Source organism: Arachis hypogaea, chromosome 19 (assembly GCF_003086295.3).
Source record: "Arachis hypogaea cultivar Tifrunner chromosome 19, arahy.Tifrunner.gnm2.J5K5, whole genome shotgun sequence".
Lineage (NCBI taxonomy): Eukaryota > Viridiplantae > Streptophyta > Magnoliopsida > Fabales > Fabaceae > Arachis > Arachis hypogaea.
This window is the reverse complement of record NC_092054.1, coordinates 140,034,565-140,106,653: the sequence shown is the minus strand read 5'-3', so window position 1 is coordinate 140,106,653 and position 72,089 is coordinate 140,034,565. Positions and strand designations below refer to the sequence as shown.

At 36.5% G+C, this 72,089-nt stretch overlaps 3 protein-coding genes and 1 non-coding gene across 4 annotated transcripts; 3 read left to right on the top strand and 1 right to left on the bottom strand.

The window, feature by feature from the left end:
• Positions 1-216: 216 nt before the first annotated feature.
• LOC112778882 (uncharacterized) lies at positions 217-1,861 on the bottom strand. Its single transcript, XM_025823160.1, has 3 exons — positions 1,706-1,861; positions 1,197-1,589; positions 217-1,110 (listed from the first exon to the last, which is right to left on the bottom strand). Exons 1-3 carry the CDS (start codon positions 1,859-1,861, stop codon positions 217-219), a joined length of 1,443 nt encoding a protein of 480 aa, XP_025678945.1.
• Positions 1,862-7,177: 5,316 nt separating this feature from the next.
• On the top strand, positions 7,178-8,370 carry LOC112780106 (agglutinin-1). The gene has a single exon (XM_025824445.3). The coding sequence runs from the start codon at positions 7,269-7,271 to the stop codon at positions 8,142-8,144; it is 876 nt and encodes a 291-aa protein (XP_025680230.1). The 5' UTR covers positions 7,178-7,268; the 3' UTR covers positions 8,145-8,370.
• Positions 8,371-24,481: 16,111 nt separating this feature from the next.
• LOC112782051 (small nucleolar RNA R71) lies at positions 24,482-24,589 on the top strand. The gene has a single exon (XR_003192793.1). It is a non-coding gene; the product is annotated as a small nucleolar RNA R71 (small nucleolar RNA).
• A 22,360-nt stretch (positions 24,590-46,949) lies between these two features.
• LOC112778880 (uncharacterized) lies at positions 46,950-48,615 on the top strand. The gene is made up of 3 exons (XM_029295785.2): positions 46,950-47,670; positions 47,870-48,010; positions 48,092-48,615. Exons 1-3 carry the CDS (start codon positions 46,950-46,952, stop codon positions 48,613-48,615), a joined length of 1,386 nt encoding a protein of 461 aa, XP_029151618.2.
• Positions 48,616-72,089: the final 23,474 nt, after the last annotated feature.

The window sequence follows — 72,089 nt, the reverse complement described above, 5'->3', positions numbered from 1 at the left end:
CTCTGCTGTCGAGGCCGAGGCCCAGTCCCAGCGTACCCAAGGAGAGGTGGCTGGGATCAGCTCTGGTCCGAGTCTTCGGCCGGCGGTCGACGGAAAGGGTGGAGGACCGGAGGTAATAGTTGTTGACAATCCGAGGAAACAGAAACCAACTTCCAGCCCGAAAGGGGCCCTTACGGTAATGGAGAAGAACTTTGATGCAAGTAGTTTTATCGATTCCTAACTTCTACCTGGTACCGAGGACTTCTTCCTTGGGGAGAGACTGGCGTTGTCGCACGCAACCGCCGTTTTCAAATCCCCCCTGATGGATCCAACCGACCCATCATCAGCAACAAACTTCATCATCAGTAGCTTGGTAAAAATCACAGCTCCGAACTCATTGATGGTTTTCCTTCCCAAGATGATGTTGTAGGCCGTGGAGTCTCTTAGAACGATGAACTCTTCCATTACCGACCTCTTCCCCTGACCTCCTCCTATGGAGATCGGTAGGGAGACTACCCCATCAAGATTGATAAAGTTATTGCCTAAGCCGACCACACCGTGTTGGTGGGTTTTCAGGTCGGTGTCTCGGAGGCCCAGAGCATCAAACACATTACGGAACATGATGTTCAAGTCAGCTCTGGTATCTATGAGGATTCGCCTGACCAGGCCAGTTCCCACTCTTGCTGTGATCTCCATAGGAGGGTTCATCTGGCAAGTCATCGAACCATTGATCCTCTGGTCCGAATGATATTGATGGTACCCTCCTGGAGGAAGGCGCAGGACTGGACGATGACACAGACAAGACTTTGGCATCTTTCCTGCATGCTGACTTCGACCTGGGGGCAGTGTCTCTCCCGACCACAACCTCACAATGGTGAGGCCGCGTTCATTGTCCTCCTCGGGTTCTTGTCTCGGTCTCACGACGCGGCTCCTATCGTTGCCAGATCGGTCACGATCCCACCTCCTGGGTTCTCTTATGAGGTGAGAGAACTCTGCCAGCTTACTTTTCGGGACCGCCTGCTCCAGAGCATCCTTCAAATCGAAACAATTTTGGGTCTTGTGGCCGAAGCCCTTGTGGTAGTCGCAGTAGAGGTTTTTGTTCCCTCTAGTTCTATCCTTGAGTTCTCGTGGCTTCGACAGGATGCCTTTGTTGGTTATCTACTGATATACCTCGACGATCGGGGCTGTCAGGGGGTGTAGTTAGTAAACTTGCCTACCTGGGGGAACGGCTTGAAGGCTTTAGCTGGCGCTCCGTCCTTGGAGTGCTCCTTAGGCCTTTCCCTGTTACCGGGCTGACGAGCAGGGTTATAGGCAGGCTGCCGCTTGTTGGCTGCAACGACTTGGCTAACCTCCTCGTCATTGATATACTCCCAAGCCACATTTTGGATTTCTTGCATCGTCCATACGGGCTTGGTGGTAAGGTGCTTCCTGAAATCTTCGTTCAGCAATCCGTTCATCAAGCATAGACTGGTCACCGAGTCGATCAGGCCGTCAATCTCCAAGCATTCATCATTGAACCTATCCAGGTACTTCCTGGTCGGTTTTCCGCTTCTCTGCCTCACCCCTAGCAAGTTGATCGGGTGCTTTGCTTTAGCAATGCACGTGGTGAACTGAGCCAGGAAGCGCGGGTTATGTCCGCAAAGGTTATAACAAAGCCCTGGGGGAGAGCATTAAACCAGCGGATTGTCGGCTCCCCTATGGTTACGGGGAAGGCGCGACACCTTACTTCATCATCCACACCTTCTAGATTCATCCTGGCCTCAAAGGCCGTTAGATGTTCTTGAGGATCTTGGGTGCCGTCATATCTCATGTCCGTTGGCTTATCGAAATGCTTCGGAAGCCGGACCTCGAGAATGGAGTGGTGAAAAGGGGTTGCCCCCATGATCACAGGGCGTCGTGGCATTCTCCTTAGTCTCTCCCTGCTATCCTCTCGGTTTTCCTCCCCAGTGTGTCTCACTGGAGGCCGGTTGTAGATTATAAGGTCTTGCCGTCTCCTCGGCACCTCTCTACTTTCCCCTTGGCTTTTGGGATCGGACCGGTAGGTCGGTGTGCCCCTAGATTAGTCTCTTTGGGGGCTTCTCTCTCTGGTTTCCCTCCTCCTTTGAGGGGATGGGGAACGATGCTGCCTTGGGGCGGGCCAGTAGTGCTCTCTGCTTGCTAGCTCCCGTTCTAGGTTCTACACCCTGTGGCGCAGCTCCTGCATTATCCGAGGATAGTCGCTCCCCGTCCCTTCGAAGGGACACCTTTCCCGAGAGTGGGAGGGAGGCTCCCCTCGGCGCGGGGGCGGGGGGGGGGGGATCTCGTGCGTTCGCGGGAGGAAGCCAAAGATGCTACCCCACTGGTTCGGGGAACCACTTCCTCCCTACGTGGCTCGCCTCCGTCATCTCTTCCCACAGGACCTAACAGGAAATCCATTCAGGCCAGGTCCCCACAGATGGCGCCAATGTTCAGTACTTTGTGTCCCGGACGGGTCGGAGGTGCTCTCGGGGTGCGATGGTAGGAATCAGCCTTGGTCTGGGTCTGGAGGATGAGGGCAGAGACGTAGCAACCTCCTGAGCTACTACAATGCGAGGGGGAGAGCCACCTGCGATGACAATCCGACGCCCAAGTCAGAGTTTGTACAGATGACAGTAAGAGTATGGAGGTAGTGACGTACCGTGGGGAAGGGGTAGGGCCCTCCCTATATATACTCTGTCAGTAGGACGGGTCCGACAGGAGAGGTCTCTTTTCTGGAAACTTCCTCTCTCAGCTGTCGCGTGGCTGGCTACCAGGGAATAAGTGTCTGGGTCGCAATCCGAGCGTATGAGGCCCGCTGAGTCGGCCGCTCTGGTCAGGTCAGACAATGCACCAACCGGGCTGGGCCGGAACAAAATCATACAATATAGGGTAAAAAATATTAATTAAAATATAAAATCGTAATAAAATATTACTAATTTTATTCAAAAATATATATTTTTATTAAAAAATTTTTTGAACCGAATCAGATAGCTTAAAGTATAATCTGAATTCGATTAAAAAATGATACTGTATAAAAATAATAAATTCAAAACCGATAAAATATGCTTTAGATTCGGATCGGATTGGATCCTAGACAACATACATAGAGCCAGGGACGGATCTATTCATGAAATAGTGGGGGCAAGTGCCCCCAGTGAATTTTTGAAAACTTCTTAATAGTTCTTAATAATATAAGTTAGTTGTCCCACCATAAAATTAAGTTTGCCCCCACAACAAAACTAATATAGGTTATTGGCAACTTTTGCATATATTTTCATGTTTGAAATAAAACTAAATAGTAATTTTAGCCTTTTTGATTGGTTGAAAAAAAGAAAAAATCTACCTCTAAGATAATACATTGGTGCTGTGATATTGGACTTATTAAAATTCTCTAAAATTTTAAAATCTTAAACAAAATTATCTTTACTAATTTTTTGGTTAAATAATCATATTTTATAAATTACAATATTATAATAATTATAAAAATTATTATTATACTATATATATTTGCCCCCACTATTAAATTTTTTTGGATCCGTCACTGCATAGAGCTGGAGACATGCTACCATCATGAGCAGGAGAAGTGAAGGCAGATTCGTGAAAGGCAGAGAGCGAGGCGGGTGCTCGCCTTTTATATTTTCAACACATAGCTTGAAGAGGTGGCAAAATGAGTCAAATTTTTACTAATAAAATTTTGACAACATTTATCCATCAATAATTTAACAGTCAATAAAAGTGATTACTAATAGTCTCCTCGTTAATAATGTATTTTGAAAATTAAGTTGGATTGGTTTAGTAGTTAACTCACTAGTTTATTGTTTAAATAAGTATCGAAAATTTGAATTTTGCTTTATAAATGTAGTAATTTATTGGCCAACAATAAATTTTTAATTAAAATTCAGTACCACAACGAATTAATCCTTGACTTATCAAATAAAAAAATACTGTGAATCATAAAAGAAAAATAATATATTTTAAAAATTTAAAAATAATTTTAATTGATTAATATTGGCCAACAACTAACTATTGATGGCTTGGCGAACTGCGCCTCAATAAATATAAATAGTTGATAATTAGATATTTCGATTTGCGCCATTCAGCATGAACATTTACCATGATATACCGTGTGTTTGGATTATGGTTGATAAATAAAAATTTATATAAATTAATTTTATAAACTTGATTTTGTATAAAATATTTTGATTTATATTTGATAATTTTATATTAAAATAGATTATAATAAAATAAATATTATTTAAATTATATTATTTATAATTATTTTTAAATAAAAAATTATTAAAATAGATATTAATTTTAATAATTTTTGTATATTATTTTATTATTTTAATTTAGATATTTGAATAAATTTTATTAATTAATTTTATAATAAAATTAATATTTATTTATTAAAATAAAAATAATATCAAAATTGGTAAAATATATTTTTAATTAAAACTAAAAAAATATAAATTTTAGAGCGAATTAAAAATAATAAAAAAAATTAAATATTTACTTTGATAATGATTGAAATAAATTAGCAAGTTTTTTATGATATTTTTTATATAGCATATTTTTAGTATTCTTGTACTCTTTTTTGTATGCTATAATTTTTTACTATTATTATTATTTACGACTAATTTTATTTAATTTACTTTATCTAATGGGATTAATAAATTATATTATAAAAAAATAATACACAAAAATCACAATTATAAAGTGTATAATGTCAAACAAATAGTTAACAAAAAATAAAAATAATAAATAATAAAAAAAAGAGTTCATATAAATATAATAATAAGAATTTTATAAATAATACAATAACATACATAAAAGATAAAGTTGGTAAAAAGTAAATAAAGATTTAGTGTTAATGGCTAGAAGTACGTGAAACGCAGAAACTAAAAATTGTTGGGAGCCACTTAGATAAAATGTCAAAAACGTCTTTTTTTTTAAAGATGTTTTTTAAAAATTAAAATTTAACACATATAATCAATTAAATTGTATTATTTTTATTAAAATTAGAGCGGATAAATCAGTTTAGCAAAAAAATTAATAAATTAAATTTTGAACCGATATAAATTAATATTTTTTTATAAAAAATTACTACAATATTCCTATTATAAAAACACAACTAATATATATATATATATATATATATATATATATATATATATATATATATATATATATATATATTTGAAAGCTTTAAATTCTAACCCTATAACGATAGAGAAGAAAAGAGCTAGAATTTAGGATTCTCAAAATTAATATATATAATAAGAGTATTTTAGTTATTTTATATAATAGAGGTATTGTAGTTATTTTATGATATTTTTTATATAGTATATTTTTAGTATTCTTAGTACTCTTTTTTAGTATGCTATAATTTATTATTATTATTATTATTTACGACTAATTTTTATTTAATTTACTTTACCTAATGGGATCAATAAATTATATTATAAAAAAATAATAAAAAATAATACACAAAAATCACAATTATAAAGTGTATAATGTCAAACAAATAGTTAACAAAAAAAAAATAAATAATAAAAAAAGAGAGTTCATATAAATATAAATAATAAGAATTCTATAAATAATACAATAACATACATAAAAGATAAAGTTGGTAAAAGGTAAATAAAGATTTAGTGTTAATGGCTAGAAGTACTTATTGAAACGCAAAAATTAAAAATTGTTGGGAGTCACTTAGATAAAATGTCAAAAACGTCTTTTTTTAAAGATGTTTTTTAAAAAATTAAAATTTAAGACATATAATCAATTAAATTGTATTATTTTTATTAAAATTAGATCGGATAAATCAGTTTAGCAAAAAAATTAATAAATTAAATTTTGAACCGATATAAATTAATATTTTTTATAAAAAATTACTATAATATCTCTATTATAAAAACACAACTAAAATATCTCATATATATATATATATATATATATATATATATATATATATATATATATATATATATATATATATATATATATATATATATATATATATATATATATATATTGAAAACTTTAAATTCTAACCCTATAACGGTAGAGAAGAAAAGAGCTAGGATTTAATATTCTCAAAATTAATATATAATAAGAGTATTTTAGTCATTTTATATAATAGAGGTATTGTAGCCATTTTTTATAAAAAATAATATTAATTTAGACGGATTCAAAATTTAATTCACTGTTTTTCGGTTAAATTAATTTGTCTTGACCTAATTTTGACAAAAATAACATAATTTAAGTGATTATATGTGTTAAATTTTAATTATTAAAAAGTATCTTTAAAAAAAGACGTTTTCTGCATTTTTATGGGAGCATCCCCAAAATTGTTATTTCCTGTAAACGTGATTTTGAGGACAAAATTATTTCTACATTCATGAGTAAAAAATAGGAGCCACTTAGATAAAGACGTCTAAAACTTCTTTTTTTAAAAATATTTTTAGTAATAAAAATTTAATATATATAATAGATTAAACTGTGTTATTTTTGTCAAAATTAGATCAGATAAATTAATTTGACCAAAAAATCAGTGAACTAAATCTTAAATCAGTCTAAATTAATATTTTTTATAAAAAATATTTACAATACCTTTATTATAGAAAATAACTAAAATATTCTTATTTTAATATATACATATATATTAATTTTGAGAATCCTAAATCTATCCTAACCATTCTCTTCTTTCTGTGTCGTTATAGGTTCAGATTTAGGGTTTTCAAAATATATATATATATATAATAAAAATATTATAATTATTTTTTATAAAAAAATATAAATTTAGATCGATTTTAAAATTTGGTTCATTAATTTTTCGACTAAATCAGTTTATCCAATTTAATTATGACAAAAATAACATGATTTAATTAATTATATATGTTAAATTTTAATTATTAAAAAATATCTTTAAATAAAAAAATTTTAAAAATATTTATTTTAATGATTTGCCAAACTAAAAATTAAAACTTTCAAAAAATTTAAATGTCTTTCTTCCATTTTAACGCCAAACATACCCATGATCGTCGTTATCAGTGACACTAAAAAAATTAAAATTTTTAGTCCTTAAATAAACGTGCAAGATAATTAATTAATCAAAATAAGAATATTCTCTCAAAATACCTAACAATTACTCTATATTATATGAGGCAATGGTAGCCATGGAATGCTATCATGCATCCATGGCGCTCTATATATACCCCTTAGATGTTAATTAGCACACAACACACTCCATTCCCGAACAATAAACACTCATAATCATTTATCAAATCGTCACCATGGCTATCTCGAAACCCATTGCACTTGTTGCTTTCATAACCATCCACCTAGTGATGATGATCCACACCGTGAACTCTTCAAAAGAGGTCTCATTCACCTTCGAAAGTTTCGAGCCGGGTGACTTGGATATCGTCCTCGAAGGCGATGCCACGATCTCAAAAGACAATGACATACACCTTACTAAGGTGAACGATGCTGGTGTCCCAGCACATAACAGCGTGGGTAGAGCCTCGTACTCTGCCCCCATCCGTCTGTGGGACGCCATCACCGGAGAGGTGGCAAGCATTTCCACCTCATTCAACTTCTTCATTAAAGCCCCTTACGACCAGAACTCTCCCGCCGATGGCATTGCCTTCTTCGTCGCTCCACACGACTCAACCCTCCCTCCTGACTCCTCCGGCAGATTCCTCGGCCTTGTTGCTGGCACCTCGGTTACCCGCGGCGGCAACTCCACCGCTGCTCGCTTCAAAGCCTCATCAGCGGCCAGCAACAAATTTGTTGCCGTTGAGTTCGACACCTACACGAACCATGAGAACAAAGACCCAGATTACAAGCACTTCGGAATCGATGTTAACTCCATTGTGTCGTCAAAGTACACAGAGTGGACATACTGGGAGAATGGAGCAGTGGAATCAGTGAGCATAACCTATGATCCTGTCGCCAAGAAGCTCAAGGTTGTTGGTGTTTATGGGACCCACGATCGCATCGAATTGTCTTATGACATAGACTTGAAAAGCGTGCTTCCAGAGTGGGTGAAGGTAGGGTTCTCTGCCTCCACGGGAGAAAATACGCAAGTCAACAACCTTCAATCTTGGTCTTTCAGTTCAACCTTAGTGACCGATGCTCCTGAAGGCCATATTGCTACTGTTGTGTGATTCTAATTGAATATTTGGATCCATCCACTATATATGCATGCCTACCTACCTTCCAATAAGGACAACCACTTAAGAACTCAGTCCATTATTATTGTGATTGAGCATGCATGCCTATATTTGTATGTTATTTAATTAAGGTTGTGTTGCCTATATATGTTTAGTTTGTGTCGTCATGCTCTGGATTATTACATATGATGTTCTATAAATAAATTACTTAATTATGTAACCTTTTGTTGTCTCTTATACTTTTCCAATTTCTTTCCTCATTTCCTTTGCCTGCTTTATCTTCTCATGTGAAATTACTATTTTAAGAGACAACAAAACTTAAGCCTCAATCAGCTTAAAATTATTTCATTTTATATTTATTAATTATTACTAAAAAAAATATAAACAATAAACTAGATACTAAGTAATTTTTAATTATAAACAATAAAGTTAGGTAGTCAACTAGTTTTTTTCTTCTTTTTCTTCTTTTAATTATAAACAATAAAATTAGACGGTCAAGTGATTTTTAACCAAATTCCGTTTATCATATGTGTGTTTGTTGTTGATGTCTTTTTTTATATGCTTCTTTTTCAACAACATCACTGCCATCCTCGCTATCTTCTTCTCTTATTTGATTTTCTATCCTCCTTCTTTTTTCTTTTTATCCTTCTTCCTTATTATTATTATCATTGTCATCATCTTGTTCTTCTTTTTCGTTGTTTTATATATTTCAGAAAATTAAAATACATAAATTTTTATTCACGGCATAAAAATTTTGAAGGATTACATGTCCTAAACATTGACATCCAATTAATAAAATACGCATATCACAGAAATTATTGTTGCACAACACAAAAATTTTAAAGTACAACACAATTTTTTAAAAGATCATATGTCCACACACCCAACTAATAAAATATATACAACACATAAATAATTATTACACATCACATAAATTTTGGTGCAAAGAACATAAATTTTTTAAGAACTACATACTTAGAACATTAAAAATTCACAACAAAAATTTGTGCTATGTTAAAAAATTTCAGTACTATGTACAAAAATATATGTGCTGTATACAAAAATTTTTATATTATATTAATAAATTTGTACTATGCTAAAAAATTTCTATGCCATATACAAAAATTTTTGCATATCAATAAATTTTTGTATTTATCTAACAAAAATTTGTGCCAAAAAAATGCAAAATAAGAAAAGAGGTGACATATACATGCACTTTTTTTCTTTTGCTAGCTTAAGTTTGTGTCGGCTTAGACTTAGTTATAAAAACGCTTACAGGTATAATATTACAAAATTATAAATATTATACACACTAAGTTAAAAAATAATAATTTTAGATCTGTATCATTGGTTACCACAGTTTTGCTATAGTATGTACAGTAAAAACTTGATGCTTCAGAGTTCTATTTCACGACCAAATTTAAATTCTAAAACCTACCAAAAATTGACTATATATAGAAATAGCAATGCTATATATATATATATATATATATATATATATATATATATATATATATAAGTTTTTTTGACTCTCAAATCCAATTAAGTTGGCCTAATCCTAATAAAAATCAGTTTTATTACCCAGTGCATGTGAACATGCTTTCACTTTTCACCCCCACGATGTTTCAATGCACATTCTTTGACATAAAAGACCGTTTCAAAACCTTATTTTAATATTGATGAACTTGAAACGACTCTAAAAAATTTCTCAACTAACCTCTCTCTGCTAAGTCGAATCATAAAAAATAACACCAAACAAAAAATCTCTCAACGAACTTCTCTGTAGTAGGTTTCAAATTATCAACAACAACACCAAATGAAAAAAATCTGAGCGAAGCTCTTTCTGCATTTCTAAAAAATAAAAAGACGAAGCATTATTGAATTTAACTTGATTCTAAATTGTGCATTTCTGCTTCTATGTAGTTGTAGTGTTTCTTATGTGATTTAAACCATGTTGATGAGTTTTCTAGTGTCATTATTTCAAGTTTCAGTGATTTAGATTTAGTGTGAACCTTGTCATATGCGTAGATTTTGAGACTCTATGTAGTTGTACTATTTCTTATGTAATTTAAACCATGTTGACGAGTCTGTTGGTGTCATCATTTCTAATTTTCAGTGTCATTTTGATTTAGATAAATAGTGTGATTTTTGACAGTCTTAGATTTGGAGTCTCTATGTAATTGTATTATTTCTTATATGATTTAAGCCATGTTGATGAGTTTTCTGGTGTAATAATTTGCAATTTTTGGGTTTTATTATGAGTTACATTTAGTGTTATTTATTACATAGGTTTGGATTTAAAGTCGCTATGTAGTTGTATTGTTTCTTATGTGATTTAAGTCATGTTAATGAGTCTTCTCGTGTCATTATTTTTAATTTTCAGTATTATGTTGATTTAGATTTAGTGTAATTCTTGTCATAAGCTTAGATTTAGAGTCTCTATATAGTTTTATTGTTTCTTATTTGATTTAAGCTATGTTGATGAGTCTTCTCGTGTCATCATTTTTAATTTTTGGTGTCATTTTGATTTAGATTTAGTGTGATTCTTGATATAGGCTTGGATTTAGAGTCTTTATATAGTTGTACTATTTCTTATATGATTTAAGCCATGTTGATGAGTTTTCTGGTGTGATAATTTGTAAATTTTGGGTTTGATTATAAGTTATAATTAGTGTGTTTCATGTCATAGGATTGTATTTGGAGTCTCTATGTTGTTGTATTGTTTCTTATGTAATTTAAGCCATGTTGATGAGTTTTCTGGTGTCATTATTTGCAATTTTTGGATTTTATTATGAGTTAGATTCAGTCTAATTCATCTTTTTTATGCCTTACAGACAAAATGACAAAAAAAAAGTTACTGAAAAAAATATTATAACTAAGAAGGCACCAAAATATGATGTAAGCATATTTTAAACAAAACAACTCTGTTTTTGTTGCATAAATAAATTTTATAACATAATTTTCAATTACTTTATAGAAAACTCATGATTTGTGGTGCTCTATAAGAATTATAGATGATGTTTTTGGAAAAATGAGTAAAAAGAAAAAAAGTTATTATGGATGAAATGAGATTTGGTACTCTGAGCCATATCCCATCCTTAAATGTCACACACAAGCTTCTAAAGAAACTGGCTAATTTCTTCGATCGTATGAAAACACCCTCATCACACGTTATGGGAAAATAACCATAATCTCTGTAAAGATAAGGGATGCCTTGGGCTTAAATACAACAGATAAAACTTGTTTCTCTAGTCTATTCTCATGATCAACTCTTGGTGTTTTTATTATTTGATAATGTTATTTTTGTTTACCTATTTTGGTATTTTTGTAGGGGATACTTTTCCAGACAAGATTATAAATAAAGATATCACTGAGGAGCAAAAGGAAGTTATTGATAGCTTCAAAGGCTTTTCATTGTCTTCTTTGATAAAATCTTTGTTGAAAATGAACGTGGATGGAAGGGAAATAAGCTAAAATCAAGAGGACATTCGTTCTCTTCATCTAAACATGCTTCTTATTACCAACAACCATGAACAAAGTCTTCCCAGTTCACATGCCAGTAATCCTTGATATTGAAAATACACGAAGGCAGAATTGGGCTACTCACGTGATAAACTTCCTAATTAAAGGAATAAAGAGTAACAAAAATGAAGAAAAATACTCAATCAATGGGTGTCTTTTTGCACTCATGATTATATACTTTCATGAGTCCAAATTTGTTGATACCACAGCTAATACGAGACTCGGACCACCGTGAGTTGCCCACTGGACAAGGGAGATACTTGTTAAAAGGATTGAACATGAGGAGAAGGAAGAAATGGTAAAATAAAAGAACTTATTTCTTTCAAATTTTGGTATTATTATTTCTTTACAAAATAACACCAAATATCATTCAAATTAACACCCAAAGTTCTGTCTTATAGCACTAAATATGCTAATTAATTAAATTTTTGTTTTTGAGGATTATCAAAAGAGCAGAGCTTAAGCCAAAAATAAAAGGGTAAAAAGAAGAAGAGTGAAAAGAAGCCTGTTATAGAACTTTCATCTTCAGAAACAAGGATTGATTCTTATAATGAGTAAGATTTAAAAGCTATATATTTATTGATCAAAATTTTTTCTGTTTCAGAAGAGAATAAAGGAAAGAGAAAATTAAAAAAAGAAAATAACCAGAAAGAAGAACAAGAAAGAATGACAAACTTACAAAAGTTAAAAAAAAAATATGTTCCATAGAAAATAATACACAAAAAAAGAAAGATTGTTAAAACTGAACAACAAAAAGTGAAAAAGACCTAATAGAAGCTCAACGTGCTTTTTCAGAACGGTAAAATCAAGATCTTATATTTTTTTATATAATTTTCTAAAAGATGTTCATTTTTTCTTAGAATACTGGCTGTCAACTTGTCGAATAAAAATAATTCTATGTTTCAAACACAATCAAGCATTGAGGAGTCTTTAAATGTGTCAAGTGACCCCATGTAATTTCTCTTACTGTTCTTTTATTTCTTAAACATAAATTTACCGTATTATAATTGTGTAGCTTATATGCTTTTAATATGAATAGCTTGGTTCTTAACTATAATTTTATATCTTTTTTTTAAAAAAAACACAAAAATCCCCTTTAATTTTTTTTTCAAGAAAAAAAAAGACATGAAAAAAAAAGAGTTTATTTCCTGCAGCCTTGTAAGTTCTCATATATAACATAATTTTTTATTCCTATTCAATAATTTTCGTGCTGTCTTAATACAATTTTACTGACGAGTGGTCAGCAGCCTATTATGTGAGTGTAAATTAATCTTAAATTCCAGCTTCATTTGGTTTAAAGTTAATTATTTAAATATTATTCTAATCACAACTAACGTATGTGACGTAGGAGAATTATCAGCAGAGGTTGCAGGCTGTGACCCAGCAATCTCAGCTGCCTGGTGGAGCCAACGAAGCCGGCTCTAAGACCTCAGTCGTGGATCCCGACACGATCTGGTGTGAGACCGCCTATGAACCCCACAAAAATCGCCGCTTCGGGTTGGGCTCGTTCTTCGCCAGCGGCCTCCACTTCTTTGCATTGGCAGTTTCCTTTGCCTCTGCCTCTGCCACCAGCCCTACTAATACCCAAGAGGTTATCAACCTGAGGGAGGAGCTGCAGAAGCCAACATAGGAGCTTTACTAGCAGCAGGAGCAGTATGAGTAAAGGTATCGAGATTCTTGCACGTATTGCTGTCAACTCGGACCTCACAGAGAAGCTGGAGTAGCTCGAGTGGCTGCGACAACAGATAGAGGAGTACAGCTAGCAGATGCACGTTAGAGGCAGCGACGCTGCTAGTGCGGCACCAACGGCAGCTCCTACTCCACCGCCTTAGCAGGGGGACCGCGACGCGGCCGCCGACAACGATTATCAGGATCTCTAGTTGTTAGGGTTTTATACATTTTTATTTGTTTAGGGTACATTACTCTTCTGTGATATTTTATTGTATTCATACCATTTATTTTTAATAAAATAATTTGTTGATTTCTACTGCTTTTAGATTCCTGATAACAATTTTATTAACAAGAGTTTTAATCCGAGGTTAATCCAAAAAAAAATTAATAATTCTATCGGTGGATTTATCGCCAGAATAATCCGACGGTAAGTTTGTGCCATTTAAAGTAAAATGGCGCCAATGTTACATCCGACGGTAATCATCAACCCCAAACTCGACAATCCATTGAAAACACTAATGAAAAATTTGCCGGTAATTAGTGTCGGACAAAAAAATCCACCAAAATTCTGACAGTAAATCCGACGATAACCTTTTCAACGGCGGAATTATTAGACTAATCTGACGGTACTCAGCGTTTTTTTTTGTAGTGTGTGTGCACTCTAACAAGGAAGATCATGTGAGAATCAAATTAATGAGAATTAGGAAGACACTCATAGAGAGCAAGATCATGGTAATTGAGAACTATAGAGATGATCAAAGGTGCAGAAGATTGATCTCCTGGAAACTTCTAGAGAATTGGTATACAAACTAAATACTGATGGGCCAACGAGCTGTGCAGGAGTTCTAAGGAACAATAATGGTGGATGATGAATATGGACTTTTGCTACAAGATTGGAGAATGCAAAGGCCATAGAAGTTGAAGTAACCGCTATAAATTAAGATGGGGCTAGAAATTGCTTGGAGTAAAGGAATTAAATATTTAATAATGGAGACGGTTTCTCAAAGACCCCTCCCATGTGACATCCAACTCTTTCTCGGCCTCTGTGGAGAATACGGACTATCCTAAATAACAATTGGAGAGTGCAGTTCCAATATGTGCTTCTGAAGGCTAATTAGGTGGCACATGGACAAGGTAACCTGATATTGGATGGTGAAGAAGAAAGTATGTTCTTTGAACAACTTCCTAGAGAAGTTTCAATGCATCTCTTTGCTGATAATTTTCTCTTTTCTTGGTCCTGGGGCCTCTTTTGTTAAAAAAGAAGGTTAGCGTTAAAGAAATTGGTTACTACAGTGGGCTTTCTTTAAATTAGTTTGGCAAATTATTCAAGAAGAAGGTGTAAGAGTTGGGTCCAAATTTTATCAATAAACATAATAACAGTGGTTCAATTTTTGAAGCTCGTCTAAAGCGGCCTCGTCAGACTAAATCAAATCTAAAGTTGTTGCAGTTTTAGGAGATGGTTTTGAGTGGAATTTGAGTTCTATCGATCCATCTTTTCGGTTTGAGTTCATGGTGATTCTTGTTAATAATAAAAAAAATTTAACACACCTAAATATATTTAAATACTAATATGTATCAGAATATCCAATTTTATAGTTAATTTGTATTATTGAAATGAATTTAGAAATAATATATATTATTATTTATTAAAACAAAAACTATTTTATTTATATAATTTAAAAAATTTAAAATAACTAAAATATTAATTTATATTTTAATATCAATAAAATATTAAAATATTTTTATAATTTTTTTAAAAATACCTTTTATATTGTTTCTGCCGAGGATGTTCTGAGCTGTAACTTCATCGTCTGAGGGAATCACTCGAGGTCCTCTGTGTAGTGAGCTCGGATAGTCCTTGGAGCCGAGAGCCGGGACCCGGTCGTAGAACCTGCAAAAAAGACTCAGACTCCCAAGTCAGTATGATATCTACCAGAGTATTAAAAATATCAAGAGGTAAGTACTTTGAGTGTCTTTCGTCTTATATCCTCCTCTATCTTTGGCTGAGAATAGTATTTATAGTCGTTCCAGGTGAATGAGCCAGTGACTATTTTCGAGATCTAAGGGGAGTTCAAGATATCGAGAGAGGGTTGTTTCGGTGAATGATTTTTGCTTTTACCGAGGTATAACTCGTTTTGACTAATTAATAAGGGATACGGTACATAGCCTCTAAGCTTGACTTGCCGAACTTACGTTAGCAAGTTCAAGCTTTTAGTTTGGTAGTTATACCTCAGTTTGGGGTAGCGCTACATTATGAGCCCCCAAGCTCAATGCGTGTCGTATTTGACAAGTTTGGGCTTTTAAACTTGTAATGAAAAATAATTGTATCTTCGTAGATTGTGTTGTAATAAAGGTTGCGAGAACCGGACCGGTCAATGAACCGGTGTATTGACTGGTTTAATGGTTTACTGGTCCAATCGGGGTCTAACCGGGGTTGAACCGGTTTAATTAAATATACAATAAAATTATTAAAAGTTCAATATATAATTTCAAATATTTAAATTTAATGACTTCTAAACTAATAAAATTTAAAATTTCACAATTTCACATAATAAATTATACATAATTTATCATTAAAAGTTCATAATCAAATTCAAATATTAAAATTTATAAATTAAAATGAATTCTCAAACAAGCAATTGGATAAAAAAATGAGAATTTTTTGCATCAATTTATTTACACAGGTATGTGGCATTACAGATTCCACTCCTTTCTCATTTCATACAACAAGAAATACAAAAATGCTATGTGAGGAGGCACCTGTTAACATACCACAGCAAACACAAAGAACCAAAATGAGACTCTTAAAAGTGTTAAAGCTAAATATTCGAGGCACAAGAGGGTGATTACCATAACAATACACCAAATTGAACTTATCCTTATCCCATTAGATGTGAATAGATTAATAAAACAAACACCACCATAGTATCTTATCGTATACCATAAACTAACTAAATAAACTAGCATCAAAGTAACATAGAACAGAACATCATTTTCAACTTGCACAAACTTTGCCTAAATAAATGAAACAAAACAATGATCCGATTACAACTTATATTGTCGGTCACTAAAAGATGAACACGAATCCCAATTAGAAACTAGCTGCATTCAGTGTTTTAGATGAAAGGGTGCCATTGAATAGGCTTCATTATATCCTAAAAGAAAAGTAAACGTTGGAACTTGAAGTGTAAAACCTCAAGGGCGTGCGTATAGCAGCGTCTCCGACAGAGGCATGCGATGAGATCTTGGATTTTTTCCTGAGTGACGGATCAGCCATCTTGAACCCATTGGTTGAGAATGGGGTCACCGGGGTTCTGGGGTCCCGATGGAGAGAGATGACTGCAAGAAGATCAAAAAGCAAAATCACCAAATCAGAAAAATCAGCATAAACTCGTACACAACTCAGAATCATAGCATAAAGTTATAAACAACTCAAAACCAGAAAAAATTCAACATAAATAATGTAGTGAAGCAATGCATCATAGCACCATCAACTGAGAATAAAAAAAATCAGCAACAAGCAAGTGAAGCAACTCAGAAATCAGAATAAATAAAATTAACAAAAAAATAAAAAATCAATAACTCGTTCCAGCCACAACAGAGGAAACAAATCAAAAACTAAAGTGAAAAGGGAGAAAATCAGTGAAAATAAAGAAGACCACAAAGAAGATGTTGATGGACGGCGAAGATTGAAGAACTCACGGCGACGGCAAAGAGTCCACGGCGGCACGGGTACATTCGCACTACGCACAGAAAGTGAGAGGGGATTGGGGTCTTCACGGCGACGGCGAGGATAGAGACGGGCTTCACGGCGAGGACAGAGTAGCGGCGGCTGTTTGCCCTGATAGGGCTAGGGATTTTTCCATTTTGGTGAGACTCAAGAGTGAGATAGAAGGTAGAGGGGATTGGGGTCTTCTGCGCGTTTTTCACTTTTTCTTTTTTTTTTCCCTAACCAAAACGACGCCGTTTTGTGCTGAATAAGGAGAACCGGACCTTCAAAAAACCCGGCCGATTTTTTCACCGGTTTTTTCAGACTGGTTTTAGACGTCAACCGGACCGGCTAACTGACCGGTTCCCAGTTAATCCGGTCGAACCAGCCAGTCCGGTCCAATTTTCAGAACCATGGTTGTAATAAATTCTTGTGTTTTTCTTGAGAAGAGATCACTACCGTTCATCACCAATGGAAAGTAAACAGTTTTTTTAAATTGACCACTAACTTAGTGGGGGCATTGTGTAGTGGGTTTATCTGCCGTTTTTTTTTCTTGGAAAAGAGAAAGCTTCTTAATATGGATCTTTGTCTTGGGTGTTGAAAGAGACATGACATCAAAAGGTTAGTGTTGTTTGTTTGTTTCTTCATTTTTGCTTCGGCAATGGATAGAGAAAATGATAAAGTGGTGGAGGTAAAAAAGGAGGACATTTATAATTGGGTTCATGTTGATGTGAAGTATCGCGCCTCTGCATATTGTGACACTGATTCTTTGCATGAACTTAAAGCTTTGAAGCTTGTAAAGGATGATTGTGATATTGGTGTTGAAGTGCTTCCTTGTAGTAGCGGAGAGCGGGTTTGTGAGAGGGGGGGAGGGGAGACTGGGCATATTTCTATATATATATATATATATATATATATATATATATATATAAAAGGCTAAGTGAGCTAACAAAGTGAATTCTTGATTAGTCTAAGATCTCACCTAACATATACATATTTTATATAATTTAAAATGCTTTACCTAGCTACCCAAATTTTTCCCACTTTTGTATTACATGCTCATGTATCAAACTTATTTTTGAATTTTGTTCCATGTGCATTGATTCTTTTTATTTTGCATTGGGGAAATTTTTGTATCCCCTTATTTAATTACTTAAATTTGTTTTTTCAATGCACATGGTAATTTAATTATTTTGATTTCACATGAGCATGCTTCCCAAACCTTGAAATAACTTATTCAATTTAATTCCCTTTTTTTTTATCATCCCATGTTCCCATAAAATTTCCCATATTTAATTTATACACAATATCTATCTTAAGCTAACCAAGAATTCAACTTGGGATTTTTATTTTGTTTTTCTGCTTAAGGCTAGTAATGTGGTTATGGAATAGAGGGGGTTAAAAAGCTCAAAGTGGCTAATAAGGGTGACATAAAAGGGTAGGCTTATTTGGGATAAGTGAGTGAAAACAAGTAATGGCCTCAATCATATGCAAGCATGTAAATACACTGAATAATGGACATATAAAGTGGAACAAAGTAAAGATTACAATTATAGAGAAGAAAACACACAAGAATAAAATATTTATGGTTAAATAATGTAACCATATAATTAAGCTCAAAATTTCACGGGTTGTGTGTTCTTAGCTTTTTAAACTATGTTCCAAATACAACTTCAAACAAATTTAACAAAAAATTTTTCAATTTAAATTAGTGAAATACTATAAAAATTTCTTGAAAAAAAAAATATTACTTCAACCAAGTAGTAACTAAATGCATAAAATCAAACAAATATGCAAATGCAACAATGAACAAATAAAGAAAATAGAGTATTGGTGTTGAAAAGAAGATAACTAACCCTGGAAGTCAGTATCGACCTCCCCACACTTAAAGATTGCACCGTCCTCGGTGCATGCTAAGATGTGCAAGTGGATGGGGGTTGTGGTTCCCCAGTTGGGGCTCTTTTTGTTCATGTCCTTTGGTGCACGAAATTGTGATCTCAGGCAACGGTGCTAGAAACTCTGTAAGCACGTCTTAATAAATCATTTTTCATTCACAACTTCGATACAACTAACCAGCAAGTGCACTGGGTCGTCCAAGTAATAAACCTTACGTGAGTAAGGGTCGATCCCACGGAGATTGTTGGTATGAAGCAAGCTATGGTCACCTTGTAAATATTAGTCAGGCGGATATAAAATAGTTATGGAGTTTTTGAACATAAATAATAAATAGATAGAAAATAAGGATAGAAGCACTTATGTAATTCATTGGTGAGAATTTCAGATAAGCGTATAGAGATGCTTTCGTTCCTCTGAATCTCTGCTTTCCCGTTGTCTTCATCCAATCAGTCTTACTCCTTTCCATGGCTGGCTTTATGTAAGGACATCACCGTTGTCAATGGCTACTTTTAATCCTCTCTGGAAAATGGTCCGATGCGCTATCACTGCATGGCTAATCGTCTGGAGGCATCACCCTTGTCAATGGCTGCATCTTATCCTCTTGTGAAAATGGTCCAAATGCTCTGTCACAGCACGGCTAATCATCTGAGGTTCTCGATCATACTGGAATAGGATTCACCCTCCTTTTGTGTCTGTCACTACGCCCAGCACTCGCGAGTTTGAAGTTCGTCACAGTCATTCAATCCCAGAGTCCTACTCGGAATACCACAGACAAGGTTTAGACTTTCCGGACTCTCATGAATGCCGCCATCAATCTAGCTTATACCACGAAGATTTTGATTAAGAGATCCAAGAGATACTCATTCAATCTAAAGTAGAACGGAAGTGGTTGTCAGGCACGCGTTCATAGGGAATGATGATGATTGTCACGTTCATCACATTCAGGTTGAAGTGCGAATGAACATCTTAGAAGCGGAACAAGTTGAATTGAAATAGAAAAACAGTAGTACTTTGCATTAATCTTTGAGGAAAAGCAGAGCTCCACACCTTAATCTATGGAGTGTAGAAACTCTACCGTTGAAAATACATAAGTGAAAGGTTCAGGCATGGCCGAATGGCCAGCCCCCATGGTTAGGGACAGCTTGGTTTAGCCGCTTAGGCCAGGATTTTATTCCTTTAGGCCCTCCTATCCACTGATGCTCAAAGCCTTGGGATCCTTTTTGTTACCCTTGCCTTTTGGTTTTAAGGGCTATTGGCTTTTTGCTCTTGCCTTTTGGTTTTAAGAGCTTTGGCTTTTTCTGCTTGCTTTTTCTCTTTTTTTTTTTGCCTATTTTTTTTCCTGCAAGCTTTGTTCTTTGCTGCTTTTTCTTGCTTCAAGAATCATTTTCATGATTTTTCAGATTATCAAATAACATGTCTCCTTATCATCATTCTTTCAAGAGCCAACATATTTAACATTCTTAAACAACAACTTCAAAAGACATATGCACTGTTCAAGCATTCATTCAGAAAACAAGAAGCATTGTCACCACATCAATATAACTAAACTAAGTTCAAGGATAAATTCGAAACTCATGTACTTCTTGTTCTTTTGAATTAAAACATTTTTCATTTAAGAGAGGTGATGGATTCATAGGACATTCATAACTTTAAGACATAGTTACTAAATACTAATGATCATGTAATAAGACACAAACATGGATAAGCACTTAAAGAAAACGAAAAACAGAGATTTTAAGAACAAGGAATGAGTCCACCTTAGTGATGGTGGCGTTTCCTTCTTGAGGAACCAATGATGTCCTTGAGCTCTTCTATGTCTCTTCCTTGTCTTTGTTGCTCCTCCCTCATTACTTTTTGATCTTCTCTTATTTCATGAAGGATGATGGAGTGCTCTTGATGTTCCACCCTTAGTTGTCCCATGTTGGAACTTAATTCTCCTAGGGAGGTGTTGATTTGCTCCCAATAGTTTTGTGGAGGAAAATGCATTTGAGGCATCTCTGGGATCTCATGGTGATGAGCTTCATGCGTCTCTTGAGATCCATGAATGGGCTCTCTTGCTTGCTCCATCCTTTTCTTAGTGATGGGCTTCTCTTCCTCAATGGGAATGTCTCCTTCTATGAAAGCTCCAGCTGAGTAACATAGATGACAAATAAGATGAGGAAAAGCTAGCCTTGCCCCAGGAGAGGGCTTTTCGGCTATTTTGTAGAATTCAAGGGAGATGACTTCATGAACTTCTACTTCCTCTCCAATCATGATGCTATGGATCATGATGGCCCGATCCACAGTAACTTCAGATCGGTTGCTAGTGGGGATGATGGAGCGTTGGATGAACTCCAACCATCCTCTAGCCACAGGCTTGAGGTCCAGTCTTCTTAGTTGAACCGGCTTGCCTTTGGAGTCAATCTTCCATTGAGCTCCTTCCACACATATGTCCATGAGGACTTGGTCCAACCTTTGATTAAAGTTGACCCTTCTAGTGTAGGGGCGTACATCTCCTTGCATCATAGGCAAGTTAAACGCCAACCTCACATTTTCCGGACTAAAATCTAAGTATTTTCCCCGAACCATTGTAATATAATTCTTTGGGTTTGGGTTCTTACTTTGATCATGGTTCCTAGTGATCCATGCTTTGGCATAGAACTCTTGAACCATTAGGATGTCGACTTGTTGGATGGGATTTGTTAGAACTTCCCAACCTCTTCTTTGGATTTCATGTCGGATCTCCGGATACTCATTCTTCTTGAGCTTGAAAGGGACCTCGGGGATCACCTTCTTCTTGGCCACAACATCATACAAGTGGTTTTGATGAGCTTTGGAGATGAATATTTCCATCTCCCATGACTCGGAGGTGGAAGCTTTTGTCTTCCCTTTCCCTTTTCTAGAGGATTCTCCGGTCTTAGGTGCCATCAATGGTAATAGAAAAACAAAAAGCTTATGCTTTTACCACACCAAACTTAAAATATTGCTCGCCCTCGAGCAAGAAAGAAGAGATGATGAAGAAGAAGAAATGGAGGAGAGGGAGAGAGAGATGTGTTTCGGCCAAGAAGGGGAAGAGAGGGTTGTGTTGTGTGAAAATGAGGAGGAATGGAGGGCTATATATAGGGAAGGGAGGGGGGGTAAGGTTTCGGCCATATAGGGTGGGTTTGGGTGGGAAATTGATTTTGAATTTTGAAGGTAGGTGGTGTTTATGAGGTAGGTTTATGGGGAAGAGTGGATGGATGTGAGTGGTGAAGTGGTGATAGGGAAGAGAGATTGAGGTGATTGGTGAAGAGTTTTGGGGAAGAGTGTTTATGGGATTGTGTGAAAGAGGGGTGAGAAGAAGTGAGTGGAGGTAGGTGGAGATCCTGTGGGGTACACAGATCCTGAGGTGATCCTGTGGGGTCCACAGATCCTGAGGTGTTCAAGGATTTACAACCTTGCACCAAATTAGGCATGCAAAATGCCTTTGCACACAACTCTGGGCGTTCAGCGCCAGATTGGTGCTTGTTCTAGGCGTTGAACGCCCATTTGTTGCCCATTTCTGGCGTTGAACGCCAGAACCATGCTTGTTCTGGGCGTTCAGCGCCAGCTCTTCTCCAGGGTGCAATTCTGGCATTCAAACGCCCAGATGCTGCCCATTTTGGGCATTCAGCGCCAGAACCATGCTCTGTTCTGGCGTTGAACGCCAGCCAGATGCTTCTTACTGGCGTTTAAACGCCAGTAAGGTCTTCCTCCAGGGTGTGATTTTTCTTCTGCTATTTTTGATTCCGTTTTTAATTTTTATATTTATTTTGTGACTCCACATGATCATGAACCTAATAAAACATGCAAGAACAAGAAAAATAGAATTAGATAAATAAAAATTGGGTTGCCTCCCAACAAGCGCTTCTTTAATGTCAATAGCTTGACAGTGGGCTCTCATGGAGCCTCACAGATGTTCAGAGCATTGTTGAGACTCCCCAACACCAAACTTAGAGTTTGACTGTGGGGGCTCTGGTTGACTCTGTTTTGAGAGAAGCTTTTTATGCTTCCTCTCCATGTTTACAGAAGGATGTCCTTGAGTTTTAAACACAAGGGAGTCCTCATTCAATTGAAGGACTAATTCACCTCTGTCAACATCAATCACAGCTCTTGCTGTGGCTAGGAAAGGTCTCCCAAGGATGATGGATTCATCCTCATCCTTCCCAGTATCAAGGATTATGGAATCAGCAGGGATGTAAAGGCCTTCAACCTTTACTAACACGTCCTCTACTTGTCCATAAGCCTATTTTCTTGAATTATCTGCCATCTCTAATGAGATTTTAGCAGCTTGTACCCCATAGATTCCCAGTTTCTCTATTACAGAGAGGGGCATGAGGTTTATCCCTGAACCAAGGTCACACAGAGCCTTTTCAAAGATCATGTTGCCTATGGTACAAGGTATTACGAACTTTCCAGGATCTTGTTTCTTCTGAGGCAATCTCAGTTGATCCAGATCACTTAGTTCATTGGTGAACAAGGGAGGTTCATCTTCCCAAGTCTCAATACCAAATAATTTGGCATTCAGCTTCATGATTGCACCAAGGTACTTGGTAACTTGCTCTTCAGTAACATCCTCATTCTCTTCAGAAGATGAATACTCGTCAGAGCTCATGAAGGGCATAAGGAGGTTCAATGGAATCTCTATGGTCTCTAGATGAGTCTCAGATTCCTTTGGTTCCTCAAAGGAAAACTCCTTATTGATCACTGGACGTCCCAGGAGGTCTTCCTCACTGGGATTTACGTCCTCCCCTTCCTCTCCAGGTTCGGCCGTGTTGACTATGTCAATGGCCTTGCACTCTCCTTTTGGATTTTCTTCTGTATTGCTTGGGAGAGTACTAGGAGGGATTTCAGTGATCCTTTTACTCAGCTGGCCCACTTGTGCCTCCAAATTTCTAATGGAGGACCTTGTTTCATTCATGAAACTTACAGTGGCCTTAGATAGATCAGAGACTAAATTTGCTAAACTAGATGGATTCTACTCAGAATTCTCTGTCTGTTGCTGAGTGGATGATGGAAAAGGTTTACTATTGTTAAACCTATTTCTTCCACCATTATTAAAGCCTTGTTGAGGCTTTTGTTGATCCTTCCATGAGAAATTTGGATGATTTCTCCATGATGGATTATAGGTGTTTCCATAAGGTTCACCCATATAATTTACCTCTGCTATTGCAGGGTTTTCAGGATCATAAGCTTCTTCTTCAGAAGTTGCCTCTTGAGTACTGTTGGATGCAGCTTGCATTCCATTCAGACTCTGAGAAATCATATTGACTTGCTGAGTCAATATTTTATTCTAATCCAATATAGCATTCAGAGTATCAATTTCAAGAACTCCCTTCTTCATAGGCGTCCCATTATTCACAGGATTCCATTCAGAAGTGTACATGAACTGGTTATTAGCAACCATGTCAATGAGTTCTTGAGCTTCTGCAGGCGTTTTCTTTAGGTGAATGGATCCACCTGCAGAAGTATCCAATGACATCTTAGCTAATTCAGACAGACCATCATAGAATATATCCAGGATGGTCCATTCTGAAAGCATGTCAGAAGGACACTTTTTGGTCAGTCCTTTGTATCTCTCCCAAGCTTCATAGAGGGATTCACCTTCTTTCTGTCTGAAGGTTTGAACATCCACTCTAAGCTTGCTCAGCTTTTGAGGAGGAAAGAACTTGGCTAAGAAAGCCTTGACCAGCTTATCCCAAGAGTTCAGGCTATCCTTAAGTCGAGAGTCCAACCATATTCTAGCTCTGTCTCTTACAGCAAAAGGGAAAAGCATGAGCCTGTAGACTTCAGGATCTACTCCATTAGTCTTAACAGTATCACAGATCTGCAAGAATTCAGTTAAGAACTGAAAAGGATCTTTAGATGGAAGTCCATGAAACTTGCAGTTCTGCTGCATCAGAGAAACTAATTGAGGTTTCAGCTCAAAATTGTTTGCTCCAATGGCAGGAATGGAGATGCTTCTTCCATGTAAATTGGAATTAGGTGCAGTAAAGTCACCAAGCATCCTCCTTGCATTATTATTATTTTCGGCTGCCATCTCCTCTTCTTGTTCGAAAATTTCTGAAAGGTGCTTGCTGGATTGTTGTAATTTAGCTTCTCTTAGTTTTCTCTTCAGAGTCCTTTCAGGTTCTGGATCTGCTTCAACAAGAATGTTCTTGTCCTTGCTCCTGCTCATATGAAAAAGAGGGACAGAAAAATAATAATAATAGGGGTCCTTTTTACCACAGTATAGAGGTCCCTGTGTGAGTAGAAGAAAAGAAGGAGATGAGAGAGAAAGAGAATTTTCGAAAATAATTTTTGAAAAAGAGTTAGTGATTTTCGAAAATTGTTTTTGAAAAAGGTTAGTAATTTTCGAAAATTAAAATAAAAAATTAAAATAATTAATTAATTAAAAAGAAATTTTGAAAAAGAGGGAAGATATTTTCGAAAATTAGAGAGAGAGAGTTAGTTAGATAGTTTTGAAAAAGATAAGAGACAAACAAAAAGTTAGTTAGTTAGTTAAAACAAATTTGCAAATCAATTTTGAAAAGATAAGAAGATAAGAAGTTAGAAAGGATATTTTGAAATCAAATTTTGAAAAAGATAAGATAAGAAGATATTTTTGAAAAGATATGATTAAAATTAGTTTTGAAAAAGATTTGATTTTAAAAATCACTATTAATGACTTGATTCACAAGAAATCACAAGATATGATTCTAGAACTTAAAGTTTGAATCTTTCTTAACAAGTAAGTAACAAACTTGAAGTTTTTTTGAATCAAAACATTAATTGATGATGTTATTTTCGAAAATTAGGAGATAAAGATAAGAAAAAGATTTTTGAAAAATATTTTAAAAATTTTCGAAAATAAATAAGAAAAGTGAAAAAGATATGATTTTTGAAAAAGATTTTGAAAAAGATAAAAATTGAAAATTTGATTTGACTCATAAAAACGACTAGATTTTAAAATTTTTTGAAAAAGTCAATCCAAATTTTCGAAATTTATGAGAGAAAAAGGGGGAGATATTTTTTGATTTTTGAAAATTTTTTTTGATGAGAGGGAAAAACATGAAAAAGACTCAATGCATGAAAATTTTGGATCAAAACAATGAATGCATGCAAGAACACTATGAATGTCAAGATGAACACCAAGAACACTTTGAACGTCATGATGAACATCAAGACTTATATTTGAAAATTTTTATATGCAAAGAAAACATGCAAGACACCAAACTTAGAAATCTTTCATGTTTAGACACTATGAATGCAAAAATGCACATGAAAAACAAGAAAAGATGCAAAACAAGAAAACATCAAGATCAAACAAGAAGACTTACCAAGAACAACTTGAAGATCATGAAGAACACCATGAATGCATGAATTTTTCGAAAAATGCAAGATGAACATGCAATTGACACCAAACTTTAAATCTGACTTAAGACTCAAACAAGAAATACAAAAAATATATTTTTTTTTTACGATTTTATGAATTTTTTTGTATTTTCTTTTAATTTTTTTTTCGAAAATCATTTTGAAAAAGAAAAATAAGGATTCCAAAATTTTTAATATGAATTCCAGGAATCTTATGCTCTTTAAACTAAAGCTCCAATCAAAGGGTCAGACATGACTTAATAGCCAGCCAAGCTTTAGTATGTAACTCAGACATGACACGCCTGACATTCCCTATCCAAAAGAATTAGACATGGCTTTACAGCCAGCCAAGCTTCAACATGCTTCATGAAACACTAGAATTCATTCTTAAAAATTCTGAAGAAAAATATATTTTTGAAAACATTTTTATTCTAAAATTTTTTTCGAAAACAAAGGAGAAATTTTTGAAATTTTTTTTTTTGAAAATAAAACAAAAAGAAAATTACCTAATCTGAGCAACAAGATGAACCGTCAGTTGTTCAAACTCGAACAATTCCCGGCAACGGCACCAAAAACTTGGTGCACGAAATTGTGATCTCAGGCAACGGCGCCAGAAACTCTGTACGCATGTCTTAATAAATCGTTTTTCACTCACAACTTTGATACAACTAACCAGCAAGTGCACTGGGTCGTCCAAGTAATAAACCTTACGTGAGTAAGGGTCGATCCCACGGAGATTGTTGGTATGAAGCAATCTATGGTCACCTTGTAAATCTCAGTCAGGCGGATATAAAATAGTTATGGAGTTTTTGAACATAAATAATAAATAGATAGAAAATAAGGATAGAAGCACTTATGTAATTCATTGGTGAGAATTTCAGATAAGCGTATAGAGATGCTTTCGTTCCTCTGAATCTCTGCTTTCCCGCTGTCTTCATCCAATCAGTCTTACTCCTTTCCATGGCTGGCTTTATGTAAGGACATCACCGTTGTCAATGGCTACTTTTAATCCTCTCTGGAAAATGGTCCGATGCGCTGTCACTGCATGGCTAATCGTCTGGAGGCATCACCCTTGTCAATGGCTGCATCCTATCCTCTTGTGAAAATGGTCCAAATGCTCTGTCACAGCACGGCTAATCATCTGAGGTTCTCGATCATACTGGAATAGGATTCACCCTCCTTTTGCGTCTGTCACTACGCCCAGCACTCGCGAGTTTGAAGTTCGTCACAGTCATTCAATCCCAGAGTCCTACTCAGAATACCACAGACAAGGTTTAGACTTTCCGGACTCTCATGAATGCCGCCATCAATCTAGCTTATACCACGAAGATTCTGATTAAGAGATCCAAGAGATACTCATTCAATCTAAAGTAGAACAGAAGTGGTTGTCAGGCACGCGTTCATAGGAAATGATGATGATTGTCACGTTCATCACATTCAGGTTGAAGTGCGAATGAACATCTTAGAAGCGGAACAAGTTGAATTGAAATAGAAAAACAGTAGTACTTTGCATTAATCTTTGAGGAACAGTAGAGCTCCACCCCTTAATCTATGGAGTGTATAAACTCTACCGTTGAAAATACATAAGTGAAAGGTTCAGGCATGGCCGAATGGCCAGCCCCCATGATCTAAGAACCAGACGTCCCAAGATGTCTAATACACTAGTAAACAGTCCTATTTATACTAAACTAGTTACTAGGGTTTACAGAAGTAAGTAATTGATGCATAAATCCACTTCCGGGGTCCACTTGGTGTGTGCTTGGGCTGAGCTTGAATGTTACACGTGCAGAGGCTCTTTCTGGAGTTGAACGCCAGGTTGTAACGTATTTCTGGCGTTCAACTCTAGTTTGTGACGTGTTTTTGGCGTTTAACTCCAGACAGCAGCGTAGAACTGGCGTTCAACGCCCTTTTACGTCGTCTAAACTCGGGCAAAGTATGGACTATTATACATTGCTGGAAAGCCCTAGATGTCTACTTTTCAAAGCAATTGGAAGCGTGCCAGTTTGAGTTCTGTAGCTCCAGAAAATCCACTTTGAGTTCAAGGAGGTCAGAATCCAACAACATCAGCAGTCCTTCTTCAACCTCTGAATTTGATTTTTGCTCAAGTCCCTCAATTTCAGCCAGAAAATACCTGAAATCACAGAAAAATACACAAACTCATAGTAAAGTCCAGAAATGTGAAATTAACATAAAAACTAATGAAAACATCCCTAAAAGTAACTAGATTCTACTAAAAACATACTAAAAATAATGCCAAAAAGCGTATAAATTATCCGCTCATCATCCTTGCCGGTGGTTTTGGAGTAGCTTTCTCTTTACCATTCTTGGTGGCCATCCTGAAAAGGGAAAAAGAAAGTAACTTTTAAAGCTAAGGGTTAGAGCAAGGAAGAGAGCGGGAAATGTGGTAATCAATGCACAGCAAGGAAGAATGACGTTAACACATGGTCATGACTACATGTGAAAAATCATCAATGAAAATATAGCAAGTGTATATGATGACAATTAAATGCAAGGTGTTTATTGGCATGCTGGCAAAGGCATGAGTAGCATAGATGAAGCATTCAATGTTCAAGTTAGATTACCAAGTCTTTCAAACTAACAACATGATTGTAATAACAATTATATTTAATTAATAAAATATAAAAAGGGTTTTGTGAAAAGCAAGCATTTAGAGTAGTAGAATAAAAGAAATCTAAAAATAGTGCATAATGCCATACGGGCGTTTTCACAGACACATAGCATGCATGGTAAATAAGTTATTAAATGTATTAAATTAAACATGCAAGCAACCCTTTAAAAAGTAATATATAATTGTCAAACAATTCCTTTAATAATCCACAAGCAAGATATAGAAAATAATGACCCAAATAAATTTCTAACACCAATGAAAATAATGCAATGAATGAATGTATGCAAATAAATTAAATGAAATAGAATGGAAGTGAAGAGGGATGAGAAGTTAAAGAGATGAAGAAGAAGAAAGTAAGAAAAGGAAGAAGATAGAAGAAAAGATAGAAGAAATTAGGATTTAGAAAAGAAAAGATAAGATAATTGGCGCTGATCTGGATAAGTTGTGCGGCGCAGGCGACGCGAGCGCGTGGGTTACGCGTTCGCGCGGATAGCGCTTCTATGAAGTGACGCGGACGCATGGGTCACGCGTTCGCATGGATTGATTTGTGCCATTAGCGCGAGGGCAGCCTCGCGGTCGCGCAACTCTCTGTTTTAAATGTATTTTGTCAAAAATCTGGGTGACGCGGTAGCGTGGTTGACGCGATCGCGTGAATGGCCATACTTTGAAGAACGACGCGGACGCGTGGGGCACGCATTCACGTGGTAAGGCTTGTGCTTTTAGCACCGTTCCAGCCCCATTCCAGCCTAACTTGCTACCAAACACCCGTTTACGTCGATTTTACAGGGCCACGCATTCGCGTGGGTGACGCGGACGCGTGGGAGACGTAATTTCCAAATGACGCGGCCGCGTGGTTGACGCAGACACGTGGGCATGTTTGTGCCAAAGGCACGCCTCCAGCCACGCTTTCGCGTGACTCTTTGTTCAATCTTGTTTTCTTCCCAACGCACATATGACGCGGACGCGTTGCGTGCCATTTTTCTTCTATTTATTTATTTTTTATTTATTTTTTTATTTTTTATTTTTTTTTGTAGAATGCAAAATGCACTGCTAATGTGGATGTTTTGAATAATTCCAGGTTCAGTGAAATAAAATAAGACTAAAAAACAAACAAAACGAAATAAAATTAAAATTGAAAAAGGAACGATCATACCATGGTGGGTTGTCTCCCACCTAACACTTTTAGTTAAAGTCCTTAAGTTGGACATTTGGGGAGTCCTTTGTTATGGTGGCTTGTGCTTGAACTCATCCATGAATCTCCACCAATGTTTGTGATTCCAATGGCCTCCGGGGTCCCAAACTAGGCGCAGAAAGCCTTCAAGCAAGTTAAAGCAAGTGACAAGGCCCCAAGAGTGTTGATTTCTAGACTGAATTCCGGGGTCCCAAATCTTGCTTTTGCACTCGTCTTCTTGTTGATCATCATGATTCCATCCGGGTAGCAAGCAATCTAAATTCTCACTAAAGCGGCCAAACAACTTCCTAGACCCATTCAGTTGAGCTTTATACCAACCCTTGCATTTAAACCTTGAGCACACAACCATGTTGAACCTTGCTTGACAACTCCAACCACTAACCATCTTCCTCTTACTCTTAATGCCACAAAGAGCTCTAAGTTGACCATCCATCTCCAGTAGCCCATATTCAAGTGAAATTAGAAAGCTAAGGGATATGAATTTTACCCACTTGAATGTTGTGAAGGATGATGGCAACTTAGGGGGAGGTATTTCTAACGAATTTGCAAGCTCCACTCCCTTGTGCTCTTTTCTGACAACTTCCACCTCTTTGCAAGTTTCTTCAATATCAACCTCTTCTTCTTGGTAGCTTTCTTCCAATTCAATCTCTTCTTCATTGCTCACCAAGGGCATGGGAGGCTGTGCTTCTTCTTCTTTAATCTCCATCTCTTGACCAACCTCTTCCAAGTTTTCAACTATGATATGCCTTGGAGGTTGTACACCCTCCCCAGCATCAATTTCAATCGCCTTGGAAGGAGGTTCTATAACCTGACTTTCCCATGGAGGTTCAGCATCTCCTAAGTCTGCAACTATTTCTTCCTCTTCAACTATTATGGCTTTCTCCACTTGTTCCAGTACAAAGGCATGTTCCTTATTGTCCAGCGAAGTTTCTAGTGTCTCCTTCATGCTACGCTCTTCTTTTGATTCTCCACATGCAGCCATGGGAGTACTTTGAGTGCTCAGATGTTGGGAAGCTAATTTATTTACTACATCGGTTAAGGCAGTAGTGAGTTCCAGTACGTCCCTTTGCATCTTCACTTGTCCTTGAAGAAGAACACGAAGTTTGTCATCCATTGGAGATTGGGGTGGATATGAGGGTTCATTGGTTGGAAGAGAGGGCTCATAATACAGAGGTGGTTCATCTTGATAATGATAAGGAGATGGTGTATATTAAGGTGGTGATTCATGAGAGTAATTGTATTGGAATGGGGTGGTTCTATGTATGGTTTATTTGGCTCATAAAGTGGTTGGTATGGTGGATACGGGTTAGGGTCATATGGAGGTGAATGGTGAAAAAGGGGCTTGTGAGTATGGTGGTCCAAAGCTATTTTGAGGAGGTAGTTCATTGGCATATGATGGAGCTTGCTGGTAACTACAAGGGGGTCCACCATATCTATTGTCTTGGCATGCATTGTAGGATGGTCGTTGTCCATGGTATCTTGGAAGGTGATGTTGCCGAAAGGGTTGATCAGATCCTCGTGGCTCCTTTCATCTCTGATTGTTTTGACCTTGATGCATGTTCCTGTTATAATTTCCATTCCTTGCAACAGCATTGGGACCAAACTCAAAGCGATGGGGTGAGAACTCATAATAGCAAATAAAAATTAAAAACGAAAATAAAAACAAATTTAAAATTTGAAATTTGAATTTTGAAATTTGATTTTTGAAATAAGATAAGATAAGATTTAAAAAAAATATGATTTTTGAAAAAGATTTGAATTTTGAAATTTAAAACTAAGATAAGATAAGATAAAAATTTTAAAATAAAAATCTGAAATTTTTTTTATGCAAATTTCGAAAATTCAATTAAAATAAAGAGAAAAGATATTTTTGAATTAAATGAGGAAAGAGAAAAACAATAAAATGACACCAAACTTAAAATTTTTAGATCAAAACAAAGAGAACAACTAAGAACAACTTGAAGGTCAAGATGAACACGAAAAACAAATTTTTAAAAAAATTTTAATAACTAAAAAAAACCAATAACCTCTTAATTTTTGAAAAAGTAAAAATAAAAACAAAAATAAAAACAAATAAACAAGCAAAAAGTAAATATTTACAATAACCAATAATAAGACACACGTTTGCAATTCCTCGGCAATGGCGCCATTTTGACGAACTGATTTCCTGTCGGTAAAGAAATTCACAAATATATGATCGCGTTGTAAGTATAGCTTCTAAACTAACAGAAAATCCTTTCGTACAAAAGTTTGGTTGTAACAAGTAACAAACCCCTTTAAAATTGATAACCAAAGTATTTAAATCTCGGGTCATCTTCTCAAGGAATTGCAGGGAGGTGTTCTTATTATTGGTTATGAGTCTTGTAAATTGGGAATTTTTAAGATAAGGAACAGGTAATTTAAATGACAAGAAAAATAAATTATTAATAATAAAATCTCTTGGCAAGGTATGAAAATTCGGAAGTCCTATCCTAGTTATCCTTATCGATGGTGATGGGAATTAAGTTTTAATCCCACTTAGTTAACCTTTACTAAAGCAAGGGAAAGTCAAGTGGACTAATTAGTTAGATCCTCAAGTCCTAGCCAACTCCTAAGAAAGGACTAGAGTTAGGGGAATTCAATTCAATTAGCAAAAATAACAATTAACAACCACGATAAGTTTGATAACTCAAGAGTTTCCAGTTAATCAATTAAAGCCAAGAATATAAAAAGCTAAATAAGAATCATAAATCTGAAATATCTCAATTTATATTAAGTAAAGAAAATCCTAACATGAATGGTTCATAAGCCAATTTGGCAACATAAGTAATTAAATAAAAGCATTAAAGTATCTGAAAGTAAAAGAGAAATATAAAGTAAAAGGAATATTGAACCTGGAACTCAGAAGAAATTGTAAGTTGAAATAATAAAGAATCCTAAATCCTTTAAGAGGAATCCTAATTCTAAATCCTAAATCCTAAGAGAGAGGAGAGAACCTCTCTCTCTAAAAACTATATCTAAATTATGAAAATTTGTGTATATTAAAACTTCATCATGAATGAATGGATTCCCCCACTTTATAGCCTCTAATCTGTGTTTTCTGAGCCACAGACTGGGTCAAAAACAGCCCAGAAATCGCTGGAGAAGAAATCTGCCACGCTGATTTTTGTCACTGCGACGCATCCGCGTGGAGCACGCGTTTGCATCACCTAGCGTCAGGAAAACTATGACAAATTATATATCAAATCGAAGCCCCGGATGTTAGCTTTCCAACACAACTGAAACCGCGTCGTTTGGACCTTTGTAGCTCAAGTTATGACATTTTTAGTGCGAGAGGGTCAGGCTGACAGCTTTGCAGTTCCTTCAACTTCTTGTATTCCTTCCACTTTTGCATGCTTCCTTTCCATCCTCCAAGCCATTCCTGCCCTGTAATCTCTAAAAATACTTAACGCACATATCAAGGTATCGAATGGTAATAAGAGAAGATTAATAATTAGCAAATATAAGATCAAAGAAGCATGTTTTCAATCATAGCACAAAATCAGGAAGGAAAAAGTAAAACCATGCAAATAGTATGAATAAGTGGGTAAAGAGTTAATAAAAACCACTCAATTGAGCATAAGATAAACCATAAAATTGTGGTTTATCATCTTTCCTTGTAGCATCATTCAATCTTCTATAATCTATGCACATCCTCCATCCAGTCACTGTCCTGGTGGGGATCAACTCATTCCTCTCATTGGTGATGACTGTCATTCCTCCTTTTTTTGATACAACTTGAATCGGACTCACCCATGAGCTGTCAGAGATTGGAAAGATTATCCCAGTATTCCATAGCTTCATGACTTCTTTTTGAACCACCTCCTTCATGGCTGGGTTGAGCCTTCTTTAGGGGTTGAACTACAGGTTTTGATTATCCCTCCAACAAAATTTTATGCATACAAATGGCAGGGCTGATGCCTTTGATATCATCAATTGTCCAACCCAAGGCTGTCTTGTGAGCTCTCAACACTTCAATCAACCTTATTTCTTCTTCCATGTTCAAGGAGGAGTTTATGATTGCTTCTCCAAGAAACATGTATTTGAGGTAAGGAGGAAGAGGCTTCAACTCCTGTTTTGGCTTATCCTTTTCCTTGTCTTCAATGGAGATCTCTACCACTTCCTCTGCTTGTTCCACCTGGTTGTCATCTTCCAATAACTCATCCTCCACTTCTTCTTCCTGTTGCTCTTGACAATTGGCTTCGAACATTTCTTCTACCAGACTTTCTATCATATCCACCTTCATGTAGTTCTCTTGCTCAGGGGGATGTTGCATTGATTTGAAAACATTGATGATCATTTGCTCATTGTGCACCCTGAAGGTCATTTCTCCCTTTTCTACATCAATAGTAGCTCTTGCTGTAGCTAGAAATGGTCTTCCCAAGATAATTGAGTTGTTTCCTTCCCCTTCTGTGTCCAAGATCACAAAGTCTGCAGGGAAGATAAATTCTCCAACCTTTACTAGTAGATTTTCCACAACTCCATTGGGTGTCTTGATTGATCTATCGGCCATCACCAGTGACATCCTGGGTAGGTTTGATTTCTTCTATGGAAAGCTTTCTCATCATTGAGAGGGGCATCAAGTTGATACTGGCACCTAGATCGCAGAGAGCGTTCTCTAACGTCATCTTGCCTATGGTGTATGAAACCACAAAGCTCCCTAGGTCTTTAAGCTTTGGTGGAATACCCCTTTGGATCACAGCACTGCATTTTTCGGTGAGCATAATGGTTTCTTTCTCTTGCCAGCTTCTCTTTTTGTTAATGAGCTCTTTCAAGAATTTTGCATATAGAGGCATTTGCTCTAATGCTTCAGCCAGGGGAATATTGATCTCCAACTTCTTGAAGACTTCAAGGAATTTGGAAAGTGTTGATCCTTAATTTCCTTGTTGAACCCTTGAGGGTATGGCAAGGGGGGTGTGAAAGCTTTCACTGCCTGCCTTTGTCCTTGAGATGGTTTCTCCATTGCTTGCTTCCCTTTCGTTGAATTTTGTGGCTGGTCGTCCTTCTCTTTAAGCTTCTCTTGAGCTTGCTTGCTTGCTATCATCTCTTCCTTGTTATTAGCTTCATCCTTCTTGTTAATGATCTCGTCACTCTCCATAGGCTTTTTGTTGGCTTTTTTGTCTTCCCCCAAAGTCCTTCCACTCCTTAATTGGATGGCCTTGCACTCTTCTTTAGAATTTGGAATGGTGTTACTTGGGAGTGAGCTTGTTGGCCTTTCAATTACAACTTGCTTGGATAGTTGCCCCATCTGCATTTCTAGGTTTCTTATTGAGGCTTCCTGATTCTTGCTTGTTATCTCTTGGTGCTTCAGCATCTTTTCTATCAATATCTCCAAGTTGGAGATCCTTTGAGTGTCTTGTGATACTTGTGGCTGGTTGTGAGGTGTTGAAGGTGGATGATAGGCGTTTTGGTTAGTGGTTGGGTTATTAGGTGGATAGTAGCTGGAATTTGGGTAGTTATTTTGGGGTTTTCTATATGGATTGTGGTTTGTGTTTTGCTGGTTGTTGTTCTGGTTGTTTCTTGAGTTGTTTTGGTTTGAATTTCTTTGCCATGGTTGCTGGTTTTGATTATGGTTATCCCCCCATCTAAGATTTGGATGGTTCTTCCAAGAAGGATTGTAGGTGTCACCATAAACTTCATTTTGGCCAGAGCCTTGGTTGTGCACATATTGAATTTGTTCTTGCTGCTGATCTTCTTGATTTTCTTCTTTTTGCCCCCATGTGGTTGATGGTTGGCTTGTATTCACTGCTGCAACTTGGAGGCTATCAATTCTTTTAGCCATCTGCTCAAATTGTTGTTGGATTTGCTGCTGCATTACCTTATTTTGAGCTAAGATTGTGTCCACTCCTTCTAACTCTAGCACTCCTTTTCTTTGTGATGGTTGGTGTTGGCTCTGGTGGCCAAAGAAGTATTGATTGTTTGCTACCATATCAATGAGGTTTTGAGCTTCCTCTGCTGTCTTCATAAGTTGCAAAGAACCTCCTGCTGAATGATCTAGTGCCTCCTGAGCCTTAAGAGTTAACCCTTCATAGAAATTTTGAAGGATGTCCCATTCATTGAACATTTCAGGGGGGCATTTTCTAATCAGGGCCTTGTACCTTTCCCATGCCTCATAGAGAGATTCTGCATCCATCTGTGTGAAGGTTTGCACCTCAGTCTTGAGCCTGATAATCCTTTGAGGTGGGTAGAATTTGGCCAAGAATTTATTCACTAGATCCTCCCAGCTAGTGATGCTTCCTTGTGGAAAGGTTTCAAGCCATTGAGCAGCCTTGTCCCTCAATGAAAATGGGAACAACAGTAATTTATATGTTTCTGGATGCACACCATTGGACTTCACTGTGTCACAAATCCTCAGAAAAGTGGATAAGTGTTGGTTCGGATCTTCTATTGGACTTCCTCCATAGGAGAAGTTGTTTTGTACCAGTGTGATGAGTTGGGGCTTCAACTCAAAATTGTTTGCATTGACATTTGGGGTAAGGATGCTACTCCCACAATGCCTTGGATTAGCAAATGTATAGGAAGCCAATACTCTTCTTTGTGGTTGACCATTTTTGTTGGCCACTTCTACTGGTGGATTTGTTGGATTTGTTGAATGTTCCTCCATTTCTTGGAATTCTTCCTCTAAATCCTCTTCTCCAACAATGCCTTTCCCTCTTGCTTCTCTTCTTAACCTTCGAAAATTTCTTTCGTCAGGTTCACAGAAGGTAGGGATCTCTCTCCTTGCTTCTGTCATAAAACCACAACAACAAGAAATACAAGAGCACTCTGTAGCTTGAGTGCAGTGAGAGTTAGTAGAGACAAAGTCTCAAATAGTTAGTGTGCTAGTTAAGAATAAAGGAAATGAACAAAAATAAAGAAAAAAAATTCTTAATCTAGACCACCACCTTACTTAATCATTGTCAATCTAATCAATCCCCGGAAATGGCGCTAAAAACTTGATGGGTTGGAAACGGATTCCAACACCTAAACTCACCGGCAAGTGTACTGGGTCGCATCAAGTAGTAATTACTCACATGAGTGAGATCGATCCCACGGGGATTGAAAGATTGAGTAATTTTAGTTAGGTGGTTAGTTTAGTTAAGCAAACAAGTGATGATTTGAGTGAATTGTAACCAACAGGAGCTAAATTGCATGAAAGTAAAGGGAGAGGGAGAATTGACAGTAATTTAAAGAGCAGAAGAAGTAAAAGTGCTGAATCTTAAAGTGCAAGTAATGTAAATGACTGAAACTTAAATTGCAAGAAATGTAAATAGCTGAAGCTTAGAGTGCAAGAAATGTAAATTGCTTGAATAATAAAGGGGTGTGGGATGTTGGGATTCAGAATTTAACAACAAAAAGTAAAGAAGATGAAGTAAGTGCAGTAGATCTAAACAGAATTGGAAAATTGCAGTGAAGAACAAAACAGAAAGTAAATTCAACTCAATTGAAAGAACTAAGAAAGAAATTCAAGAGCTCAGAGGCTCAATGAGAGTAGAAAACAAGTCTAGATCTCAATTTCTTCCTTGATCCAACAGAGAGCAATTTGTAGAAGAAAAGAAGATGAAAGCAGTAAAGAAGATTAAAATCAAATCCTTAGATCAATTGAGAGGAAGAGTGAAAGATGATTATCAGAATTTGAATCAATGGAGCTCTTCAATCTCAATTCAAGATCCAAGGCAGAAAAGCATAAGTTGCAGAAGAAGAAAATTAACAACAGCCAATGAAAATTTGAATTATGCAGTAGAAGAACAAGATGAATTGCAGATCAAAGATTGAAACAAAATTCCTTTAATCTCAACCCAAAATTCATAAACAGAGAGTAAGAAATGAAAAAGTAAGAACAAGGAGGAGAGAACTCAGCTCTCAATCCCAATTCCCCCAATTCAAAAAGGAGGTTCAAAAGTGAAAAGTAAAAATTTAAAAGTAAGTAAAAAGGTTCTCTCTAACTCAAACTAAGTCCTATTTATACACTTTCTATTTTTGATCTTTAGAATTTGGAGTGGGCTTTTCATTTGGTGAAGAATTGGATCCAAAGTGGCAATTGAATTAAAATTGGACCATGGTGCAGCTCCTAGGGAAGCGTTCAGTTAACTAAACCAACTGAGCGCTCATTTTGCTTGGTCCTTGGCTCATTTTGTCTCGTGCATGGCTCCAGGGGAACGTTCAGTTATGTTACTTAACTGAGCGCTACACATGCTTCCTTTGGCCTTCAATTTTTGGTGCGTGACAAACTCCCTTGGGCAGCCCTCATAGCGCTAAGTTAACAAAGTTAACTGAGCGCCCCTTTTGCTTACATAAGGCTCCAAATTCGAGCCTCCTTGGTTGCATTGTGTGAGCAATTTCCTTGGCCCAAGTAGCGCTCAGTTGAAACTCCTAACGCAGCACCTTTTGTTTTGGTGGGAGCTTCCTTGTTCGAATCATGGTGGTTGCACTTTTGCCAATTTGGTTTCAAGGAGTAGCGCTCAGTTAGATAAGGGAACTAAGCGCCCCTTTGCTTTGTGAAGAAGCTCCAAGTTCGAAACTTGTTGAGGCCACCTTGGCTCCTTAATTGATGTAACTAGCGTTCCTTTTGTTTGCATAAGGTCCAAGGTTTGAACCTTGGCCATTTCATTTTGGTCAATTCACTTGCTTGTAGCGCTTCCTCCATGTCCTCCAAGTGCTTGGTTCGAAACCTGGCTGCCCCCTTCCTTGTTGTTGCGCCTTGCATTTTTCCTTGGGGAGGCACGAAAAAGTGAACAAAGTTAACTGAGCGCTATTGATTTTGCTTGCTTCCTTGGGCGCTCAGTTAACTCTCTTCACGTAGCGCCATAGGCCTTGGTGCTTCCTTGGCCTTGTTTGGTTTGGTGCTGGGCTAGCGCTCAGTTAAGTGGGTTCACTGAGCGCTATGCCCTTTGCCTCCTTGGTTGATGCACCACGCTTTTGTTTTCTTAGGTCATACTTTCCAAGTGTGGCCTAAGGTCCAAAGCGTGCCAAAAATTCCTTTTTCAACCATTTCTTCACCAACAAATAATCAAAACAACCAATTAAAGCATCACCAAATTCACAAGGTTCATAAATTATTCAAAAACCAACTAATCTTAGCTTAAACCTTATGATTTAGTGTCAAATAAAAGATGGTTGATTGATTTAACAAAACCATGCAAAATCACTTCAAATTACTTACTTCTAATGCAAGAAAGTGCATAAAACCTAATGAAACAAGTGAAAAATGCTTGAAAAGCTAGCATAAGATGACTTTTCATCATAGTACAGCTTGACATTTATCGAGGTTTGTTTATATTCCTCGTTGTGTTAGTAAGAACCCAAGGAATTTTCCTCCATGCTCTCCAAATATATTTTTCTCAGGGTTTAACCTCGCAATATATTTCCGAAGTTGTTGAAAAACTTCGAGAAGGTCAGCCTGATGAGTTTCTTTTGAACTTGATTTGACTACCATGTCATCAACATAAATTTCAGTGTTCCGTCTGATTTGGTCTTTGAAGACTTTGTCCAACAGTCGTTGGTAAGTAGTACCTGCATTTTTTAACCCAAAAGGCATAAATTTATAACAGAAATTACCGTGGTCGGTTATGAACACCATTTTGTCTTTGTCGTCTGGGTGCATTAGTATCTGATTGTAGCTGGAATAAGCATCCATGAAGCTGAGTACTTGAAATGTCTACCAGTCTATCAATGTTCGGTAGTGGATATGAATCTTTTGGAAATGCTTTACTCAGATCTGTAAAATCCACACATACGCCACTTTCTTGAGTCCTTTTTTTTACCATAACCACATTTTCTAACCATGATGAAAATTGGAGTTCTCGGATGAATCCTGCATCGAGTAATTTCTGGGTTTCTGCCACTGCTGCATTTCTTTTTTCTATTCCCAAGTTTCGTTTTTTCTGTCGCACGGGACGAGCATTAGGGTTGACGACGAGTCTATGGCATATGAAATTTGGGTCGATTCCCAGCATGTATGCAAGAATCCATACGAAAAGGTCAGAATTAGACCTGAGTAGTTTGACGAGATTTTGCTTGGTACCTGTGGAGAAAACAGAGCCAATGTTAGTGAATTGATCGGCATCAGTCAGTTGTACCTTGCGTAAGTCGCCTATTGGAGCAAGTCAGCTAGTATTATTTCGCAAATCCAACTCGGCAAAGGTTGGGATGTTTTTTATATTGTAAACATAGTTGACCAGTTGGGTAGCCTCCTTTTATGTTGTTTTTGTCTTTAGGACAGCATTGTAGCATTACCGAGCATCCTTATGGTCGGCATGCATCATTGCGACGATGTTATCCTATACAGGAAATTTAACACAAAGGTGAATAGTAGAAACAATAGCACCAAACGAGTTAAGAGATGGTCATCTCAGGATAGCATGGGCTGATGCAATTAACCACTAGAAATTGGATATCTAGTGTCTTTGAGTATGGGTGTTCTTCCAACGTCGTTTTTAACCATACATAACCTGTTATTGGCACCCTCTCACTGGAGAAACCTACCAGTGCTCTCGTTGAGGATTGTAAAATATTTTACTGAGTTGCATTTTCTGAAAAGTCAAATAGAATAATACGTCAGCGCTACTTCTGGGATTAAGCAAAACCTTCTTAACCGTTAATTCTTCTATGTGTGCTGAGATTACGATAGGATCATCTAAATTTGGGCTTTCTGAATTAAAATCAGTTGCATCAAAAGAGATAGGCCCGCTTTGAGGTAAGACAGGTTGTGTGCGTGAAGATCCTTCCATGGTTAACATGGCTCGATAGCTTCTTTTTCGAGCTGTGTTTGTGCTACCACCACCTGCGAACCCTCCTGCGATGTAGTTAATAATTCCTCTTGCCGAGTTCCTTTGTCTTTCGAAAGGCCACTATATTCAATACGATCTGTTGTTGGTCTTGTTTCCTCCTTTTGGTTTTGACTGCTAATGTACTTGACCAGTAGTCCTTGCCTTGCTAGCCTTTCGAGTAGATCCTTGGCTACTACGCATTCGTCGGTTGTATGCCTAAACTTCTGGTGGAATACACAGTGCTTACTTTTATCTACATACCTTTGTTCTTGGTAACTTCCTGCTCTGCTAGGTGGCTTTATGAGCTTGGTATGGAGGATTTCTTTTATTATGTTTTCTCTTTATGTGTTGAACTTCGTGTAAGATTTGAATTTTGGTGTCAGCTTGAAAGGCTTGCTTTGGTCTCGTGGTTGGTTTGATCTTCTCTATCTATCCTCGTCTCTTTTTGGCACTTGGGTTGTTTGTTTGTCGACTTTCCTAGCTTCTCTTAACTCCTCGATCTCTATTTGTCCCGATGCTTTATCTCTGAATTTGGCTAATGTTTTGGGTTTTGATACTGCAATGGTTTCCTGAAACCGTCCTAGGCGAATACCACTTTTTAGCGCATGAAGATGCACGTTGGGACTGAGGTCGGGGATTTTCATCGCCACTTTGGCGAATCGCATCATATAATCCTTCAATCTCTCATGTTGACCATGTTTGATGGTGCTGAGGAAATCAGAATCATGAATGTAAATCTTAGACGTTGCAAAATGGTTGACAAACAGGTCAGTAAATTCGTCAAAGCTCGAAATTGATCCTGCAGGAAGACTAGAAAACCATAATAATGCTGCTCCATCTAAAAAGGTTGGGAAAGATCTGCTTAAAATTGGATCAGAAGGACCGTTTAAAAGTAAAATCATAGATTCAAATTTAGTGACATGAATTTTGGGGTCACTAAAACCCTCATATGGTTTTAGTGTAGTGGGAAGTGTGAAATTATTTGGTATTTGGAAATCCATGATTTCTGCAGAGAAAGGATTTGTTATTTTGGAGGGCCGGTCTCCTTCACGGTGTTTGTTTTAGACGTAGGCTCGTCTTCGGGATTCTCCTTATCTGTGTTCTTTTTGTCCCTTTCCTTGTCTGGTCGGCTCGCCAAGAGCTCGGTCATCTTCCTCACTTCTGCCTGGAGGTTAGCGTTCATAGCCACCAGTTCAGCGTGAGTGGGAGTTGATGATTCGTCGGCGATGTTGAGAGTCCTACAGGAGAAAAGGTGAAACGCACAGAAAAATAATGAAATGTGGGGTCAGTTAAAAAATTGGCCCCACGGTGGGCGCCAATGTTACTGCCGATGATGTTTCTGTCGAGGATGTTCCAAGCTGTAACTTTTTTGTCTGAAGGAATCACTCGAGGTCCTCCGTGTAGTGAGTTTGGATAATTCTTGGAGCTGAGACGCGGTCGTGGAACCTGCAAAAAAGACTCTGATGCCCAAATCAGTATGATATCTACCAGAGTATTAAAAATATCGAGAGGCAAGTTCTTTGAGTGTCTTGTGTCTTATATCATCCTCTATCTTTGGCTAAGGATAATATTTATAATCATTCCAGGTGAATGAATTGGTGACTGTTTTTGAGATCTAAGGGGAGTTCAAGATATCGGGAGAGGGTTGTTTTCGTGAACAGTTTTTGCTTTTACCAAGGTATAACTCGTTTTGACCGATTAATAAGGGATACGATATATGTAATCATGTCCTTGTGTCATATAAAAAAAATTAAAATTTGTGTATCTACGTATTTCGTATTGTATTTATATTAGTGTTTGTATTCCATAAGTTCTCTCATTCGAGAATATAATAATAATAGTTGAAAGTGTAGTTGCTGGAAATTTAGGGGTGGCAAAACGGGTTGAATCCGTCGGGCCGATCTGCTAAACCCGCTAAAAAAGGCGGATCGGGCTAGGATTTGGAGCCCGCCAAATTAGAAAAATCCGCCAAACCCGCACCGCCAAATTGGCGGATTTTGGTGGGGCGGGACGGGGCGGTTCGCCGGGCCGAAGATTTTTATTTTTCTTTTTTTTATTAAATAAAAGAGTGATTACTATTATAAAATTAATAATTATAGAATTTTCAAACACTTTTTTTTTGTTTTTATTTTTATTCTTCTTTTAGTTATTAACTTTATTTATTTTATTTTACAATTTCGTGTATTTGCTCAAATTATGTGACTTATTTTTTAAAATAAAGATGATTCTATTGACAAATATTATTTTGAACAATTTTATTGAAGTTAAAAATAAAAAAAATATAGTGAAAAAATTATATTATAATTTGACTATTTTTTATTTGTATTTGATTTTTTAATTATTATTTTTTGGTTAATTTTAATAAATTTTATTTTTCAAAAAAAAAAGAGTCAAGCGGGTTAGCCCGCCGACCCGCCAATCCGCCATAAAATGGGGCGGGCTAGCATTTTGAACCTATCTTAGTTGGCAGGGCAGACCGGTCCGCCCCGTTTATAGGACGGGCCTAGGCGGGGCGGGGCGGGTTGGGACGGGCCGACCCGCTTTGCCACCCCTAGCTAGAAAGGAATTGAGTATTGTATAGCAAAATTATTTGCTATTTGAAGTGTTTTAAATTTAATCATAGCCCAGAAATATGTTTTTAAGAGTCTAGAGTGTGAAAATAATTTTTTTGGAAGCCTTTTCTCTTGGTGTATTCTTAGTGTTCACGCTGAGCAAGACATCATAAGTATGAAGCATCTAAATTCTTGGACTATTCCATTTGGCTTAATCAATCCAACAGGATGCCATGTCTTTGTGTCATACAAAAAAATTAAAATTTGTGTATCGAAGTATTTTATATTGTATCTATATCAGTGTTTGTATTCCATAAATTCTCTCATTCGAGACTATAATAATAATAGTTGGAAGTGTGGCTACTGAAAAAAGCTACCGGAATTGAGTATTGTATAGCAAAATTATTTGCTATTTGAAGTGATTTAAATTTAATCATAGTCCAAAAATTTGGTTTTGAGAGTCTAAAGTGTGAAAATTATTTTTTTTTTTGGAAGTCTTTTCTCTTGGCGTGTTCCTAGTATTCACACTAAGCAAGACATCATAAGTATGAAGCATCTATATTTTTGGACTTTTTCATTTGGCTTAATTAATCCAACGAGAGGCTAATGCAGGAAAGACCTACTTGTAAAGAAAGGTTAAATACAAAAAAAATGAGTTGATTGATTTGTATTTTTATTTTTACTTTTATTTTTATATTTAAAATTTTAATAAAAAAGAGAAAAATGAAAATAAAAAGCAAAATGTTATTATTTGTATTCTTTTTCTAAAAATAAATAAAAATATTTAAAATAAAAATGGAAACCAATTTTTTTTCGGTCAAGAATTTTTTTCCACAAAATAGACCCGACCTGAAAAACTAGAAAGTCTAGGGGATAAACTTTCACTTATGATTTTTTTGGCAGCACATTGGAAATTGTAGTGTGGTTATGTTGTTTGTTGGGTTACGTAGGCCCTGACAAAAAAAATGGGTACAATAACTGGCCCTGACAAAAATGTTATATTGAAATAAATAATTTTAAAAATTATTACAAAAATACTTAATTCAGCCTTATTTCGTTTACAAATAAGTTTTCACGTATCTCGTTTACACTGTAAAGGAGATAAGACTGTGCGAGTGACACGTGGGTATCTCGTTTAAAGTGTAAATGAGATACGTGCAAGCTTATCTGTTTACACTGTAAACGAAATAAGGCTGGGTTACCCCTATATATAGAAGTCGTTTACAGCGTGATTTTGGGCACCATTTCCAATCTTTCGACCACTTTCTCCTCTCTTCTATTCTTGTCTGACCATATTATCAACTGAGACGAAGATGACGCACGCAGATGCATGGGATGCGGACATCAATAGGATGAACACGACGTGGCACTAGGCTGGGGCAGCTGACTTTGCGGTTAGTTTTCTTATGTAGACGTTTATATTATGCCATACATGGGTACTTACCAAAAACTAGGATACAACTTGTATCGTTAGCAACAGGTCACTGATAGGGTATAATTCTAGGAATATGGTTCTCATTGTTTTAGTTTATTAGTTACGTGTTTCTTAATTTATTAATTTAGTTATTAACTATCCAAGTGAAAGCTATTTTTTAAGTTTAGTGAAGTATTATGTAAAATTTGTATTTACCTAAATTAAGTTAATAAGTTAAAGTTTGATAATTACAATATTAATATCTTTAGTGAATGTTTTTTAATTTAAGTAACGTATTGAGGAAATCTTTATTAATTAATTAAGTAAATATTAACGTAAACGAGATTTATCTGTTAGTACACAGGTGTAAATTTCTGTTAATGTCGACTGTATACAATATTTAATTCAATCTGTTATGCCGGTGCACGAGTACAAATTTTTAAACATGTGGTCTTTTTCTTTTTGTCAGAGGCCTCGCTTACTTTTGCCTCAATGAGTGAGTCACACGATTTCACCACCGAATGTCATCGTCCCCTATTTGAGGGAGGCTGACTTCAGCAACGCAGTGTGGCCCAAGGACTTCATCTTTGACAACTCCCTAATCAGTGCATTTATGGAGCGCTGATGTTCAGAGACCCACACGTTCTACCTGCCATAGAGTGAGGCCACTATCACCCTATAGGATGTGTCTTACCACCTTAGGGTACATGCGCACAGGGAGCCAGTGGGGGTGCTTCCGTAATTTCTTCAGATGGGATAGCATAGCGACATGAGAATTGGTGGAGCGATTACTCAGTGTCGGGCCTCCGGTAGTTGCACACGCAGAGGAAGGAGTCATTCTCGCACAAGCTTAAATGGATGTGGGACCGTGTCAACCATATGCTTCAGACGGATGATCTGGAGACACTCCGATAGAATGCAAGATATTACATCTTGTTACTGATCAGAGGTTACTTAAAGCGTATAAATGAGATTCATGTTGCTTATCTTGGTTTACAATATCCACTTCTTTTTCCATATGGAGAAGATGGCTACAGAATTGATATTCAACATAAAATCATCGGGAGTTTGAAACCTAACAAGAGGAGCAAATTGACCATGCGATAATTTTTTGCATTTAGGCTTCAAACCAGGAAAACAGAAGCTCCAACAATACTGGTTTCTAAAAAACTTTTTCAGCAATTTGTAGTGGATGCTTACACTATGGTTGAGTCAGAACGTTTGTTATATTTTAGGATTCATCAAAAGGAACTTAGAGCTGATGATTACAAGAGTTTGAAAAATGCTAAATCTACAGGTCAAACAAGTGGCTCAAGTGTAGGAAAAAGAATAGTTTTGCCATCAATTTTTATAGGAGGTAGGCGTTATATGGATGGCTTATACCATGATTGTGTTGCAATTTGTGGCCATGTTGGTTATCCAGATTTGTTCATCACTTTCACATGTAATTCAGAATGGCCAGAGATCAAGCGACTCTTAGACCCTTTACATCTCAAACCAGTAGATCGTCCTGACATTGTTTGTCGAATGTTCAAAATGAAGCTTGATATGCTAATTAAAGATTTGAAAAAGGAAAGATTCTTTGGTAAAGTTGTTGCTGGTAAGTTATACATTAAAAAAAAGTATATACTATTTTAAGAACATCAAGTATATCTATAGTTGCTAATATGTACTATATTATGATTTATGTGCAGATGTTCATACAATTGAATTTCAGAAACGAGGTCTACCACATGCTCATATTTTGATATTCTTGGATTCTTTAAGCAAATTTTCAGATCCAAAAGATATAGATAAAGTAATTTGTGCTGAGATTCCTAATCAATTTGAGCATCCAGAGTTGTACAAGGCTGTAAAAAAATTTATGCTTCATGGTCCATGCGGTTCTGTAAATATATTTTCACCATGCATGAAAGAAGGTCGTTGTTCAAAGTTCTATCCCAAGTCTTTTGTCGATTTAACAACTATTGATGTTGAAGGGTATCCAATATATAGAAGAAGAAAGACTGGTTGTTATGCTGAAAAAGGAAATGTGGCTATAGATAATCGCTATGTTGTTCCTTATAATCCTTCTTTGCTAATGAAATATCAAGCACACATGAATGTTGAGTGGTGTAATCAGAGCAGAGCAATTAAGTATCTCTTCAAATATATAAACAAGGGTTATGATCGCGTCACTGCTATTTTAGATAATGCTGATGATAGTGAATGCTCAAATAAAGTTATTGATGAAATAAAAAACTATCTTGATTGTAGATATATATCCCCATGTGAAGCTGTTTGGAGAATATTTGCATACCCTATTCATTCTAGAGAACCTGCTGTACAGAGATTGAGCTTTCATTTGCCTGGTCGGAATCCAATTCTATATGAAGATGGTGAAGATATTGATGATATTCTGTCAAAACCCGGGATTGATCAATCAATGTTTACTGCATGGATGGAGGCTAATAACAATTACTCGGAGGCTAAAGAGTTGACATATTCTGAGTTTCCAAGATTCTTTGTTTATAATAAAAAAGAAAAAATCTGGTCAAGAAGAAAGTGTGGCTATACTATTGGAAGGCTTTATTATGTACCTCCAACATGTGGAGAGTTATTTTATTTACGAATGATGTTGAATTTTGTTCGAGGTCCTACCAACTATGACCAAATCAAAAGTGCAAATGGTGTTATTCACAATAGCTTTAGAGATGCTTGCTTTGCTTTGGGATTACTTAATGATGATAGAGAATATATTGAAGCTATCAAAGAAGCTTCATGTTGGGGTTTAGGTGATTATCTAAGGAAGCTTTTCACTGTAATGTTGATGTCAAATAGTGTGAGCAGACCAGAACATGTTTGAAAAGAAACTTGGAGGCTTCTATCTGATGATATTTTGTATAATGAAAGAAAATTGTCTAAAAATTCAGGTTCTCCTTTGATTCTAATAAAAATTTATTTTTTAATGATTCATATTGTGTTTCTTACTATAACTATTTTATTTGTTCTTATATTGTTTTTTCTTTTTATTTGCAGATTTATCTTTGACTGATGAAGAGCTAAAAACAAGATGCTTATATGAAATTGAGATGATATTGCAAGATAATAGGAAGAGCTTAAAGGAATATCCTCATATGCCTTTTCCAGAATATTTTGTGAGGCTGAAATTTCAAAATGGTTTAATTTATAAGGAGCTAAACTATGACAAGAATAATTTGAAAAATGAATTTTAAACATTATTCTCATCCTTAACACAAGAACAACAAGGTGTTTTTGAGAAAATTGTGGAAGCAGTTTCTAAAGAAGATGGTGGAGTATTCTTTGTATATGGCCATGGAGGAACAGGTAAGACTTATCTCTGGATAGTTTTGACTTCTTTTTTAAGGTCACAAGGAATGATTGTTCTTACTGTTGCATTGAGTGGAATTGCTGCTTTGCTACTACCTGGAGGTAGAACAGCTCATTCTAGGTTTGCTATACCATTAACGGTGCATGAGGATTCTGTATGTAATATTAAACAAAATAGTGAACTAGCTGAGTTGTTAAAGCAAACAAAGCTTATCATATGGGATGAAGCATCTATGGTTCACAGATATAGTGTTGAGGCAGTTGATAAAAGTTTAAGAGACATTATGTCATCTACAAATAATAATAATGCTAATTTGCCTTTTGGTGGGAAGGTAGTGGTTTTTGGTGGAGATTTTAGACAAATTCTTCCTGTCATTCCTGGAAGTGGCAGGACAGAAATTGTTAATGCAAGCATATGTTCCTCTTACATATAGGACTATTGTAGTGTTTTGAGACTTTCAAAAAATATGAGATTAGAGGAATCTTCACATGCTGATAATGATGAATTGGCTTTGTTTTCACAATGGATCTTAAATGTTGGAGATGGCAATATAGGTGGGCCTAATGATGGCATCTCTGAGATTATGATTCCTACTGAGTTGCTCATATCAAATTTTGAAGATCTTCTTAGTTCTATTGTGGATTGTATATATCCAAATCTTCTTGAAAATCACTTGGATTCTAATTGGTTGCAATCACGAGCAATTCTTTGTTCTACGCTTGATGTCGTTGAGAAGGTAAATCAATATATTATCATGAAAATTTCAGGAGATGAAAAAATTTACTTGAGTTCAGATAGTGTTGACAAATCTTATGGAAGCGGACAGTATGCTACTGAAACACTTACTCCAGAGTTTTTAAATAGCCTCCAATGTTCAGGATTACCTCATCATGCTTTGAAGTTGAAGGTTGGAATTCCTATAATACTTTTAAGAAATCTAGACCAATGTGCAGGTTTATGTAATGGCACCAGGCTAATTATAACAAGGTTATCTAATCATGTTATAGAAGCAGAAGTATTAGTTGGAAGCTATCTTGACAAAAAGGTCTTAATCCCACGCATGTGCATGTCTCCTTCTCAATCACCGTGGCCTTTCAAATTGGATAGGAGACAATTTCTTATTGTTGTCTCATATGCCATGACCATCAATAAAAGTCAAGGACAATCTCTTAGCAATGTTGGAGTGTATCTTCCTAAACCCGTGTTTAGTCATGGACAACTTTATGTTGCTATATCTCGTGTTCGAAGTAAGAAGGGGTTAAAAATTCTTATTCACAACAAAGAAGGGCATGTTTTAAGTAGCACAACAAATATTGTATTCAAAGAAATTTTCTCAAATTTAAAATAGCATGTTATTTTTTATTATTACTATTTTTATTTTTTTATTATTTTTATTCTACATTACAATTAAACATTTTAGATATTTTTATTATATTTTATCATAGTTAATTTTATTCTAAATATAATTCACGGGTAAAAATACTAGTTGTATCTATATCAGTGTTTGTATTCCATAAATTCTCTCATTCGAGACTATAATAATAATAGTTGGAAGTGTGGCTGCTGAAAAAAGCTACCGGAATTGAGTATTGTATAGCAAAATTATTTGCTATTTGAAGTGATTTAAATTTAATCAAAGTCCAAAAATTTGGTTTTGAGAGTCTAAAGTGTGAAAATTATTTTTTTTTTGGAAGTCTTTTCTCTTGGCGTGTTCCTAGTGTTCACACTAAGCAAGACATCATAAGTATGAAGCATCTATATTTTTGGACTTTTTCATTTGGCTTAATTAATCCAACGAGAGGCTAATGCAAGAAAGACCTACTTGTAAAGAAAGGTTAAATACAAAAAAAAATGAGTTGATTGATTTGTATTTTTATTTTTACTTTTATTTTTATATTTAAAATTTTAATAAAAAAGAGAAAAAATGAAAATAAAAAGCAAAATGTTATTATTTGTATTCTTTTTCTAAAAATAAATAAAAATATTTAAAATAAAAATGGAAACCAATTTTTTTTCGGTCAAAAATTTTTTTCCACAAAATAGACCCGACCTGAAAAACTAGAAAGTCTAGGGGATAAACTTTCACTTATGATTTTTTTTGGCAGCACATTGGAAATTGTAGTGTGGTTATGTTGTTTGTTGGGTTACGTAGGCCCTGACAAAAAAAATGGATACAATAACTGGCCCTGACAAAAATGTTATATTGAAATAAACAATTTTAAAAATTATTACAAAAATACGTAATTCAGCCTTATTTCGTTTACAGATAAGTTTTTACGTTTCTCGTTTACACTGTAAAGGAGATAAGACTGTGCGAGTGACACGTGGGTATCTCGTTTAAAGTATAAATGAGATACGTGCAAGCTTATCTTGTTTACACTGTAAACGAGATAAGGCTGGGTTACCCCTATATATAGAAGTTGTTTACAGCGTGATTTTGGGCACCATTTCCAATCTTTCGACCACTTTCTCCTCTCTTCTATTCTTGTCTGACCATATTATCAACTGAGACGAAGATGACGCACGCAGATGCATGGGATGCGGACATCAATAGGATGAACACGACGTGGCACTAGGCTGGGGCAGCTGACTTTGCGGTTAGTTTTCTTATGTAGACGTTTATATTATGCCATACATGGGTACTTACCAAATACTAGGATACAACTTGTATCGTTAGCAACAGGTCACTGATAGGGTATAATTCTAGGAATATGGTTCTCATTGTTTTAGTTTATTAGTTACGTGTTTCTTAATTTATTAATTTAGTTATTAACTATCCAAGTGAAAGCTATTTTTTAAGTTTAGTGAAGTATTATGTAAAATTTGTATTTACCTAAATTAAGTTAATAAGTTAAAGTTTGATAATTACAATATTAATATCTTTAGTGAATGTTTTTTAATTTAAGTAACGTATTGAGGAAATCTTTATTAATTAATTAAGTAAATATTAACGTAAACGAGATTTATCTGTTAGTACACAGGTGTAAATTTCTGTTAATGTCGACTGTATACAATATTTAATTCAATCTGTTATGCCGGTGCACGAGTACAAATTTTTAAACATGTGGTCTTTTTCTTTTTGTCAGAGGCCTCGCTTACTTTTGCCTCAATGAGCGAGTCACACGATTTCACCACCAAATGTCATCGTCCCCTATTTGAGGGAGGCTGACTTCAGCAACACAGTGCGGCCCAAGGACTTCATCTTTGACAACTCCCTGATCAGTGCATTTATGGAGCGCTGATGTTCAGAGACCCACACGTTCTACCTGCCATAGAGTGAGGCCACTATCACCCTATAGGATGTGTCTTACCACCTTAGGGTACATGCGCACAGGGAGCCAGTGGGGGTGCTTCCGTAATTTCTTCAAATGGGATAGCATAGCGACATGAGAATTGGTGGAGCGATTACTCAGTGTCGGGCCTCCGGTAGTTGCACACGCAGAGGAAGGAGTCATTCTCGCACAAGCTTAAATGGATGTGGGACCGTGTCAACCATATGCTTCAGACGGATGATCTGGAGACACTCTGATAGAATGCAAGATATTACATCTTGTTACTGATCAGAGGTTACCTGATGATGAAAAAGTCGAACAAGCTAGTCGATCTTCTGTGGCTGCTACTTCTTGCAGACTTTGAGAAGTGTCATGGGCTATCTTGGGACTTGGCAGTGCTTGCATGGACATACCAGTCACTGTGCTTTGCAACAAACCGAGGCACAACAGCCATAGCTGGCTACATGCCTTTGTTGATGTCTTGAATATACCAGCGATTTTCACAGTGGTGTCCACCTGACCGAGGGGGTATACTATGGCAGCGAGGTAACTAGTGTTTATATGTTGTTTGTGTTTGAGTTTTGTAATTGTATATGCCATTCCATAAATAAAATTCGTGTTATTCTTGTAACGGTCAACAGGTTGATAGGGTTGACGCAGTAGAGCAGGGACCAGCACGGGACGAGGGTCCTTCGATGGCGTCTATCGCTGGATCAGTTGTGAATGTATGAGGTTAGCACTAAGAATTTGCTTTCAACAGTTGTTTAACAATTAGTTAATAAGAATATTGATTCATATATATTTTAGTTACACATAATTAGTTAATAATTATTTCAAAACTATCCTTTCTGTTTCGGTGGATGTCGTATGATGATCCTGCCCTGTAGGCTCTATGCCTGCCATGGTTTCTGGATGAGGCAGAGTAGGGGAGATGGATGTCTGTTGTCCCCCTCATCTACTTTAACATTGTCCAGTTCCACCAGGTTGATCGAGTGTAGTGCCAGTTCAATGGAGAGCAGCCGTGTTGGGGACCCTGGTGAACGTCGACAAGTTCTTGACATCCACAAGACAAGGCGAGGATGTCTGGTGGCCTGACAAACTTTTCGACTGGTATGACGATTGGAGGGCATGATTTGAGGAGGACCGTTGGATCTCTATCCAGCCACGCTTCGACTATAGGCCGACCCAAAGGTATTCGGACTAGTATCGGGGCACTTGTCGGGTCAGGCACCTATCTGGGCAGGATGTACTTGACGATCCGAGGCTGTTCAATTTACCTGCTGACGTCCACCCTACTGCCAGTCAACCAAAAGATGTTCTTCCCCTTCTTATGAATGTCCCCGATCGGCATCGGCGTGCACGAGAGGTTTGGGAGGACACTTAGCGGCTTGCTAGGAGGGAGAGGGGTGCCAGAGATCGGGGAGCAGCCGAAGGGGGCTAGCAGGGATAGGGTCCAGCCTCGGCAAAAGTAGCTGGATGTGGAGTCTGAGGAAGAGGCTGAGCTTGACTGGCATGAGGAGCTCGGTGACGTCCTTGAGACAACCTCTTTGAGTATGTCCGACTTGTCTGCATAGACCACACCTCTTCTCCTTTCGCTCGACCTCAACCATGTCATTTTAGAACCTAGTAGAGACAGGTCTTTCGGTAGCCTTCCTGCACATGAGTGGGTTAGGACGAACCAGAGTCCCATACCACTCCAGCCAAAGCGCTCGTCGGGTATCGGTGGAAACTCCATCTCATATACCTTGAACACAACGTCTTGCTTGTACACCGGATGAACATATGGAGCCCACTCGATGCTTGCGGTGGCACAAGCGGTAAGTGCATGTCAGCATGGGTAGTGGAGAGATTGGAAAAGTCCACAGTCGCACATTCCCGCTGTTAGCCAAACACGAAAGGAACCTTGCGACCAACCCTCGAACGGCTCTAACTCTTCAACGACAAACACTGAAGCCTGTCTATCAAAAAAGTAACATGCATCTTCGAGATACCCTCTCTGTTCTTGTCAACAGCTGCCATCAATCTTTGGGAGAAGCAATTTTTAGCCGCCAGTTGTGCCCGTGCCTGTGCCTCCCTTTCCTTCGTGACGAATAACTTCTACAGCCTATCGTACGTGATGTGCACGATGGTAGAAATCGGCAAGTACCGTGTACCCTTTAGCACTACATTGATGCACTTCGATAGATTCGTTGTTATGTGCCCAAACTGGAGATTGCTGTTGCAGTGTTGTAGCCATATTTCTTTGTTGAATCTACCAGCCTAGTCCGCCATCTCTCGCGACAAACCTCTCAAGACATCCATGTACCACTCCGACTTGGCCTTGCTTGGACCGTAAGAAGCATTTATGAGGTATCGCTTGCCCTCAGTGGACTTGAAACGAGACATGAAGTTTGCGACTGATGAGCGGATATTTTATACGCTTTTTGGCATCACTTTCATATAGTTTTTAGTAGTTTCTATTTAGTTTTTATTAAGTTTTTATAGGTTTTAGTGTTAAATTCATGTTTTTGGATTCTAATATGATTTTTCTGTGTTTTTGGGCAATTTCAGGTATTTTCTGGCTGAATTTGAGGAGTTGGAGCAGAAGTCTGATTCAGAGACAGAGAAAGCACTGCAGATGCTATCCAGATCTGACCTCCCTGCACTCGGAAGAGATTTTTTGGAGCTGCAGAAGACCAAATAGAGCATTATCCATGGCTATGGAAAGCTGACTTCCAGAGCTTTCTAGCAATGTATAATAGTTCATATGTTGTTTCGAATTAGAAGGCCGAAAACTAGCGTCCAACGCCAACTTCCTACCTTTTTCTAGCGTCCAGCAGCCAAGGAAGCGGAGCCCAATATCTAAAAGCCCAGAGATGACTCCCTAGCTGGCGTTCCACATCCAATAGACCTCATATCACTTGGATCTTATCAAGCTCAGCCCAAACACTTACCAAATGGGCCCTAGAAGTGAATTTTAGCACTAAAAAGACTGTTGTACCCTTACTAGTCATTAGCTTAGTATCGAAGAAATTTTATTCATGTCATTCGGACAACATAAATCACTTTTCTCATTATACACGTTTATCATTGTTTTCTACCTCAGTATGAGTTTCTAAACTTCCTAGGTTTAGGGGAGGAGCCCTGCTGAGTCCTATGAATTAATAAAAGTACTATTTCTTCTTCTTCGATCCGTGTCTGATCCATTTCTAAGAGGTATATCCGATCTTCATCGTGATGAACAGGATGATCTAACAAATTAGCTCTGTTCATCACACTAAGACGAACGTGCCTGACAAACACCCGCATCAAGTGACGGACCCAGAAAATTTTAGAAGTAGGGGCAAAAATATATATACTAAAATAAATTTTGTTAAACATTATTAATTATATGAAGATATAAAAATTAAAAAGAATTAGTGAACACTTTCTTTCTTAACATACTATTCATGATGTATAATTTATAAAAAAATTAACTTTTTATTTCTAAAACTTGAACTTAAAATATTTTAATTAAATTATAGATAATTTGTTATCCTAACTAATTTTTTTATACGCATTTAATAATAAAGACTGAATCAATTGGCACATTAGGGCCTAACGATACACTAGTATTTATAATTTGAAATTAGAATTATATATAAATACTAAAAAAAATTAAATCTTTATATGAAAAGTATGTTTATATAAAATAATAGAAACTAAATTTATAATTTTTTTCTTTTTTTCTTTTTAAAATAATTAAATTTGTTATATAATTTTTGATTTAATTTTGATATAATGTTAGATAAAAAATTTTATACATCTGTTTAATTATGTATTGTAATTAAAATATTTTTTATTACTATTTCTAAAAATAAAAAATCTATTTTAAATTATTAAATTAAACAATTCATTTTAAAATTGTATATGCGACATAAGTACATATAATAGAACAAAAGTAAAAAAAAAACAAGTAATAAGGATGAATAAATTGAGAATAAAATAAAATATATAAAGTCATGAAGAGAATAAAATATTAAATTAATACTTAAACTATAATTGTTTGAATTCAAAATTTCAATTGAAAATATCCAAAAGAGAAACAATGAAATTAGAAAATACATACATAGAGTCATGGAGAGCTATATAAAAAACATAGAGAATTTGAAATTTACCTTTTGATAAAGAGAGGATGACCACTAGACAAAAAATAGAAAAAAAAAGTTGAAAATATAAAAATAAGAGGAGGGTTTAATGGAATAAAAGAGTGATGACACAAGAACTAAATTTGATTAGGTTAAATAATAGTCAAAATGATAGAAAATAAAAAAAAAATGAATTTAAGACTTTGGCCAATTGAATTTAATTTATTTGTAGTGGGGTCATTTAAAATTTGAAGTGGGATCACATTATGTATAACTATTTTTTTTAAAAAAAATGAAAACACAGTGGGGGCAAGTGTCCCCTCACTGTTGTGCCTAGGTTCGTGCCTGCCCGCATCTACTTGGGTTTGTGTGAGTACCTGGAAGAAAAGCACGAGCCAATAGTTATGTTTATACATCTCTTAGACGGTTAATCTACGATTTCGTTGGGGACTTCTCGAGACACCAGTTCAGCCGATCTCCGGGGAGATTAAGGTCTCCGTGGTATAGGCTAGAATCCAAGAAGCAGTGTTCTCTAATCCGGAAGATTCGACCTTGTCTTTGGCATTTTGAGTAAGATCGCCAAGAGAATGACTTGCTAGCGCTTCACCCTCCACTGGATTGAATGACCAAGGGTCCTGGCGTTCATTCTGTAGCAGAGGAGATCAATGACCATGGGCAATGGCTTTGATCACTTACAGCCTGCCATAGAAGAAGATCATTCACAAGCAAAGAAGATAATAGTACCAGAGTTACTTCAGAAAGACAAAGTAACTCCAACTCTCAACTCTATTCCCATTATTGCTTTTCAATTAGAATAACAAGTACTTATACAAAATTCTAAACATAATCACATCTACAACCTTCTGATTCTGCCTGACTAAGACCTGAATGACAACCATTGCTTGCTTTAAGCCACAACCATTTTGTCCTAGGAGGTTTACAAACTCATACTGAAGTAAAACAATGATGAAAATGTGTATAATGACTGAAAGTGTCTAAGAAATCTCTGAATTACATAAATAAAATCTCTTAAATACTAAACAGATGACTAGTAAGGGTAAAACAGTCTATTTAGTGCTAAAATCCACTTCTGGGCCACTTAGTGAGTGTTTGGATTGAGCTTTGATGAAATCCACGTGCTTAGGCTCCCTTGGGCGTTGAACTCCAGTCCTGGCACCTTTTCGGGCGTAGGACTCCAGCATGGAATCCCTTTCTGGTGCTGCACTGATAGACCACAATTTTTTTTGTTTATCTTGTATTGAATTCATTGAATTTTATCAACTTTTCCTACACTTATTCATTAAAATAGCATGGTTTTGTGGATTTCTCCTAATTGTGCTTAAGAATGAAAACATGCTTTTTAGGCCCTTAAATTGCTAAATTTAATTCACCTTCCTCCCATTCGATGCTTTGATATGTTTTTTTGAGTGATTTAAGGTTTTGAAGGCAAGGATGGCTTGAAAAAAAATGGAAGAAAAGCATGCAAAATGGGAAAATTCATGAAGACATGAAGAAATTGCTAAGTTGTCAATCCTGACCTCTTTGCACTTAATCGATCATAACTTGAGCTACAGAGGTCCAAATAAGGGGGTCTCAGTTGCGTTGGAAAGCTAACATCCAGGGCTTCAAAATGATATGCAATTTTTCATAGTTTCCAGGATGTTTGGTGACGTGTACGCGTCGTTCCACCCGCACGCATTGCAGGATCAGCATGGGCCATTTTAAACAACTCGTGGCCAGCGATTTCTAGATCATTTTGGGCCCAATCCAACTCATTTCTGATGCTATTGAACCCAAGGATTAAAGGGGGAAGAACCAAGTAGTCATAGTTGAGTTTTCACCATGTCTTAGGCTAGAATTCTAGGGAGAGAAGCTCCCTCTTTTCTCTAGAATTAGGTTAGGATTAGGTTAAATTTTCTTAGATCTAGTTTTAATTGTTGTTTCCATTTACTTTTCCTTTCAATTCTTTGTTGCTACATCTTTGCTCTCTTAGTTCTTCTTGTTAATTTCTTCTATTTTGATACTTTCACGTCTATGAGCACTTTGTTGATTTTAATTTCCTTTAATACAATTCATATTCTATGTTCCTTTATTGTTTAATTTCTTTGTTATTGTTATTTCCTTGCAACTGGTAGTGTTATATTTTATATTTCTTGTCATTTTATTATGCTTTCTTTTTATGCCTTCCAAGTGTTTGATAAAATGCTCGGTTGGATTTTACAGTAGATTTTTGTGTTCTTGGCTTGGGATGGTAACTTAGGTGACCTTGAGTTGCTAATGTCCAAGTGATTGATAATTGGTGTCCATTGACACTAGCTTTCACTAAGTCAATTAGTGAGTGGCTAGGAGTTATAGATTGGGATTGATAAAGCTCATTTGACTTTCCTTCAATTGTTAGAGGATGACTTAATGAGATTGATCCTTGCAATTATCATATTGTGGTTAGTAACAAGGATAGAGATCCTTAACCATCAACCCTTGCCAAGATCTTTTTATCATTTGAGTTTCATTTACTTTCTTGTCATTTACATTTCTTGTCTCTTATTCCAAAACCCCAAAAATACTTATCCCATAACTAATAACATGAACACTTCCATGCAATTCCTTGAGAGACGACTGATAAACCACTATTTTATGTTTATCTTGTGCTAATTTGAGTGGTTTTTATCAAGTCTTTGCACACTTATTCATACAATTTGCATGATTTTACAATTCCTTCCCAATTTTGTTCTATGGTTGAAAACTTGCTTCCTAAGCCTTTAAATTACGTACTTTGATTCCCCTTTATGCCATTCGATGCCGTGATCTATGTGTTAAGTGTTTTCAAGCTTTATAGGGCAAGAATGGCTTAGAGGATGGAGAGGAAGCTTGCAAAAATGGAAGGAGCACAAGAAATAAAGTAGATAACCAGCGAGGATCGACGCTCACGCATGGCTCACGCGTGCACGTGATTTGGAGATTATCACAGCGAGGCGTGCACGTACCTGACGCGTACGCGTGATAAGCGAGATTGCACAGAGACGCGTGCGCGTGATGTATGCGTATGCGTGACATGCGCCACATGTAGAAATTGCAGAAGACGCTGGGGGCGATTTCTGGGCTGTTTTTGGCCCAGTTCCAAGCCCGAAAAACACATATTAGAGGCTGCAGAGTGGGAGAATCATTCATTCATTCACACAACTTTTATTCACATAATTTGAGGTTTTAGATGTAGTTTTCTAGAGAGAGTCTCTCTCCTCTCTCTAGGTTTTAGGATTTTAAGATTAGTTTTGCTTAATTTCAAATTTCTACTTGCTTTAATTTAGTTTTCTTCTACTCTTATTTAGTCTAGCACTTTATTTCTCTTCTCTTGATGATTTAATGCAATTTGAGGTATTTCATATTTATTACTTCTTCTATTTTTTTGAGTCATTGATGTTTGCAATTGGTTGTTTGGATTTAATATTCCTTGCTAGTTTTCTATGTTTTTATGTTGTGCCTACCAAGTGTTTGATAGAATGCTTGGTTGGATTTTAGAGTAGGTTTTTCTCCTCTTGGCTTTGGTAGAGTAATTGGAGACTCTTGAGTTATCAAACTTTTTTGTTGATTGATAATTGAGAAGTTGCTAGTTTATTTGGATCCCTCTAAAGCCAGTCTTTCCTTAGGAGTTGACTAGGACTTGAGGAATCAAATTGATTCATCCACTTGACTTTCCTCCATAGTTAGAGGTTAACTAAGTGGGAGCAATGGACAATTCTCATCACAATTGATAAGGATAGCTAGGATAGGACTTCTAGTTCTCATACCTTGCCAAGAGCTTTTCTAGTTATTAATTTACTTTCTTGCCATTTTATTTCCTTGTTCCTTATTTCAAAAACCCAAAAAGATACTTTTCCATAACTAATAGTAACATACTTCCCTGCAATTCCTTGAGAGACGACCCGAGGTTTAAATAATTCGGTTTAATTTTATTGGGTTTATTTTAGTGACAACCAAATTTTTGTATGAAATGATTATTGTTGGTTTAGAAACTATACTTGCAATGGGAATTTATTGTGAATTCTTTACTAGCAAAAATCCGTTCATCAACGACCCGAGGTTTAAATACTTCGGTTATTTTTATTGGGGTTTGTACTTGTGACAAACAAATTAATTTTTTATTAAGGATTCATTGTTGGTTTAGAACTATACTTGCAACGAGATATTTTTTTCGAATTGGTAGGGTGCCCTAAAATAGTTTTCTTGGAAAAGAAATCATCACTCTTACCAAGTAGTCCTAACATAAAAAGAAGTGGTAAAATATATACAAATTCTACCTGTCATGCAATCTATCATGCAATGCAATAACTAACTAACAAAGAAAATAAAAAATTGGTGTTGGAAGAAATTGTTACCCACGGAGATTGGTTGGACGGCATTCCCACACTTGAAGATTACACCGTCCTCGGTGCATGCAAAGAAGAACAAGGTGAACGGGTTGCTACAACTGATGAGCTCCTCAAAAGATTGTGCAGAGAAACTTGTTTGTGCCCCCATTTAAAAGCTTTTTCTTTCTCCCTTCTTGCTGGCCAGCCTAAAAGGAGAAAAAAGGAGGAAAATTAGGCCTACAACAAAGATAGCAAAGCAAATAGAACATAGGCGGGGGCTAATGCCAAATAAGAATAGAGTTCTCAACTACATGGTAGCTACAGCATGTGAGTGAGAAAACAATATAGGCTAAGACATATCAATTCACACTTGATGCAAGAGTAAAGTTAAAACATAAGTAAATACCATGAAGAGCATGTTGAGCATCAAGTTCAAACAAGAAAGAATGGGTCATGAAAGACGAGATGAGGTCATATTAATGCACAAAGAATACCAGAGTCAAAAGATTAGGCATTAATTTAAAAGTTTCATCACCCAACAATATCAAACAAGTCAAGAAGCACCAAGCTAATCCAAGAAATTCTCAATAATTGAGTATGAGAATTCAACACCATTATTAAAATAAGAACTTAGAAAAGAAAATAGAACAAGCTATAAAAACAAAATTAAAATACAATGGATGATAATATGCAAATGCAACATATAAAAGAAAATAAAAATAATAAAAAAATAAAAAATAGAATTTTGAAAGGAGAAGAAGAAAGTAAGAAAGGAAGAATAGAGAAGAAGAAAGGTATAAAGAAAGAAGAAGAAAATAAAAAGAAAGAAGAAGAATAGGGGGAAAAAAACAAGGCGCGAGGCGACGCGTAACCGTCACCCACGCGTGCGCGTGGGAGGCATCAGGGGCAAGCGACGCGTAAGCGTCATCCACGCGTACGCGTGGAACACAGAAAGTACAGGTGACGCTGATGAGCGGATAATTTATACCCTTTTGGCATTGTTTTTAGGTAGTTTTTAGTATGTTTTAGTTACTTTTTATTATATTTTTATTAGTTTTTGTGCAAAAATCACATTTCTGGACTTTACTATGAGTTTGTATGTTTTTCTATAATTTCAGGTATTTTCTGGCTGAAATTGAGGAACCTGAGCAAAAGTCTGATTCAGAGGCTGAGAAAGGACTGCAGATGCTGTTGGATTTTGACCCTCCTGCACTTGAAGTAGATTTTCTAGAGATACAGAAGCCTAATTGGCACACTCTCAATTGCGTTGAAAACTAGACATTTTGGGCTTTCCAACAATGTATAATAGTCCATACTTTTCCCGATATTTGAGGGCCCAAACTGGCATTTAAACGCCAGCCAGAGACCCTTTTACTGGCGTAAAACGCCAGAACTGGCACCAGAACTGGAGTTAAATGCCCAAACTGGCATCCAAGCTGGAGTTTAACTCTAGAAAAGGGCTATGCACGTGTAAAGCTCTATGCTCAGCCCAAGCACACACCAAGTGGGCCCCGGAAGTGAATTTCTGCACTCTTTGCACTTAGTTACTCAATTTCTATAATCCTTAGTAACTAGTTTAGTATAAATACTAGTCTTTCCTATTGTATTCGTATCTTTGGACTTTTATCATTTTATGCCATTTTTCACATTGGGAGGCTGGCCACACGGCCATGCCTAGACCTTTTTCTCTTATGTATTTTCTCCGGTGGAGTTTCTACACCTCATAGATTAAGGTGCGGAGCTCTGCTGTTCTTCATGAATTAATGCAAGTACTATTGTTTCTCTTTCAATTCACGCTTACTTCTTCTCCAAGATATACTCTTGTACTTAATTTAGTTAAGTCAGAATGAAGGGGTGACCCGTGACAATCACCCACTATCTTCATTACTCGCTTAGCCAAGATCCGCGTGCCTGACAACCACAAGCGGTCTACATGATGTTCAACGTAGTCATTGGACGACAGCTGGAGTATAATCTCTTGGGTTTTTGATCCACGTATTTGACTTGCCTCTCCTGACAACAGATCATTCGAATCCGTGAGATTAGAACCTTCGTGGTAAAGGCTAGAACCAATTGGCAGCATTCCTGAGATCCAAAAAGTCTAAACCTTGTCTGTGGTATTTCGAGTAGGATCTGGGATGGGATGACTGTGACGAGCTTCAAACTCACGAATGTTGGGTGTAGTGGCAGTGTGCAAAAGGATAGAGAGATCCTATTCCGACACAAGTGAGAACGACAGATGATTAGCTGTGCAGTAGCTGTGCCTGGTATTTTTCATTTGAGACGAGAGATCCGACAGTTGATTAGCCATACAGAAACTGTACCTAGACCATTTTCACTGAGAGGACGGATGGTAGCCATTGACAACGGTGATCCACCAACATACAGCTTGCCATGGAAGAGAGCACGCATGATTGGATGAAGACACTAGGAAAGCAGAGGTTCAGAAGCAACAAAGCATCTCTAAACGCTTATTTGAAATTCCCACCAATGAATTACATAAGTATCTTTATTTTAATTTACATTTTATTTATCTTTCAATTATCAAAACTCATAACTAACTGAATCCGCCTGACTAAGATTTACAGGATGACCATAGCTCGCTTCAAGCCGGCAATCTCTGTGGGATCAACCCTTACTCGCGTAAGGTTTATTACTTGGACGACCCAGTGCACTTGCTGGTTAGTTGTACCGGAGTTGTGAAAAGTGTGATCACAATTCCGTGAAACAAGTTTTTGGCACCGTTGTCGGGGATTGTTCGAGTTTGAACAACTGACGGTTCATCTTGTTGCTTAGATTGGGTAATTTTATTTTATGTTTAGGCTTTTTATTTTTATTTTCGAAAAAAAAATATACACAAAAAAAATTTAATAAAATCATAAAAACCAAAAAAAAAAATTTTGTGTTTCTTGTTTGAGTCTTGTGTCAAATTTTAAGTTTGGTGTCAATTGCATCTTTTTTTTAATTTTCTTAAAATTTTCAAAAATTCATGCATTATGTTCTTCATGATCTTCAAGTTGTTCTTGATGATTTTCTTTGTTTGATCTTTACATTTTCTTGTTTTGTGTCTTTACATTTTCTTGTTTGGTGTCTTGCATGTCTTTCTTTTCTTAAAAATTTTCAAAAATATGTTCTTGATGTTCATCATGATCTTCAAAGTGTTCTTGGTGTTCATCTTGACATTCAAAGTGTTCTTGCATGCATTATTTGTTTTGATCTTAAATTTTTATGTTTTGTTTCATTTTGTTGTTTTTCTCTCTCCTCATTAAAAATTCAAAAGTAAAAAAAAATATCTTTTCCTTATTCTTCTTATAATTTTCGAAATTTTGAGTTGACTTGGTCAAAATTTTTAAAATTTAGTTGTTTCTTGTTAGTCAAGTCAAAATTTCAATTTAAAAACTTTATCTTTTCAAATATTTTTCAAAATCAATTCTTTTTCATTTTTTTTATGATTTTCGAATTTCATTCTTAAAATTTTTCAAAATCTTTTTCATTTTTCTTTTAATATTTTCAAAAATTTTAGAACTAATTTTTCAAAATCTTTTTCTTAATTTTATTTCATATTTTCGAAAATCCTTGCTAACAATTAATGTTTTGATTCAAAAATTTCAAGTTTGTTACTTTCTTGTTAAGAAAGGTTCAATCTTTAAATTCTAGAATCATATCTTTTAGCTTCTTGTTAGTCAAGTCATCAACTTTAATTTTAAAAAAAATCAAATCTTTTTAATTTCTTTTTCAATTCTTTTTCAAAATAAATTTCAATCATATCTTTTTCAAAATTTTAATTTCAAAATCTTTTTTTAACTTCTTATCTTTTCAAAATTTATTTTCAAATCTTTTTCAACTAACTACTTGACTTGTTTGTTTTAATTTTAAAAAGTTTACTATTTCTTATCTTTTTCAAAACTACCTAACTACTTTTCCACTTATAATTTTCGAAAATCACTAACCACCTTTTCAAAATTCTTTTTAATTAACTAATTGTTTTAAATTCTAATTTTATTTTATTTCTTTTAATATTTTCGAAACTAACTTAATTAATTAATAAAAATAAAAATGTTTTTCTTTTCCCTCTTCTTAAAATTCGAATACTCTCTCTTTCATCTCTTTCTATTTATTTATTTAATTACTAACACTTCTCTTCTACTCATAATTCGAACCCCTCTCTCTTCTCTTTATTTGAATTACTCATCTCCTCTCTCTTCTCATTCTTCTATTCTTCTATTCTTATACTCACATAAAGGAATCTCTATACTATGATATAGAGGATTTCCATTCTCTCTTTATTCTCTTCTTTTTCATATGAGCATGAACAAGGATAAGGACATTCTTGTTGAAGCTGATCCTAAACCTGAAAGGACTCTGAAGAGGAAGCTAAAGCACAACACTCCGAAGAGGACCTTACAAAAAATTTCGAAAAAGAAGCAGACATGGCAGCCGAACCCAACAACAATGGTGGAGATGTAAGGAAGATGCTTGGTGACTTTACTGCACCAACTTCCAACTTCTATGGAAGAAGCATCTCAATTCCTGCCATTGGAGCAAACAACTTTGAGCTTAAGCCTCAATTAGTTTCTCTAATGCAGCAGAATTGCAAGTTTCATGGACTTCCATTGGAAGATCCTCATCAGTTCTTAGCTGAATTCTTGTAGATCTGTGATACTGTTAAGACCAATGGGGTTAATCCCGAGGTCTACAGACTTATGCTTTTCCCCTTTGCTGTAAGAGACAGAGTTAGGATATGGTTGGACTCACAACCTAGAGAAAGCCTGAAATCTTGGGAAAAGTTGGTCAATAGTTTCTTGGCCAAATTCTTTCCACGTCAAAAGATGAGAAAGCTTAGAGTGGAAGTCCAAACCTTCAGACAGAAGGTAGGTGAATCCCTCTATAAAGCTTGGGAAAGATACAAGCAATTGATCAGAAGGTGTCCTTCTGACATGCTTTCAGAATGGAGCATCTTATGTATATTCTATGATGGTCTGTCTGAATTGTCCAAGATGTCATTGGACCAGTCTACTGGTGGATCTCTTTATCTGAAGAAAACACCTGCAGAAGCCCAGGAACTCATTGAAATGGTTGCAAATAACCAGTTTATGTATACTTCTGAAAGAAATCCTGTGAATAATGGGATGACTCAGAAGAAAGGAGTTCTTGAGATTGATACTCTGAATGCCATATTGGCTCAGAATAAAATATTGACTCAGCAAGTCAATATAATTTCTCAGAATCTGACTGGAATGCAAGCTGCATCCGGCAGTACTAAAGAAGCTTCCTCTGAAGGAGAAGCTTATGATCCTGAGAATCCTAGAATGGAAGAAGTGAATTACATGGGAGAATCCTATGGAAACACTTACAATCCTTCATGGAGGAAACATCCTAATTTCTCATAGAAGGATCAACAGAAGCCTCAACAAGGCTTCAATAATAATAATGGTGGGAGAAATAGGTTTGGCAATAGCAACCCTTTTCCATCATCTTCTCAGCAATAGACAGAGAATTCTAAGCAGAGCCTCTCCAACTTAGCAACCATAGTCTCTGATCTATCTAAGACCACTCTCAGTTTTATGACTGTAACAAGGTCCTCCATCAGAAATTTGGAGGCACAAGTGGGATGGCTAAGTAAAAGAGTTACTGAAATCCCTCATATTACTCTCCCAAGCAATACAGAAGAGAATCCCAAAAGAGAGTGCAAGGCCATAGCGATATCCAAAGTGGTCGAACCTAGGAGAGAGTAAAAAGGCAGTGATTTCCAGTGAGGAAGACCTTGCTGGACGTCCACTGACCAATAAGGAGTTCCCTATTGAGGAACCAAAGGAATCTGAGGCTCATATAGAGACCATAGAGATTCCATGGAACTTAATGCTGCAGTTCATGAGCTCTGATGAAGATTCTTCCTCTGAAGAGGATGAAGATATTGTTGAAGAGCAAGTTGATTGGTATCTAGGAGCAATCATAAAGCTGAATGCCAAGTTATTTGGTAATGAGACTTGGGAGGATGAACCTCCATTGCTCATCAATGAACTAAATGCCTTGGTTCAGCAGAAATTACCTCAGAAGAAACCGGATCCCGGAAGGTTCTTAATACCTTGTACCATAGGCACCATGACCTTTGAGAAGGCTCTATGTGACCTGGGGTCAGGTATAAACCTCATGCCACTCTCTGTAATGGAAAAACTAGGGATCTTTGAGGTACAAGCTGCAAGAATCTCACTAGAGATGGCAGACAAATCAATGAAATAGGCTTATGGACTTGTAGAGGATGTCTTAGTGAAGGTTGAAGAACTTTACATCCCTGCTGACTTTATAATCCTAGACACTGGGAAGGATGAGGATGAATCCATCATCCTTGGAAGACCCTTCCTAGCCACAGCAACGGCTGCGATTGATGTGGACAGATGAGAGTTAGTCCTTCAATTGAATGAGGACTACCTTGTGTTTAAGGCTCAAGGATCTTCTTCTGTAAACATGGAGAAGAAGCATGAAAAGCTTCATCCAATTCTCTCCATACAAAGTCACGCAGAGCCCCTACATTCAAACTCTAAGTTTGGTGTTGGGAGGCCACAATCATGCTCTGAGTATCTGTGAAGCTCTGTAAGAGCTTACTGTCAAGCTATTGACATTAAAGAAGCGCTTATTGGGAGGCAACCCAATCTTATTTATCTATGTTAATTACTTTTTCATATCATTTTCCATTGTTATGTTATGTTTTCTTTAGGTTGATGATCATGTGGAGTCACAAAAACAGCTGCAGAATTAAAGCAGAATCAAAAACAGCATCAAAAATAGCACACCCTGGAGGACAGGCTTACTGGCGTTTAAACGCCAGTAAGGATAGAAGAATGGGCGTTTAACGCCGATGCAGGCAGCATTCTGGGCATTAAACGCCAGAATGGGCAGCATTCTGGGCATTTAACGCCAGAAATGGCAGCATTCTGGGCGTTCAGAAAAACGCCCAGTAAAGAAGGATTCCTGGCGTTTAACGCCAGCCAGGGTATCTGGCTGGGCGTTAAACGCCCAAAGAGGCAGTCAAGTGGGCGTTAAATGCGAGAATGGATAGCATTCTGAGCGTTTAACGCCAGGATGACACAAGGGAGGTAATTTTGTTTCCAATTCAAATTTTTTCAAGTTTTCATGTTTTAATTCATAATTTTTTGTATTAAACATATTTTAAACGTTCATCTTTCAATTTCTATTTTCAAAAATTAATAATCTTTCCAATTATTTTTAATTCTTTTTCAATTTTTTTCAATCCTTCCAAAACGTTTTCAAAACTTACATATCTTTTCAAATTCTTCTCAACTCTTTTTATTTTTTCTTGTATACAGTAATAAGTTTTCAAAATTAATTGCATCATTCTTCTTCTACTCCCTTCTATCTTATTTTGCTCGAGGACGAGCAAAAGCTTTTAAGTTTGGTGTGGAAAAGCTCAGCTTTTTGCTTTCCATAACCACTAATGGCACTTAAGGCCGGAGAAACCTCTAGGAAGAGGAAAGGGAAGGCAGTTGCTTCCAACTCCGAGTCATGGGAGATGGAGAGATTCATCTCAAAAGCCCATCACTAGAAAGAGGATGGAGCAAACAAGGGAGCCCACTCATGGACCTCAACAAGAGCATGAGGAAGTCCCTCATCAAGAAATTCCTGAGATGCCTCAAGGGATGCATTTCCTTCCACACAACTATTGTGAGCAACTCAACACCTCTTTAGGAGAATTGAGTTCCAACATGGAGTAAAAAAGGCAAGGAAGAGACATAGAGGAGCTCAAGAACTCCATTAGTTCTTCAAGAGGAAGAAGAAGCCACCATCACTAAGTGGACCCGTTCTTTAATCTCCTTGTTTATTTTCTTTTCTGTTTTTGGTTTTTATGCTTTATGTTTTGTCTATGTTTTTGTCTTTATTACATGATCATTAGTGTTTAGTGTCTATGTCTTAAAGCTATGAATGTTCCATGAATCTTTCACCTTTCTTAAATGAAAAATGTTTTCTGATAAAGAAAAAGAAGTACATGAATTTCGAATTCTATCTTGAAAATAGTTTAATTATTTTGATGTGGTGGCAATACTTTTTTGTTTTCTGAATGAATGCTTGAACAATACATATTTTTGATAGTGAAGTTTATGAATGTTAAAATTGTTGGCTTTTGAAAGAATAATGAAAAAAGAGAAATGTTATTGATAATCTGAAAAATCATAAAATTGATTCTTGAAGCAAGAAAAAGCAGTGGAAAACACCAAGCTTGCGAAAAAAAAATATATGGCAAAAATAAAGAAAAAAAGAAAGAAAAAGAAAAAGCAAGCAGAAAAAGCCTATAGCTCTTTAAACCAAAAGGCAAGGGTAAAAAGGATCCAAGGCTTTGAGCATTAATGGATAGGAGGGCCCAAAGGAATAAAATCCTGGCCTAAGCGGCTAAATCAAGCTGTCCCTAACCATGTGCTTGTGTCATGAAGGTCCAAGTGAAAAGCTTGAGATTGAGTGGTTAAAGTCGTGATCCAAAGCAAAAAGAGTGTGCTTAAGAACTCTGGGCACCTCTAAATGGGGACTCTAGCAAAGCTAAGTCACAATCTCAAAAGGTTCACCCAGTTATGTGTATGTGGCATTTATGTATCCGGTGGTAATACTGGAAAACAAAATGCTTAGGGTCACGGCCAAGACTCATAAAGTAGCTGTGTTCAAGAATCAACATACTAAACTAGGAGAATCAATAACACTATCTAAATTCTGAGTTCATATGGATGCCAATCATTCTGAACTTCAAAGGATAAAGTGAGATGCCAAAACTGTTCAGAAGCAAAAAGCTACTAGTCCCGCTCATCTAATTGGAACTAAGCTTCATTGATATTTTGAATTTATTGTATTTTATCATCCTTTTATCATATTTTGTTTTAAGTTGCTTGGGGACAAACAACAATTTAAGTTTGGTGTTGTGATGAGCAGATAATTTATACGCTTTTTGGCATTGTTTTTAGGTAGTTTTTAGTATGTTTAAGTTACTTTTTATTATATTTTTATTAGTTTTTATGCAAAAATTACATTTTTGGACTTTACTATGAGGTTGTGTATTTTTCTGTAATTTCAGGTATTTTCTCGCTGAAATTGAGGGACATGAGCAAAAGTCTGATTCAAAGGCTGAGAAAGGACTGCAGATGCTGTTGGATTCTGACCCTCCTGCACTCGAAGTGGATTTTCTAGAGTTACAGAAGTCCAATTGGCGCGCTCTCAATTGCGTTGGAAATTAGACATCTTGGGATTTCCAGCAATGTATAATAGTCCATACTTTGTTTGAGATTTGATGGCCTAAACTGGCATTTAAATGCCAGCCAGAGACCCTTTTCTGGCGTAAAACGCCGGAACTGGCACCAGAACTAGAGTTAAACACCCAAACTGGCATCCAAGCTGGAGTTCAACTCTAGAAAAGGCCTATGCACGTGTAAAGATCTATGCTCAGCCCAAGCACACACCAAGTGAGCCCCGAAAGTGGATTTCTGCACTCTCTGCACTTAGTTACTCAATTTCTATAATCCTTAGTAACTAGTTTAGTATAAATACTAGTCTTTCCTATTGAATTCATATCTTTGGACTTTTATCATCTTATGCCATTTTTCACATTGGGAGGCTGGCCACACGGCCATGCTAAGACCTTTTTCTCTTATGTATTTTCTATGGTGGAGTTTCTACACCTCATAGATTAAGGTGCGGAGCTCTATTGTTCTTCATGAATTAATGCAAGTACTATTGTTTTTCTTTCAATTCATGCTTACTTCTTCGCCAAGATATACTCTCGTACTTAATTCAGTTAAGTTAGAATGAAGGGGTGACCCGTGACAATCACCCACTATCTTCGTTACTCGCTTAGCCAAGATCCGCGTGCCTGACAACCACAAACGGTCTATATGATGTTCAACGTAGTCATTGGATGACAGCTGGCGTATAATCTCTTGGGTCTCTGATCCACGGATTTGACTTGCCTCTCCTGACAATAGAGCATTCGAATCCGTGAGATTAGAACCTTCGTGGTAGAGGCTAGAACCAATTGGCAGCATTCCTGAGATCCGAAAAGGCTAAACCCTGTCTGTGGTATTCCAAGTAGGATCTAGGATGGGATTACTGTGACGAGCTTCAAACTTACAAATGTTGAGTGCAGTGACAGTGTGCAAAAGGATAGAGAGATCCTATTCCGACACAAGTAAGAATCGACAGATGATTAGCCGTGTGGTAGCTGTGCCTGGTATTTTTCATCTGAGACGAGAGATCCGACAGTTGATTAGCCGTACAGAAATCGTACCTGGACCATTTTCACTGAGAGGACGGATGGCAGCCATTGACAACGGTGATCCACCAACATATAGCTTGCCATGGAAGGGAGTACGCATGATTGGATGAAGACAATAGGAAAGCAGAGGTTCAGAAGCAACAAAGCATCTCCAAACGCTTATCTGAAATTCCCACCAATGAATTACATAAGTATCTTTATTTTAATTTACGTTTTATTTGTCTTTCAATTATCAAAACTCATAACCAATTGAATCCGCCTGACTAAGATTTACAGGATGACCATAGCTTGCTTCAAGCCGGTAATCTCTGTGGGATCGACCCTTACTCGCGTAAGGCTTATTACTTGGATGACCCAGTGCACTTGCTGGTTAGTTGTACCGGAGTTGTGAAAAGTGTGATCACAATTCCGTGCACCAGACGCGTAAGCATCACCCACGTGTACGCGTGGGAGCTGAATTGTGCTATTCGCACAATACCAGCACCACTCCAGCGCAACTCTCTGTTTTGTGTACGAGGAGTCCAAATATGGCACACGACGCGTGCACGTCGGCCACGCTTACGCGTGGCGTGCACTTTTTTTTATAGAAGAATAAAACAGAAACATGGCACTCTCCTAATCTATATACATTCTAAAGCAACCAAAATTCAAATTTAACAAAAATCTTTTAGTTTTTGAAAAATTTTCAAAGACAAAACAAAAAAAACTTGCACTTCAAGCAAAATGCAATTCAAGACAAAGGTGCAATTTAAACCAACTAACAACCAAAGCATTAAAACAAGAATATTCAAAGAAGAAAAATACCTACAATGGCAACTCAATTCATTCATTGATTATATATACAAGAGAATGGAAAGAGATTACCATGGTGGGGTGTCTCCCACCTAGCACTTTTATTTATTGTCCTTAAGCTGGACATTTGGTGGGGTTCATGTTATGGTAGCTTATGCTTGAATCCTTCCTTGAATCCCCACCAATATTTGTACTTCCAATAGCCTCCGGGATCCCAAACGAGGTGCACAAGGCCTTCAAGGAAGCTTAAGCAAGTGATAAGGCCCCAAAGTTGATGATTCTCTATGTATATTCCGGGTTCCCATACTTTGTTTGTCGACCCCCTTTCTTCTTGATCTTCATGCTTCCAATTGGGTGACAAACTTATTGAATTCTCCTTGTAACTCCTCATCATCCTAGATCCCTTGAATTGAGCTTCACTCCAACCATGAATCCTAAAATTTGAGCTTCCTTCCACTATGCACCTTGATTCTTGTTGCCAACCAACACCCAACTCTTTTCTACTTTCTAACACATACATAGCTCTAAGTTGACCATCCGTTTCTAACAATGCATATTGATATGGGCCAATAAAATTAAAGGAAGAGATGGTTACCCATTCAACTTGTAATTTGGATAGTGACTTAGCAAGGAAGATATCCAATGGTTTTGACATTGTAGGCTCCACTTCCTTTGACTCTTCCTTGATGACTTCCATCTTTTGACAACCTTCTCCAATTTCCTCTTGTTTTCTAACTTCTTCCAACTCTTCCTCATTGATCAAGTCATGTGTTGGAGGGTGTATATATTCCTCCTCAATATTGGTTTCACATCTGATGGAAGAAGCTTCAATAAGATTCCTATTGTCACTTGGTGTAGAGTTGTCTTCAATGATGGAACTTCCCTCTTGTTCAACCTCCCCTAATTCTTCAAATATTCCTTCACTTTCAAGGGTCTCTCCTACCTCCACCTTTTGGGCATCTTCTTGCTTCTTTTGATGTATGGATGCATGAATCTAATCTATTAATTTCCTAAGACGATCCCTTCTCTCTTGTTCCGCATCAATAGCATAATTGGGATCATGTTGCTCTTGGATTGATGGATATGGGTGAAAAGAAAGTGTACTATAACTTGAAGATTGAGTA

What these genes read in the sequence shown, in the direction of transcription:
- LOC112780106 (XM_025824445.3), top strand. Translation starts at nt 7,269, where the DNA reads ATGGCTATCTCGAAACCCATTGCACTTGTTGCTTTCATAACCATCCAC.
- LOC112778880 (XM_029295785.2), top strand. Translation starts at nt 46,950, where the DNA reads ATGAATGTTGAGTGGTGTAATCAGAGCAGAGCAATTAAGTATCTCTTC. An exon ending in TGTAATGTTGATGTCAAATA is followed by an intron (nt 47,671 to 47,869) that starts GTGTGAGCAGAC and finishes TTTTATTTGCAG; the next exon opens with ATTTATCTTTGACTGATGAA. An exon ending in GAGGCTGAAATTTCAAAATG is followed by an intron (nt 48,011 to 48,091) that starts GTTTAATTTATA and finishes CCTTAACACAAG; the next exon opens with AACAACAAGGTGTTTTTGAG.
- LOC112778882 (XM_025823160.1), bottom strand. Translation starts at nt 1,861, where the DNA reads ATGGGGGCAACCCCTTTTCACCACTCCATTCTCGAGGTCCGGCTTCCG. An exon ending in TAGAAGGTGTGGATGATGAA is followed by an intron (nt 1,590 to 1,705) that starts GTAAGGTGTCGC and finishes TTCCTGGCTCAG; the next exon opens with TTCACCACGTGCATTGCTAA. An exon ending in CCTTCAAGCCGTTCCCCCAG is followed by an intron (nt 1,111 to 1,196) that starts GTAGGCAAGTTT and finishes ATCCTGTCGAAG; the next exon opens with CCACGAGAACTCAAGGATAG.